The following is a 70,569-nucleotide window of genomic DNA, read 5'->3' as shown; positions in this document are numbered from 1 at the left end:
GTAGCGGCAGATGTTGCCAAGATGGCAGATTCAGACATATTGATGTATTACTTTGTAAGGTCTTTGCGAATAATTAATAAAATGGTTGCATGCATCTTCCAGATGCAGAGGCCAGGGGTCATCCTCCTTTAAAAAAAAAGATATGAAAGCATAAAAGTGAGTGGAAAACAGCAATGATAATTGAAATTAAAGTAATGCTTCTAGCTAGGACAGAAATTAGAGAATTTTATTGAACAATATCGAGAATTTTATTTGCAGAAAACACAAATATCCAGGAAGGAGAGGGGCCGGGGGGGGGGGGGGGGGGGGGGGGGGGCGGTCAACGAATGCACTCTTATGGCTTATACATAAACTAACTGAGGGACTGAACAATAAACTGGACCAAAGATGGGACGCTTGGTTACAGTAAAAAAACAACGAATATATTTTGCTCAGAAGATAAATTGTTAAAGGAACAGAATCATGAATAGTTGTAAGCATAAAGTTGACACTGGCAGCTCTTACCTCAAGAATGAATGGACTATATACATAAACATTGTAAGCATATATATATAACCATGCCAGAAATTTGATAGAGGTGAGCTTTGTACATATATTAGTGATTCATTAACCATCAATGTATGTTTTACCTCTCAGCGGCGAAGGAACCTGAACTCGGGATAACTTTGTATAATATAATGTCATGTAGGTTCTTAGATCACCGAGATACATATATTCAGCAATACTTGAACTCAAGGCTGCCAAATAAATATTAATTGTCCATGTTCTGCTTAAAAGCTGCACACTAGCTTCCTTGTACGGTCCTAAGGAAACACAAGCAAATTGACCCTGCTTATTAGGCACCGTAAGTATATAGACCAGAAGTGAGTAAAAAATCACATAGGAGAATATATAAATTACCTGGCAGTTGAATTAGGCACCATAATATGGATGCCAAGAAATGGCCTGATCGACCAGATTTACTTAAAAACTCAGTAGTGGGACAAGCCGACAATCTTTTGGTGTTTCTGGTGGATGGTAACTAGAAAAGCAAGCAATGATAAACGAGGGCAAACAACAACGCGGTGAAACCAATGATTTTTCGTTTTTTTCAGTATTCATCCATAGAAAAGAGAGCGAAGCCAGGATAAGAGAACAACACAATAGCAATGATGGAATGCCAATGACTTTTTTTTGTCTTTGTTTTTTAATTGAAATTTAGAGCTAGATAAATTGAGTAGTTGCGGGTCTGAAAAATCAACAGTAATGGGAAATGCTAACGATATTTTCTCAATGTTTATCAGTAGGAAAAGGGATTGCAATGTAGATGTGGAAGACCAATGGCACAGTGGAGCATGCAATCACTTTTTTTGTACAGATCACTAGAAACAAATAATATTTGGTATGTGTGAAACGACAACAATAAGCGGGGAAAATACTTATAGATTTTTAGTTTTCTTTTGAAATGATGACTAGAAAAGGGGATTAAAAGTGGAACATGCACATATTTTTTTGTTTTTTGTATTGATCACTAGAAAGAAAGGCTACTATTTATATGTGAGAGAACAAGAATCGAAAGGGGGAAACTCCAACTATTTTTGTCTTTTTTGTATTGATGATTAGAAGAAAGATTAATCCTAGACTGGATGTGAAACCTCAGAAGCGAGTAAAAACACCAGCAAAAGTTGAAACGGAAATGATGCTTCTAGCTATTAGAAGACGGAGGAATTAGAAGAACAGTGTCAAACGTTTTGGTGGCAGGATAAACGAATGGGTAGGACAGGAGAGGGCGAGGCATCTCAACGCCTGAACTCATCACATATATATACAAAACTTCAACATCAATTGGAGGAAGGATGAGATACTTGGTTACAGCAGCAAGCAAAGAATATAGTTCGCTGGCAGATAAAGGGTAAAGGAAGGAATCATGCATGATTGACCAACGAATAAAGGGGATAAGCTGCCATGCGCACCAAGGCCAAAGAGGCATTATGTAAAGTTAAAGTTGCATAATGTTTAAGGTGTAACCTTCAGGATTAATTCAGATCTGCGATTCATGGCTGTAGATCCCCACCGTCCTGCCGCTATGTATTCACAGTTGATGATCGTACATTTATCTGCTACGTCAAATAGATAGGCCTTAGATATTTGGGTGTGTGGATAGGGGTGTTCCAGAACATATACATGAGGCGAAAATAACATAACTTCGAGTGGGTTCCGCTTTACTGGCAAGTTTTAAGTAAAAACGGGGAAGAATAAAAGGAAGAAGGATTCAGGAGGAGATGAAATGGAGGCTTAAATCTGTGATCTCTGTATGTTGATTCTATCCTTCATCTTTTACATATACACATAGAACATCAGACAAAGAAAAGCAAAAGGAAAAGAAAAAGCAAAAGAAGAAGGGCATGGCAGCCACAAGCTTGTAAAAGACGAAATAAGCTGGTCATCATGGCAATGTCTTTAATCTTGTGCGTTAATCATAAGTGAAGGCAGTAACGCCTTTGCTATGGAAGTGCACACATGTGAGGGTGTCCTTGCCTTCGGCTTGAAATAGATTATTTGAACTTGGTTCCAGATTGAATTTGTGCCCGCTATCTTTTTTTTCTTTCTGAATTTTCATTGGGGAGGAGAGATTTCCCACCTGAATTTCCATAAAAAGGGCCCAAAACGCCAGATGTTTGCCAGTCACGGGCAGAAGATTATGTGGGTGGTTTTACAGGGTAGTGGTAGCAGGCTATGCACAGCACAGTACATCAGAGGGTTAGCGAGTCGCAAAACAGAGCAGCCAAGCATCGGCATCCAACTGATGATCGACGGGGAGCCGAGCACGTCGAATGGCCAAAGGGCAGAGTCTATGCTGCAGCAACACAGCAGACAAGAGAGCGACGGGGTGACCGCGTTGAAGACCACATCCTTCCTATGTTTCCAAAGGTTTGCGTGTGATGTACACTATCTCCTATGTATGCATACTAAATCTGGACACCTCTAGATCAGTTTGCGCGCGCGCGTGTGTGTGCAGTAACAGCAGTTGCGCTCAATGCGAGCGAAGAAATCGACGATTTCATTGGCATTTGTAGGCATCCATATATAATATAATCTAGAGAGGTGAAACACTCATAAATACTTGGCTGGGCTGAGGAGAGATCACGTTCCCTTTGCTGTCTGTATATGGGGGGAACATCTTCTCAGACTAAATCTGCACTGATTCTCTTCTAGTACTTAGTAATAGACAGTTCTTGTATTCTTTTGATATCATAGACAGTTCTTGTAAGTTGCACGTACAGTATCATTTATCCCCCCGCCTCTGTATCAAGGGTACGCTTCGTCTCTCCCGTCTGCCCACCAACCATCCATGAATCAATCACGATCAGATAGGATTGTCTGGAAGTGGAAGGCCGTAGGATCCGTGGAAGGCGAAGGCGTTGATGGCAGACCCCTTCCAGAATGCCGGAGAAGGATTCCGGCGAGGAATTTGGGGATCCGGAGAAGACGGCGATGAGGAGGATGTGTAGATCGGCCGGGCCGATCCGTGGAAGGCGAAGGCGTTCATGGCAGACCCCTTCCAGAATGCCGGAGAAGGATTCCGGCAAGGAATTTGGGGATCCGGAGAAGATGGCGATGAGGAGGATGTGTAGATCGGCCGGGCCGTCAACTGAGCCCATATCTGATTGCAGCCCACTGATAAAAAGGATCAAAATTTAAAAATAGTTTGATTGACAGCTGTGGGATTTGAACCCACGCCCTTTCGGACCAGAGCCTAAATCTGGCGCCTTAGACCACTCGGCCAAACTGTCCTTGAAATTATGCTTGCTAAAGCTATTATCACGGTTGTCCAGCAGATTACAATCTGAACATTAAGGCGAGTGCTAGGCGCCGGCGCGCCGACCGAAATTTCGGCCGGTCGCACCGGGCACGCACCATTTGGATGGTTAATTACAGCGGTGCGATGGCGCCTTCCTTCCCCAAACTGATTCATTAAGAAAATGAAGGAAACAACCATGGCGCATGTCGTCAAATCCAGTCCTTGATCCTCCGCAGACGTCAGCCAGCTCGCCGGCCATCCTTGCCCGCTTGCCCCGCAGCCGGTCGCCGTCCTCGTCGCCGGTGGTCGCCATCGCAGCGCCCGTCCTCGCCGGTTCCAGCAGGCCGCCGCCGCCATCGTAGCAAAACGCCCAACATCTCTATCGTTCTAGCGCCTAGCCGTCGCCGTCGTATCACGTCCGTCGCAGCATCACCGTGCCGCCGGCCGCAACTCTCACCGTCGTCGGTGCTCGCTGCCCGGGGTTGCACGAACGATGGCCGCCCAATCAGCACCGTTTAAATGGATGTAGCAAACAACCTCGCCGGTGGTAGCAAAACACAACGACGGTTGCAGCAAAAACATTGTCGCCGCTGTCCCGCGTCACATCTTCGCCATTAATGGATGTAGCAAATTTCCTCGTCGGTCGTAGCAAAAGATGACGACGGTTGCAGCAAAATAACCGCCTCCTTCGTCGCAGGTCGTAGCTCCGTCAAGGAAACATACAGCGGGATGCAGCTTCCCATGGTAGCAAAAAATCTTGTGGGTGAAGCTTTTTTGATGCTCGGTTGCAACAAAAATCAGGGTCACCATCGCCGTCGCAGAAACTCTTCAGTCGATTCAGCATAAACAGTTGTTGGTCCCAGCTCAGGGCTTCACCGATTGTAGCAAAAATCTCTACTGGTTCCAGCTCAGGGCTTCACCGGTTGTAGCATAAGCATGTGCTGATACCACCTCCGGCGTCCGCTGGTGGTAGCAAAAATTCTCATTGGTTCCAGCAATTCGCGGACCTGGTTCCAGCAAAAAAATGCAGTGTTGTTCTAGCACCAGCCATGGTGTGATATACTTCCATCACTAGCGACTCCTGGTTCCAGCAAAACGGGGTGCCGGTTGTAGCACCGGGCGGTGGCGTGCACGCGCACGGGTGCCGGCCATCGCAGCACCACGACTGTTGCAGCAGAAAGCAGCAGCGCACGTCGCCGCGTCGTCGCAGCAGAAGCAGGCAGCAGGAGCATGCGGGCCCGTCGCCAGCGTCCTCCTACGCAGGGAAGGAAGGAGAGGTGGGGAGAGAATCAGAGTACGAGGAGGTGCGGGGGGCAGCGGATTTGATTCATGCGCATCGGCTTCCTTGACGGCGTAAAAAACAGCAGAGGAAGAGAGAGGAAGCTGGAGATGTGGTGGTCGCGAGTAGAAGACGAGGAAAGAGATAGGGATAAGGTTGATTAAAGCGGTGGTTGGGGCCCATGGCCAGGTGGAAGGCAATCGAACAACTAACTTGTTGCGGGTCGTAAGATGCGGTTGGATCGAACGAGCAGCCAGCGACCGGCCGAGTCGTTCGGCCGGCGCTCCGGCTCGAAACGTTTCCCGAACATGAAACTAGAAGATGAACGTGGCTTGGCAACAACTTACTTTTATTCAAGAACCAAAGACTTTTCAGCACTGAAGAAATTCATCTTTGCTATTTAAGTACGACATATGGTGACCTAGACATAATGCATACCCCATTTTCAATCAGGGCATTTGATATCTAAGGTTGTACTGCTGAGATATGACGATTCGGAACCCCCTGACCTAGACATAATGCAACCCCCCAACCCCCTTTTTCCTTCTAACCTGTCATGGAAGGATTGCTCCATTGGTATAGTGTCAGTTTCCTGCAAATAAACTTGCAAAAAAATTGGAGTACTTCAAGTTCCTTGTAATGTCAGTTTCCAGCTCCTCCTGACAACGTATAGAACACCATGATTTGCTACACAGAAAAAATGAGGTGATTTCAGGAGAGGAACAATTTCAAATAATGAGCACTTCTTGTTGTAGACAGTACCTGTAAGTACTTCTTGTACCTTTTATCCCGGAAGACATGCACCGACATAGCTCACTATCCCCTGTGCTCACCGCCGACCACGGATCCATCACTGTCAGATAGACTCGCTGGAAACTCGTGTAGGTTCCGTAGAAGATGAGACATTGCTGTTTGGTGAACTGAGGGAATCGACTAGGGCCTTTCCTGTGGAAGCTACACGAAACTTGGGTTCAGTTAGGGTGGTCATGCCTTCAATACAGATTTTCAGACTGGGTTCCAAATTAACCTTCTCAATGTCATTATTGCACTCATTCTTGTCACCTCTGGTTCGATTACTTAGGTTTATTCTGCCATGAGTATCATGGCATGTCAAGCAAACTGTAATCTGAAATCTAGACGTGCAGACTGCAGAGCAGTGGATGACGCTCAGACAATAGAATCATAAGAAAGATGTAGAACAGGGACTTCTCGGACAGAAGTTTGAATGTTAGATGCAAAACTGAAGCAACTGATGACACGCACAAACATGGAAAGACTGAACACATATACAAACATAAAAAAAAAACTGAATCAACCGATGGTACACGCACAACTGACAGGCTTCTAAAACAGAGTAATTTCAGCTGTTACAAAAGAAAAAGTAGCAAGCAGCCACAAGGCTATGAAAAGGCATCTTGGCTAGTAGATGTGCAGATTCACTAATGGGGATCCATACATGTCTGCTTTTGGCATTCCTCATTCAGTGTTTGACCGACTCACTAATCCTAGGAAATCCTAGTGGTTAAAAACACACTACTATCCCCCGAAAAAAACACACACTACTACATAGCATGTAGCTCTCATTTCCTACAAACACTACTACATAGCATGTAGCTCTCATTTCCTACAAAATAATAATAGCATGTAGCTCTAATTGAGATTATGAAGAAATTATCTATTTCATTCAAATCATAACACTAAAAAAACTGAAACTTCTCTGACATAAGTTTGAATGTAAGGTCCAAAACTGAATCAACTGATGGTACATGCACAAACATTAGAAAACTGAACACATATACAAACTAAAAAAAAAACTGACTCAACTGATGGTACACGCAGGGGCGGAGCCAGCCCAGTGGGCCGCCCCGGGCCGCCTTTGTAGACTGTAGCAGATGTCTACAGTACCTGCTACATTATACACTGCGTATGGGCCTCACGCCCTAGGCCTGGGCCCTGGGGGCCTGGGGCCTGGATCCGCCCCTGGGTACACGCACAACTGACATGCTTCTAAAACAGAGTAATTTCACCAGTAACGCAAGAAAAAGTAGCCAGCAACCACATGGCTATGAAAAAGCATCTTGGCTAGTGGATGTGCAGATTCAGTAATGGATCCATACATGGCTGCTTTGGCATTCGCCATTCAGGGTTTGACTGACTCACCAATCTTAGGGAATCCTAGTCTCTGTTAAAAACACACTACTACATGGCATGTAGCTCTCAGTTCTTAAAAGATAATAATAGCATGTAACTCTAATTGAGAGTGCGAAGAAATTATCGTTTTCACTCAAATCATAACACATAGAGTGTATTATGTTCTGCAGATAGCACAATACAAATAGAATCACTCGCTGCAGAAGATTTTCTTTTTCCACTTGAATTTCTGGACTTTTACAACTGAAAGCAAAGCTTAGGATAAATCCGATACTGCTACTGAAGAACTTGCAAAGGTACAAGCTGGCCATGCCTTGCTTGCATATTTATAATATCTGACTGTTCTAAAATTTCAAAATATCTGTGTATACAGTAGCAGAACCTGAGCTCAGTCGAGCGAAAAAATCGACGATTTCATCTGCTCTTCAAAACCTCAAATTTATTAACTTACAGGATACCAGAACCGGTATTTTTTTCTGCTTTGTATTCGAGGCAATTTACTAAAGTTAAAGGATATCTGAAGGATAAAGGTAACAACAATCTTCTTTCCCTTTTCCTTTTCAGCCATCTATGCCTAGAAATTATTAGACTTGGTGGAACAGGGGTTGCAAGAATATGTCTTGAGGAAAAAGCAAATCAAAGCAAAGGCAAAAAGAAGGGCGACATCAACAGAGTGATTGACAGGCTTCTTAAAAGGAGTGAGTTCAGCAGTAAGACAAGAAAAAAGAAACAAGCAGCTTACTATTGGAAATCGGCCTCAGGATCGATCACATCAAATCACGACAAACACGCGCACACAAAACATTTTGCCAAAGGCACGTGTCGTGCCTCTCTTTACCCTCTTTTTATTTTCTCCGTTTCTTGACTCGGTACAAATCTTGCAGCCCTGGCCGCATATATATATGCAGACCAGCGACCGACCTAACAGACCTAAACCTATACGTACTTGGTCTTGAGTCCAAACCGGACTTAACATCAAGCACACGTAATAACCTGACTAGTATTAGTTCTTTTCCTACGTACCTTTAACTAGTACCAGATTTGGACACCGGCGTGCAAGCCAGTTCCTACTACTACTGGACTCTACTTATATCACATAGACTCTTAACAGGTTACAACTCAAGATTACCCAACAATCTTCCCCTAATCTTGACTTGTCATCTTGTCGTGCTTCACCTGATTTTGACTCATTGTAGATCCGCGACTTGACGATCCTCCTCAATGTATGATCCAGACTCCCGGTCACGCTGCCAGGCAACACCATCGGTCACCCCTAACGCAATACATGTGAACGGATCACACACCGTCCCATGTAGAGACAGGTCCTCATTGAAGAGGCTCCCCTTCACTGGTCCTCGTCCCACTATACGCTTGAGCTTGATATTCGCTTCACGTCTTCGCCCTCGGTGCTACACCACACCAGACAGCCCTTCGAACGTGACTCGCTTCATCTTCAACACCTCCTCACAGAGACAAGCACTTGACATGACGACGACGACGAAGACAATGATGACGACGACTCACTGACACGACGACGACCAGTCACGCAAACTCGCACGACTCCTTGGCTCTTAACTCCCGGACGACGATCTTGACGACTTTCCGGCACCGCACCACGGCACCACAGCTCCCGACAACGATCTTCTTCCACCGCCTTGCCGACGACATCCCGACGTCTTCCTTCATGTCGCTCTGCCGAACGACAATCTCTCGATCCTCCTCGTCGCTGCAGCACCGAGCGACAACATCGTCCACTCTTTCTCGTTGCTGCACCACCCAGCGACCATATCGCCTGCCCAGAGGCGCTAGTCGGGTCGCGACCCCGGGGCAAGCGCGGCTTCAAATTGACCTAGCTCTGATACCAAATGTTGGAAATCGGTCTCAGGATCGATCACATCAAATCATGACGAACGCGCACACACAAAACATTTTGCCAAAGGCACGTGTCGTGCCTCTCTTTACCCTCTTTTTATTTTCTCCGTTTCTTGACTCGGTACAAATCTTGCAGCCCTGGCCGCATATATATATGCAGACCAGCGACCGACCTAACAGACCTAAACCTATACGTACTTGGTCTTGAGTCCAAGCCGGACTCAACATCAAGCACACGTAATAACCTAACTAGTATTAGTTCTTTACATTTGTACGGGATTGAAGTTACGGACCAGCGGATGGCTCTCCCCTCCCCCCTTCCCCCGCACCCCAGGCGGTGGCTACGTCGGGCTTGCTCCCCCCTTCTCAGTCTCTGGCGTCCCCGTGTCGCCCCCGTGCGGTCTCGCCCTCGGCCCCTTCTCCCTCTTCGCCGTCCTCTCCGCGCTCAGTCCTGCGGGCTCCTGCCCCCGCTAACAGGTTCTGGGCTCTTGGCTCTGAGGCTTCGGACTCTGACTCTGATTCCCCTCCCCCTTCCCCTTCTCATTCGGCGTCTCCGCGCGGTGTGCCTGCTACCCCGGCTCCGGCGCGGCGCCGGAAGTTTGCGCCTGGTGGGCGTGGACGTCCAGCCCCCGTTGATGGTTGGTCGCGCGTGTCGCGCGGGCGGCGTCGGGCCCCTCCGCCGTCCCCCGATCATGGTATCCTTGGGTCGGGCTGTTGCTCCGCGCAGGCGTCCGAGTCTGGCTCTCCTTCCCCTTCTCCGACGTCTCTCCCCGTCTGTGCGCCGTACGTGGGAGCTTTGGTGGCCTCGCCGCCGGCGGCTGCTCCGCCCGTAACCCTAGATCTGGGGGGTGCATCCTCTGGTTCTGCCTGCGCCTGGGCCGTGGGCCTCCGCGTCGCTGGGTGGGCCTGTTGGGTCGGGGGCCCGCCTTGCCCTGGCTTGTGTTTCGGAGTCCCCCCCTTCCCCGTGTGGCTCTTGGGCCTCGGGTGGCCCAGGCCCACCCCCCTCTCCTTCACCAGCCCAACCCACCGGCCCCGCCCTGGCACGGTCCGGGTATTTGTGGGTTCGGAAGGGCTCTCTCCCCCCCATTTCTAGGGTTTCCAGCATCTCTTTTCGACCTTCGTCGTCTCCGCTCCCCCATTCGTGTCTTTTCCAGATCTGCTTCTCCCCCTCCCCTCTCTCTCTCTCTCGTTCGCGTGCATGGTCGCGATGGATCGCTCACGCGGGTCCTCCAGCGAGGCCTTGTCTGGCCAAAAGCGGAGGCGGGAGGGCTCGGCGGAGGGTGAGGCCGGTCTGGTGTATGAGGCTGCCCTCCGCTCCAAGCTTCAGGCGGAGCGTGGCCTTGCGGGGGGGGAGCCTGGTGTCCCTTCTTCCCTTGGATCTGGCTCGATGGCGGCCGGTCCTTCGATTCCGGGTGGATCCGCGTCGAGTGCCTCAGATCCTTGGGAGGCGGCGGCCGCGGCGAGTCGGGCTGGCTCTGCTGGCTTGACCTCGCGTCCTCCTCCTCCTCGTGGTGTCCCGGCCCCGGCGCGGGCTCCGGTGCGTGCTCCGGCGGCCCCTAGAGGCGGCCCTGGTCGGTACGGCCCCGGCGGCTCTTTCGGGGCGCCGGACCGTCGTCCCTCCTCCGGTGGTCGTGGTCCTGTTGCTGCGTCTGGTCATGTTGGTGATGGTCTGCTTCCTCCGCCTCCCTCCGCTCCGGTACATGTTCCTCCCCCAACCCAAGTTGCTAATCCCACACTCACCTGTTTCGTGTGTCACCGTCCTGGGAATTTCCAATCTAGATGCCAAAATCCCCCCTTTTGTCTGATCTGCAGAGAGGACGGCCACCTAACTATTGACTGTCAAAATCGCATCAAACCTCCTGCTTTTGTGCATTATGGTCTCGGCCTCCCTGGATGCTCTTTCTTCGCCCTCGACCGTGAGGTTCCCCATGCGGTTCCGATCCCTGCCCTATCCAACTCCGGCATCATTACTGTCAAAGATAAGAAAATCACTCCCCAGATCCTTCTTGATGAGCTTCGCCTATGGGATGATGGGGGTTGGGATTCGCAGATCCGCCAACTTTCTGAGTATGAGTTCGCTGCGTTGTTCCCCTTCAAAGAAAGCCTACGGATGATTTCGTCTTGCGCCAGTTTCACTCTTCCTCTAAACCAGTTGGTCATATCTGTCAAGGCAGCCTCCAATGGATTGAAAGCTATATCCTCTCTGACTGACGTTTGGGTCCTAGTCCATGACGTTCCACCTGCGCTCCGCTCCACCACCTTCCTCATGGCTTTCGGTGTTCTGATTGGCAAACCTATCGAGGTCGATTCGGAGTCTCTTTGTGTCCTGGGCCCTGTCAGAATGCGGGTGTGGAGCGTTGACCCTCTTTGCATCCGTGGCTCTATTGATGTCTTCCCCTCCGCTAGTGGTTTCCGTTTCAGGGTTCGGGTGGAGGGCGGCGGCTTCTCCGGGTCGCGCCCGTCCCGCGTCGGTGCGCTCTCCTGCTTCTACGGCCCCCACCTCCACCACCCAGCCTACCTCGGGCGACGGCGACAAGGACAACGACAGTGATGGCCTCCCAGATGATTCTAACCATGGCAATGAGCATCACTTCACCCAATCTGAATGGGATGGGCTGACTTCTGAGGACCGTGATCTGCTCAAGGAGAATGCTCCGGTGGGGGGCGGGAACGAGGACGCATTGGTGGGGGGGTTGCGGCATCTGGTGGAGCTAGGGGCACCCCCTTCTCTAGTGTTTGCTCCAACATCCCAGCCCGCCCCGCCTCCCCGTCCCTCTCTGGTATTGAAGACCTCCCCCCGATCAGACCGGTGACCAAGAGAAAGAAGAAGAAATCCTCCGTCAAGAAGTTTTCAGCGCGCAGCAGGGCCTCCGGTGATTCCAAGTAGTCTGCGGCGGGGCTTTGTCGCAGGCTTGATGCTGATTTGGGCGCGGCCTCGGGCCCCTCGTCGGCGGCGGCTTCTCCGGGTCGCGCCCGTCCCGTGTCGGTGCGCTCTCCTGCTTCTACGGCCCGCAAGAGTGAGCGCATCTCCAACAGCGGCGAGAGGGTAGCTGATCGGGCGGCGCGACGCACTGCGGCTAGGGATCTGCCTCCCTCAGGTACTCCCCAAGGCTCTCCAACTCCCCCCATTCCTGCTTCTTCTCCTGTTCGTCTAGTTCTTCAGTCGCAGTCCAATGCTCATCTTTTGCGTATCTTAGAGGACGTTGGTATTTCTTGTGATCCTAGTTTTGGGTCTCCCTCTTCGTTATTGGATATTATCCGGGCTAATGAAGTGGCACATGCTGATATTGCTAGAGCTAAGGAGGCCGCGTCTAGGGCTAACGCCTCACTGGTTGTGGCCGGTGGGGTCGAGGGGGACCTAAAAGGGATCAGGCTCCCTCCGCTGCGCTCGGCGCGGGGCTGGCAAACGTTCTAAACCCTGCATTGCCCCTAGCAGGTCGAGTCTTCGCATTAAAAACCTATCTCTCCAATGAAGGCCTTATTTTGGAATATTAGGGGTTTCGGTGCTAGGGGGCGCAGGGACCAACTTAAAGATCTTGTCCGCTCTGAGAACATAGATATCATTGGCCTTGTTGAAACGCTTAAACCTTCCTTCTCCTCGAACGAACTCTTTGCAGTGGCTGGGATTGATAGGTTTGATTGGAATCATTTGCCGTCCTCAGGTCACTCGGGTGGGATTCTTCTCGGCACTAAAAGAGATATGTTCGACTTTGTCGCCTTTGATTATGGTATTTTTTGGGCTAGTACTGTTGTATCTAACCGCTCCCTCAATGTACTCTTGGAAGTTATGGTGGTTTACGGTCCGGCTGACCACTCTCTTTCTCATATATTCTTGGATGAAATTCTGAATAAGATAGAGTCTTGTGACCTCCCTCTGCTTATTGGTGGTGACTTTAACCTGATGCGTTCCCCTCTGGATAAAAATTCGCCTAACTTTTCTTGGCCGCTCGCTGATGCGTTCAACACTTTTATCAGGGACTCTGCTATCCAAAAAATTCATAGGGTTGGTGCCCGTTACACCTGGACGAATCACCAAACGGCTCCCATCCGCTCTGTTCTTGATCGTGTTTTTATTTGCCCCAGGTGGGACGCTCTGCTCCCTCGGGCCTCCCTGTGGGCCTTGCCCATCGTGGGACCTGACCATGCGCCCTTGATACTTGACGATGGGATTCGATCTGTTTCTTCTTCGCGTTTTCAGTTTGATGCGTCTTGGCTCCTGGTTGATGGTTTTGCTGACCTGATTGCGAATAAGATCTCTTCTTTCCTTTCTTCGACTCGGCGTTCTTTCGGTCCGATGGACGACTGGCACCAATGCTCCTATCTCCTTCGTAAATTTTTGCGAGGGTGGGCTATGAACCATGCTGCCGAGTCAAGGCGCAACAAGGCTCAGTTCGCTGCTCAAATTGGGTCCTTGGACGCTCACGCGGATGGCTCTGGCCTCTCTCCCTCTGAATCGCAGGCCAGGTACGATTTAGAAGAGGCCTTGTTGGCCTTGCACCGGCAAGAGGAAGTTTATTGGAAGCAAAGGGGCACCATTAACTGGACTCTAAAGGGCGATTTCCCTACTTCGTACTTCTTCGCCATAGCCAACGGCAGGCGTCGTCGTTGCATGATCGATAGCCTGCTTATTAACAATGTTAGGGTCTCTGATCCCTCCCAAATTATGTCACACGTGGTTAACTTCTTGTCCTCTCTGTTCTCTCCTAAGCCTGAGGTAGGCTTTAGATTGGCCAATTCTTTCTGGGCCTCTCAGGATCAGGTTTCGAGTGAGGATAACGACGCCTTGCTGATTCCCCCTTCTGATGAGGAGATTTTCGATACGATACGCACATCCAATTCAAATGCGGCACCAGGCCCTGATGGTTTCTCCATTCCCTTCTTTAGGCAATTCTGGCCTCAGCTGCGGGATCTTGTCCACGCTATCATTCAAGGCCTCTGGCTGGGGACCGTTGATATTTCTCGTCTAAACTATACTGTGCTTACTCTTATTCCTAAAGTCAAAGGGGCTGACTTGATTACCCAGTTTAGGCCTATAGCCTTGATCAATAATTTCGCGAAGCTTCCGGCTAAAGGCTTTGCCACTAGGCTATCCCCCATTGCCCACCGCTCCCTTAGCCCGTTCCAAACAGCTTTCATTAAGGCATGTTCATTCTGGATGGTATTCTCTATCTTCATGAGATCATTCATGATCTGCGAGCCCGTGGCTCCAAAGCGGTGATCCTGAACTGGACTTTGAAAAAGCTTACGATTCGGTCAGCTGGAAATTCCTCCGGCAAGTGCTAGTACCCAAAGGGTTTGATGGTGTGGTACTACATAGGCTTATGCAGTTGGTCACGGGTGGCCACACTGCGGTTTCGGTCAATGGTAAGGTTAGCCACTTCTTCGCCAACGGTAGGGGCGTGGGGCAAGATGAAAGATCGTGGATGTCGCCTAGAGAGGGGGTGAATAGGCGCTTTAAAATAATTACGGTTGAGGCTTGAACAAATGCGGAATAAACCTAGCGGTTAATTTGTCAAGCACAAAACCTACAACAACTAGGCTCACCTATGTGCACCAACAACTTATGCTAAGTAAGAAAAACTACTTAGGTGATAGCAAGATATATGATAAGAAACAATATGGCTATCACAAAGTAAAGTGCATAAGTAAAGGACTCGGGTAAGAGATAACCGAGGCACGCGGAGACGACGATGTATCCCGAAGTTCACACCCTTGCGGATGCTAATCTCCGTTTGGAGCGGTGTGGAGGCACAATGCTCCCCAAGAAGCCACTAGGGCCACCGTAATCTCCTCACGCCCTCGCACAATGCAAGATGCCGTGATTCCACTAAGGGACCCTTGAGGGCGGTCACCGAACCCGTACAAATGGCAACCCTTGGGGGCGGTCACCGAACCCGTACACTTTGGCAACCCTTGGGGGCGGTCACCGGAACCCGTCAAATTGCTCGGGGCAATCTCCACAACCTAATTGGAGACCCCGACGCTTGCCCGGAGCTTTACACCACAATGATTGAGCTCCGAACACCACCAACCGTCTAGGGCGCCCAAGCACCCAAGAGGAACAAGCTCAAGGGTACCAAGCACCCAAGAGTAATAAGCTTCTCAACTTGTAACTTCCACTATCACCGTGGAGAACTCAAACCGATGCACCAAATGCAATGGCAAGGGCACACGGAGTGCCCAAGTCCTTCTCTCTCAAATCCCACCGAAGCAACTAATGCTAGGGAGGAAAATGAGAGGAAGAACAAGAAGGAGAACACCAAGAACTCCAAGATCTAGATCCAAGGGGTTCCCCTCACATAGAGGAGAAAGTGATAGGTGGAAATGTGGATCTAGATCTCCTCTCTCTTTTCCCTCAAAAACTAGCAAGAATCCATGGAGAGATTGAGAGTTAGCAAGCTCGAAGAAGGTCAACAATAGGGGAAGAACACGAGCTCAAAAGATAAGGTTCATTGGGAAGAAGACCTCCTTATATAGTGGGGGGAACAATCCAACCGTTACCCCCCACACCAGCCCCACAGAGAGCGGTACTACCGCTTGGCCAGCGGTACTACCGTTCCCCCTCGCGGTACTGCCGCTGGGCCCAGAGCGGTACTACCGCTATGGTCAGGGCGGTACTACCGCATACGAGCGGTACTACGGCCCCCACTGCCGCGGCTAGTACCGTAAAACCCGACACGAAAGAAGACCCCTCGAATCGAGGCGGTACTAGCACGAGACCGCAGCGGTACTACGGCTGGGGGCTACCAGCGGTACTACCACTCTGGAGCGGTACTACCGCTTGTAGCACCCAAGCGGTACTACCGCTCCGGCCCGCGGTACTACCGCTAGGAAACCAAAACTGCCATAACTTCTGCATATGAGCTCCGAATTGAGCAAACTCAAGCTTGTTGGATGAGGAAGACGAGTAGCATCAAAACAGCGACTGGTAGGTACTACCGCTTATAGGTGGAACTACCGTGCCTTACTGCCGCGCGACTACCGCTGAACCCGACACGAAAAGAGAAGACCCAAAATCGAGGCGGTAGTAGAGCGGTACTACCACTTGACGCTACAAGCGGTACTACCGTTGCCACCGCGGTACTACCGCAGGGAGAAAAACAGAACTGCCAAAAGTTCTTCATATGAGCTCCGAATTGAGCAAACTCAAGCTTGTTGGATACAAGACGACGAGTAGCATCAAAACAGAAGAGGCAGGGGAGGTATGCCAACAAATAGAGGAGTGAAACCTCTAACTGAGAAGAACCGGCATAACCTCCAACATCGAAAACATCATAGAAGATGCGAGTGAACTCCGTTTTCGATGAACGCGAGCTTGTCATCAAGATGACCATAAGCTCCAAAACTCACAAAGAGAAGAACCAAACAAGAACCAATAAAGATGATGCAAGGATGCAATGGTTTGAGCTCTCTATGAACGATACGATCAAGCTACTCATCGAGAGCCCCCCTTGATAGTACGGAAGTCGATCCTATAACCCGGTCTCCCAACTATCATCATGAGACTGGTAAAATAGAAAACCTATCAAGAGCAAACCTTTGCCTTGCACATGGTCCACTTGAGCTAGATGATGACGATCTTGACTCCCTCAAGTTGGACCACCTTTCTTGGTTGCGTTGGCTCGATGAAGACTAGTTGCTTGCTCCACTATGGGTGAGCCACTCTTCCGCACATCTTCACAAGTCCATTGTCACCACAATGGACGGAAAGCTTCAAGCATTTGATCTCTTCATGATGCTTCACTTGAACTTGCACACTGCAACATCTTCACAAGTCCATTGTCACCACAATGGACGGCAAGCTTCAAACATTTGATCTCTTCATGATGCTTCACTTGAACTTGCACACCGCAGCCTAACCCCACAAAGAACTCTCATGAAGATCATGGGTTAGTACACAAAGCGTAATTGACAATGCTTACCACACCATGGGGTCGCTTGATCCCTCTCGGTCCATCTTCTACGCTTTGTGAGTTGATCAAGTTGATTCACTCTTGACTTAGTCTTGATCAACCATGAATCTTTTCAACTCTCTTCATTTGGATGATCTTGAAGATATACATGAATGATCACACAATCTTCTTCTCCAAGACATGCTTGCAATAAGCTCAACTCTCACATGACCAATCTTTGGATAATTCCTTAATAACACCTTGGTCACCACATAAACTCCTTGAAACCAACACATGAACTTCAAGAAATGCCTATGGACAAATCCTTCAAATATAACTCAAGGCAACCATTAGTCCATAGAGATTGTCATCAATTACCAAAACCAAACATGGAGGCACCGCATGTTCTTTCACAAGGTGACCCTGCTTCTCCTCTTCTCTTCAACTTTGCCGCGGATGCTATTTCCCATATTCTAACTAGGGTTGTCACAGCCGGGCACATTACTCCTGTCAGCTCTCACCTTGTTCCTAACGGCATTTCTCACCTACAATATGCGGACGATACCATCATTACGGTTGAGTTAAATGAGGAGTGCATTACCCACCTAAAATTATTCCTCCTTTGCTTCGAAGCGTTGTCTGGTCTCAAAATCAATTTCGCCAAGAGTGAAGTAATTGTTACCGGGGTCTCGGATGTTGAGGCCCAAAGAGTTGCTCACCTCCTTAACTGCTCTCTAGGATCCTTTCCTTTCAAATACCTTGGCATCCCAATCTCTCCCATCAAACTCTTGGCTAGAGACTTTGCTCCGGCTGTCACTAAGGTGGGAAATCGGGTCTTACCTTGGAGAGGTCGGTACAATACCCAAGCGGGCAAGGTTGCCCTTACCAATGCTGGCCTCTCTTCCCTCCCAATCTTCCTGATGGGATTCTATCTTCTCTCTGGAGGAATCCATGTTGGCTTCGACAAGCACATGAGTGCCTTTTATTGGAATTCGGCTGATAATAAATGCAAATATAGGATGGTGAAATGGAAACTCATTTGTAGACCCAAAAACCTGGGGGGTTAGGCATTTTTAATACGGCTGTCATGAATAAATGCCTCATCTTAAAATGGTGGTGGAAAATCATGTCCTCTGTTGAGAGCCCTTTCTGGCTAACCATCCTCAAGGCTAAGTACTTTCCGGGCTCGAGCCCCATGTTTGCTTCACCTGCTGGTGGCTCCCAATTTTGGCGCCAGCCAGTTAAAGTGCACCCGATTTTTCAGTCTCTTGTCAAATTGTAGTTAGAAATGGTAAGTCTACTCGTTTCTGGTTAGACTGGCGGTACGGGGAGTCCACCCTCGCAGTGGCTTTCCCGGCTCTTTTCTCTTACTGCCATAATCCAGAGATCTCTATCTTAGAGCTCTCTCTAAATAACTGGGACCTAGACCTCCGCAGGACGCTCTCTCCTGTAGAGTTGGAAGACTGGCATCGCCTCACTGCTTGCTTCCCCTTGCTCTCAGAGGAAGAGGACTCGGTCATCTGGCCCCATTCTTCTTCTAGTCGCTTTTCGGTCAAGTCGGTCTATGCTAAAATTATCTCTGGCTCTCCCACGTCTAAATTCAATTGCATTTGGAGAGCTCGTATCCCCCCTACGATCAAGATTTTCTTGTGGCAAGCTTTCCGTGGGAAACTTCCCGCGGCGGATCAAATTCGGAAAAGGAATGGTCCGGGCTCTGACAGATGCGCTTTATGTGGGGCCATCGAAAACACTGACCATATTTTCTTTCATTGTTCTCTGGCTAAATTCGTGTGGAGCTATATTCGATTTTGGTTGCAAGTGAACTGGAACCCGTCGTCCTTCATGGACTTGAGGCGGCTTTCCAGTGGCTTATCTGGCTCCTCTAAAAGGATTTTCTGGGTGAGGTTTGTGGCGATCTGTTGGTCGTTGTGGACCATTCGCAACAAATTTACCATCGAGCTTTCCTTCCAGGCTAATCCTCTGAGTTGCTTATTTAAAACTGGTGTATTCCTGCAGCAGTGGAGATTATTGATTAAGTCCTTGGTGCAGCGGATTCGGTCGGCGCCTTAGTTCTGTTGCCTTTTATCCTGTCTTTTGATTGCTGGCCTGGGTGCCATGATCGGTTCGGTAGCCATGTACGCTAAACTTCTGTCTGATGGTTGCTATCCTGTTGGCTTGGTTGTTGGATGTTAGTTGTGATACTCTGCCTGGTGGCTTTATTTATAAAGTCGGGCATATGCCTTTTCTCTAAAAAAAATTATTAGTTCTTTCCCTACGTACCTTTAACTAGTACCAGATTTGGGCACCGGCGTGCAAGCCAGTTCCTACTACTACTGGACTCTACTTATATCACGTAGACTCTTATCCTAGTCATAGCAAGAGTAAAAGTCTTGTGTAGTATCGTAGTAATACTTGGTCTAGTTGTGTTTGAAAGTAGTCCGTGTAGGAAAGCTTGTGATCAACGTCGCCGTGTAATTAGAGAGTCCGGTTAGGACTTGAGTCGTGTGCGTGTCCTAGTAGGATGTCTAGGTCAAGTCGGCTAACTTGTTAGCTAGGACGATGCATATATATGCATAGGCCGTGAGTCTTTTGTAAAACCGTGAGATTATTGAGAGGAATAAACAAAAGAGAGGCATGACACGTACCTTTAGCAAAAAGTTTTTTCGTGCCCGTATTCATCGTATGTTGATGTGATCGATCCTGAGGGCGGAATTCCAACACTTACGAAGAAGCTTACCATTTTCACCCAAATAAGAACACAATACATAGCATGTAGCTCTAACTGAATTTAGCAGAAGCTTACCATTTTCACTCGAATCATAATACACAGCATGTGTTACGTTCTGCAGATTTTGCATGACCGTCTGGACACTCCAAAAAGAACTTGCATTTCTTGACTTCTACAACTGAAAAGCAGAGCTTATGATAAATCCGATATTCTTAGTGAAGAACTATCAGCCATTGCAACACCTAGCGAAGTTAGAAGTTAGCCATGCCTTGCTTATATATTTACCATTCTTACTGTTCTGAAACATGTCAAAATATCTGTGTATACATTGCAGAAGCTGAGCTCCGATGAATGTAAAATTTTGACGATTTCATCGGTTCTTCAGAACCTCGAATTCATGGTTAACTGTAGAAAGCATCTCAGCCACTCTTGCCCCCTTTTCTTTTACTTCTTTTTAGAAATCTGCGCTCATCGTGTGGATGTTAAAGAGCTGTTTATTTTTTCCCAGCACTTTCTTGATGATGTACAAACAGTTTCATGGTTGGAGCTACCTTGCTGACTGGGGACTCTGCTCTGGTCAGTATATATAGACCAGTAATTTGAGCAGATTTAGCCATAGTTTTAGACAATTATCTGCAACACTGGATAAATGTTTGTCGTGTTACACTGGCCATAGAAATCTGCAACCCATTTTGTAAGCTGCTTCGTAACCTTAGCCTGAAGAAAATATTTCTGTTGTTTACAAATCTCTTCTATAAATCCCAGACCTATCCAATAGAGGGTAGAAAGGCAGACTAAAATACCCACAAAACGTGCATCGTATAGTGACATGGGTCTTCACAAATAAAAACAGCAATGCTGGTAGGAGAACAGAACACTTGTAGTAATAAACAAAACCTGAATCATACAAATACATGTGCCACTTAAAGTCACAAGTCACAATTGGTATTTAAGTAGATCTCATCCCAAAGAAATTACATCGATCACCAACATACAATAGCGGACACTCCAATAAAATGTGTTGGAACAAGGAAAGATAGAACTGATTCCACGGGAAACAAAGTGAATAGGTTGACAATAACCAGGGAAATTGGAATTTTATTTGGGAGAAAAAATCTGAATATCGTATGGATGGCATGCAGGCATGTGCGGAGGCAGGCATATGTTGTAGATCGCACGTATGAATGGAGGCAAGAGGATCAACGGGCACAATGATAGTTGACATATACAGTATGGATGTACCGTGGAACACTGTAACTAATGTAGTGTTGAGGAAGGTACTCTGTGGTGTATGGTGGAAACCTGTAGGTGTGGGAGGCATCGGAGGCACCTTCCACACCGGCATAGTGATGGCGGCGTCGTTGTCATGGAAGTGCAGGACCTTTGGAAGCTCCTGGAGATGTACCTTTGCGTACCAGAGTGGTTGACATACATACAACATGGACGTATGGTGGAATGCTGTTAACAATGTAGTGTTTACAGTTTAGGAAGGTATTCCGTGGTGAATGCATTGTTGATGAACAGAGGATAAATATACAGGGTGAAATCACATACCGACTGGATGGATGGATAGATGTGTTGATGGAGACTGGGTTGATTCATCTGAGGTAGCTGCTCATCTCGGCGCGCTCATCGAAGGAGGCGAACTCCGGGGGAAGCTTGGGGTCGTAGCCGTCGCGGTGCGGGGGTAATCCCCACTGGAGCTTGCTCCACCAGCTCCTCTCGCCATTCACCTTCACTGTCTCGGGCTGGCGTCCTTCTAGGAGTGGGAGGCGTCGGAGGCTCCAGCACCCTCGGATGTGGAGCTCCTTCCACACAGGTGCTGTGATGGTGGCGTGCTTGCTGTGGAAGTGCTGGAGCAGTGGCAACTCCTGGAGACGCATTCTTTGTAGGCTTGGGAGCTGATAAGTATTCTCTTGTGTATGATTGCTGATGAAAATTGTCTTGAGGTTGCAGCAGAACAAGATGTCAAGTGTCTTGAGACGCGGTAGTGTTGCTGTATGTGGCACCACGTGCTTCAATCTTGGGCAGTCCTCTAAGTGCAGGTGCTCTACACTACTGAAGTCCCAAGAACTATACCGTGAGCAGAACCAAACTAGACTTTTGAGATTACACACATGCATATTGCGTAGTTTTTTCAAGCCTCTAGTACGATTTAGAACTACTTCCATTGTATGGCACCAACGTAGCTCACATTCTTCCAGCTCGTGAAAATTGATCTCGCCAGGAAAATAGTTGATAGCAGTATCACATGACACGGATATTGATTTGCTGACACTTAGAAGATACCATAAACCAGCAATTCCCGATTGTGTCCCTGTGATCTCCACGTGGCGCTCAGTTCGGCTAAGGGGAATTGTAATCGGTGATGCAGTTGCAATTTCCTCCGCATAACAACTCCTTTGTACATCCACATAAGTCGATTGGTTCTGCACCAACTCCTGCAACTTGCTATCGAGAATGACTTCTTCATCTTGCAGTCGCATGCTATTTTTAGTGCATGGTGCGACTCGAACATAGAATGATTGGAGAAACCGTCCATCTCTTACGAAATCCACAACAGTGTTATGGAAGCTATGGAAGAACCTGGGGTCAGTTACACACACTTGGGGAACTTGATTAGAGTGGTTACCCTTTCCTTCTGAACAATGGTCCAAATAAAACACATCAGGAAGTCGCTCCAGCCTATGCCAAGGAAATCGCCTCAGAGACGGAACATCCAGCAGGAGCAATCGCCTGAGCTTGGGAAGGTTAGGGATATCTGCAGGGAGCTCCTTGATAGCTATACCGGACAAATCAAGCTCCTCCAAGGCACCAAGATTTTTTATCTCGACAGACTCAAGTTTTCTACATCCACGCAGAGACAGGCACCTTATATGAGGTGCGCCAACCAACATGAAGGATGTAAGGTTAGGATGCCCTTCCAATTTGTTTCCCTGGACACCAGAGATTGGACTTGCGAGTGAAATCAATTCATTGTTGTCAATGAGCTTGAGCGACTGTAGCTTCTGCATTTCTTCAAATATCTTCTGCGGGAAGTATTTTATTAGAGTCCCTGTGACCTCAAGGGTCGCTAGGCTGGATAGTGCAGACATAGAAGGAGGTAGCTCTACAAGGTTGGAGCAGCTGACAAGAATAAGCTCTTCAAGATTTGACATGTCCCCAAAAACATTGGGTGGAAAAGTAGATATTTCTGAATGTGACATGTCGAGGTGTATCAAATTTCTCTTTTGGTTGGCCACATCTTGTGTCAGATGAGAAACAGGAACACCATTCATATCAAGAATTTCTAGCTTGTATAGAGTGGACAATGGTGATGATGAACGAATATTTGTTGATGAGCCTGTGGCATTTGTTGTGGATGAACTGGAAAGAGTTTTCAGATCATGGCAGCCTCTAAGTGAGAGCAACCGAAGGTTCTGTAGATAATCAATAGAAGAAGGGAGTGCTTTTATTGGAGTGTAGGAGATATCAAGAACACGAAGAAAACAAAGCATGGGCAAGAAACTGTCCAGCTTGGAAAGTATGAGCGATTGATGTGAGCAACCTCTTAGAATAAGTGAAGTTGGCCCCTTGCTTTCCTCTGGGATAAACCATTTCCGGCTTACATGCACTCCATGGTCACCGGAGAATGAAATCCATTTCTTCTTGTCATCAACGATTTCATCAACTGTGATGCCATCTGCAATGAGGCCATGGTATGCTAAGAATTGTGCACCGGTATTGGTGGCTTCATAAGCTTCATCAACCGGAGAAAAAGGTAGCTGCAACAAAGAGTATTTCTGAAATGCTTCAAGGATGACCCTTCCAACTCGATGCATATTTGAACACTTGCTGCTGATGGTGTTGGTTTCTTCTTCTTCCTTCATGGTCATACGAGGCAAAATGCCTTGGGCGGCCCACTGGTGGATGATCTCGTCCGACGTAACATCTATCACTTGTGAATGCTTGCCAAAGAAAGCCATGGTGTAGTGGAAGCAATCGAGGGCTATGCAATACCAGTACTGCTTGCTTTCCTGATGGATCATGCTGAGTATGTGCTCGGCCGATCGATGCAGTGCATCGAGGGCCAGTACCACAACTTGGTCATCTTCGTCAATGGATATAACTCTATCGCCTTCTAACTTGCTCTGTTTGTAGGCATCATGAGAAGTGGTCGAGATGAACCATCGAGAATCTCCCCACGTAGGTGGAGGAAGCCCGACATCTTCTATTATTAAACTGCCAGGCACAATTGGCCACTGGAGGTTCTCGGCCACTAGCAAGTACCTCTCGGTTAACAATTGTTTGATGATCCGAGGAACCATATTGTACCTCACGTGATACTCCAAATCTGAAGAGATAACACCATCACAGGACCCGTAGGAGTAGTACTGTAGCTCGTCGTGCTCTTCCTTGAGCCTGTTGTATTCTTGGTCGAGCAGGCCGAGCTCCTTTGCTGCAGCGAGGGCCAGCTGGTACTTGGTGCTCATGAAGCCCCTTCCTTGGGCTTCCTCTGCCGTTGGCGTGGGCTTCAGATCCACCTTTATCACGTGTTTGAATTCTACTTGATATGGGTACTCAAGGATTTCCTCCACGGCCATGCCTGATATGGCTCGTGTGAATGAAGCCATGGGCCCCACCCCAACATTCCAGCACACACCTTGATAGAGAAACAGTTGATTGTTCAAGTCAATATATGCCTTCGTCTTCAGGTATCTGTTAAACCTGGCCACATAAGCAAATGAATTAATTATTAGCACTTGCATACTAATCAAAATAGTCAACCAATCTCTCATATCGTGTTCGTGCGTGCACAAAAGCTGGAGCTGCTTGATTACTTCAACCAATCTCTCATATCGAACTTGTACACTACAAAATGCATGTGTACAAATAACATAACCAATGGACCCATAAGCAATTCGTTCCATTAATAGTAACAAAAGGGCCTGTGCGTTGCAACGGAATAAAAAAATCATAATCTTCAATGGCCATGATCACATTTTGCTGCATCACCGAGGTACACTATCACTATTTGCAAACATTTTTGTTTAAGTGTGAACATTTTTTTAACAATTTTCTTGAATCAGCAAACAATTCTAGAATGGACGAACATTGTTTTGGAAATTGGTTGAACAATTTTTAAAATTCACGCACATTTTTCTGATTTAACAAACATTTTTCGATTTAAAGAACATTTTTTGAATCAGCCAACATTTTATTAATGAATAAACTATTCTGTAAGGCATGAACAGTTTTTGAATTTTTAGTATAATTTTCCATTCATTAATATTTTTTGAATTGGTGAAATTTTGTTCACTTTCATTAACATTTTTTAATACACAAACCTTTTTAAAATCATGAACATTTTTTGGTTTCTCAAACTTTTGTTTTCACAATTTCAAACTTTTTTTTTAACTGCAAACATTTTTTGAATCCACAAACGTTTTATGATTTATTAAACATTTTATTTCATAATTAATTTTTTTAATTTTCAGAAGTTTTGTGGATTCCCAAATTATTTAAAGTAAAAAAATGAAACGGAAAAAAATAAAAAGGAAAAAGGAAATATAAATAAACAGAGCGACCGGACATGGGCCGGCCCAAACTGGAGCGCTGCGTCTTCTCTAAGCGCGCAGAGCGCAGTATAGTTGGTCCCTACAGCATTGGGCCGGCCAAGGCACGGGATTCCCCTGTGTGAAACATTTTTTATCACTTACATATGGCATTGGTGGTTAATATTTTGCAACTTTGAGGGAAATATTCGTAACGTACCGCCAGAAGCAATAACCCGTTTCTTATTATTAGGAAAAGGGCCCATGCATTCCAACGGAAGAAAAGACAATCTCCAATGGCCATAACCACATTTTGCTACATCACCAAAATACACTATCACTCTCATTTTCGTGAAATCATAAGCAATTTTTGAAATCATGAATGCTCTTTTAAACTCGTGCACATATTTGAAATCATGAACATTTTTCAAATTCATGAACACTTTTAGAAATTTTCAAACTCGTGCGCGTAACATCTAAGTCTATTGACGGGAGGGGCAAGCAACCTCAAGATAGGATTTCACTCCTGCATATATGGTAGAGGACTAGATGTGTTTGGGGATAGGGTATCATGTCAGATATGTGTTTGGTAAAGGACTAAATGCATGTGTTATGATATTTAAGTAAAATAATCACTTTGTAACAAGAAAAGACAAGGTTGACCGATAAAAACTCACTTTGTCAGAGTAATGAATGTAAATTAAGAAGTTAGAAATCATACCAAAATTCTATATCCCTCAGATCATCACACCATTTATCCCACTCATGATCCGGCCATTTTTTCCATGAAGATGATGTCATGACTTATGCTCAGTAGTGTGCCAAACTTGCTTCGCAGAAGTTGACCTGCAAGAAAAAGATGATGCCAATCAGTTATTCATAAGGAATCAAACAAAAAAACACTATATAATGTGCGTAAAGTGGATAATACTCCTATAGGTAGAAATCCGACACTTACTAAACAAAGAACCTTGGCAACATAAGAAAGTACAGTTTGGTCTAAGATATACTCCCTCTGTAAACTTATATAAGAGTGTTTAGATCACTAAAGTAGTGTTCTAAACGCTTTTATATTAGTTTACGGAGGGAGTACTAATTAAAGTAAGGACTGAGACAGGGGGTAATTGCAGCCATAGTTCTTGAGCAATGAGCATTGAGTAGTATGTCGTACTTGGACGGTGGTGGCTACCATTTAAGGAGGCGGAAGGAAGGAGAAGAAGGATAGCCTCCATGGCTGTTTCTCGAGCAGAGGTTCAAGGAAGGAAGATTCCAAATCTGTGGTGGTAAGATGGACAAGGAAAGATAGAAGTGGAGAAGCCTCTGATTTTTCTAGGCGAGGAGCCTTTTACTTGGAGCAGAGGAGGATGCGGAAACAGTTCTTTTTGGAGCATGGATGTCCATCGCCGATGTTGATTTTTCTGTTATATCCATTTTTACATGTTCATAACTCTTGCTTGTCGTCTAAATTTATTAACAACATTTTAGGGAATTTCCTCAGATATCTGTGATATACATGAAAATTTCAGCCTGTGACAGCCTCTTCAGATTTGTCTACGGAACATGTAGATCAGGCACAAACAGTTTGAGATTATAGCGGGTATGAACTCTTTGCTCTGGCACAAATGACAAAACCATATTTACATATTATTATGTTTTAAATTATTCTCTAAAAACACATGTAATTTTCCCGGTATACGGATTGTTTTATTTTTTTTAGATTATCTCAAGCAACACAAAACACATCGAGATAGTTAGGCGGTTGAATTCTGTAGAAATAAATTAACCACATATCTACCTCTCGGATCTTGCCTTCTAGATCACCAAGAATGATATCCAGCCACACTTCAAATGAAGGGTGCAAAATTAATTCTCTTTGATTTGGCTTGACAGCTGCACACTAATTTTCTTTTACAGTCCTGAGATAACAGAAGCAGTTGACATTGTTAGGTGTTACACCGCCAAGAAATAAATAAGAAAGAGATAACACAATTTTTTTTACCAGTTGGTAGAATGGGACACTGTATGTCAAGAGATGATTGATCTGATCAACTAGATTACTTGAAAAATCTCAATATTGGGAAAAGTCAGTGATCTTTTTGGTGTTTTTGTTGGAACTTGTACCTAGAAAAGCAAGCAAATTAAATTTGAAGAAACAACAAATGGAGAAGCCAATTATTATTATTATTTGTATTGATCAACGGGAAAAAGGAAATTGAGTCTAGATAGGACAACAATAGCAAAAATGAAAAGCCAGTGACTCCTTATACATTTCATAATTGGAAGCTACATAAAAATTAGTAGATGCAGATCTGAAATAACAGCAGTAAAGGGAAATAAAACTGATTTCTTAAAATATTGATTACTAGCTACAAATAGGGATTGTACTCTAGATGTGCAGGACAAATGTTGAATGGAACATGCAATCAATTGTTTCGTTTTGTCTGTATTACCATTAGAAACAAGCACTGTTTTGGATGTGTGAAAGAACAACGATCAAAAGGGAAAACACCAATGGATTTTGCGTATTATTTTTGTAACGAACAAGGGGATATATTTTGTTATTGGTTATTTATCACTACAAGCAGAGACTACTTTTGTATATGTGAACAGTGGTGGAGCGTGACAGCAAAGTTTGGACGGACCAACTACTAAGCCCGAAGTGCTAGCACAGGCCAAATAAGGAATTTGTCTCATATGGGCCATTATTTACTGATTTTAGTTGGCCAAATAACTATGTTTCTGCTTGGGAAGACCGGCCGTGCCCAGCTATGGTCCCCAAGAGGCCCCGAACAAGAATCAACAGGGAAAAGGACCAGTTTTCTTGTTGATTGTTTAGAAAAAGTACTAATCATAAACTAGATATGAAAACATAAAAGTGAGTGAAAACACCAATGAGAGTTGGAGTTAAAATAATGCTTCTAGCTAGCTAGGACAGAAATGAAAGAATTTTGATGAACAATATCCAAAAATTTAGTTGCAGAAAAGACAAATGTTTGGGAAGAAGAGGGCGAGGGGTTTCAACAAATGCACTCTTATGACTTATATATACACAAACTGAGGAGCTGAACCATAAAATTAACCAAAGATGGGATGCTTGGTTAGAGCAACAAGCAAAGAATACATTTTCTTAGAAGATAAATTTTTAATGGAGCAGACCAAATCATGAACAATTGTAAGTATCAACTTGAAACTGACAGCTCCTACCCTAAGAATGAACGGACTATATACATAAACATTATAAGCATAACCGTGTCTGAATTTTTAATAGAGGAAACCGTACTGGGTAAGCTTTGTAGAAATAATATTGATTCATTAATCATCAATGTATGTTTTACCTCTCAGCGGCTAAGAAACCTGGACTAGAGATAACTTTGTATAATATAATGTCACGTAGATTCTTAGATCACTGAGAAACATATATATTGCAATTCTTAAACTGAAGGCTGCCAAATAGATATTAATTGTCCACGTTTCTGCTTAATAGTTGCAGGCTAGCTTCCTTGTACGGTCCTGAGAAAAACACAAGCAAATTGACCCTGCTTGTTATATAGCCCATAAGTGAGTAAAAAGATCACAAAGGAGAGAATATATAAAGTACCTGGTGGTTGAATTAGGCACCGTAATATGGATGTCAAGAAATGGTCTGATGAACCAGATTTACTTTAAATATCTCAGTAATGGGAGAAGCCAACAATCTTTTGGTATTTTTGCTAGAGCTGGTAACTAGAAAAGCAAGCAATGACAAAAGTGGACAAACAACAAAGGGCTGAAACCACTCATTTTTTGTTTTGATTTTTCAGTATGTATCCATAGAAAAGAGAACGAAGTCTGGATATGAGAATAACACAATAGCGATGATGGAAAGCCACTGCTTTTTTTTGTATTTTTTTTCTTATAAGTCTGGAAACACAATTGATATTTTATCAATGTTTATCACTAGGAAAGGGGATTGTAGTGTAGAAATGGAAGAGCAAAGGCGAAGTGGAGCATGCAATCAAATTTATTTATTTTATATTGATCACTAGAAACAAAGAATATTTTGTATGTGTGAAAGGACAACAATGAACGGGAAACCACGAATAGATTTTTTTTGTTTTCTCTTGTAACAATGACTAGAAAAAGGGATTAAAGTGGAACAAGCAAATATTTTTTTGGTTTTTTTTTGTGTTGATGAGTAGAAAGAAAGACTATTTTTTATATGTGGGAGAACAAGAATCGAAAGGGGGAAACAACAACTGTTTTTTGTTTTTGTATTGACGACTAGAAAAAAGATCAATCCTAGACTGGATGTGAAACCACAAAAGCGAGTGAAAGCACCAACAAGAGTTGAAACTGAAATGACACTTCTACCTATTAGAAGACGAAGGAATTAGAACAGGGTCAAACGTTTTGGTGGCAGGAGAAACAAATGGCAAGGACAGGAGAGGGCGAGGCGTCTCAACGCCTGAACTCATCACTTATATATATACACACAGACGTTAAACATCAACCGGAGGAAGGATGCGATGCTTGGTTACAGCAGCAAGCAAAGAATAAAGTTGTCTGGCACATAAAGAGTTAAAGGAAGGAAACAAATCATGAATGAGCAAGGAATAAAGGGGATAACCTGCCATGTGCACCAAGGCCAAAGGGGCATTATGTACAGTCCAAGTTGCATAATGTTTAAGGTGTAGCTTTCAGGATTAATTCAGCTCCGCGATTCATGGTTGTAGATCCCCACGGTCCTGCACTAGTTATTCAAGATGGATGATCTTACTTTTATTTGGTACATCAAATAGATATGCCTTAGATATTTGGGTGTGTGGCAAGGGGTTTTCCAGAACATATACATGAGGCAATAATAATATAACTTTGAGGAGATGAAATGAAGTCTTAAATCTGTGATCTGTATGTTGATTCTATCCTCCATCTTTTACAGACCCATAGCACATCAGACAAAGCAAAGCAAAAGCAAAAAACAAAAGAACAAGGCATGGCAGCCACAAGTATAAGTTGGTCATCATGGCCATGTATTTTAATCCTGTGCATCACTCATTAGTGAATGTGCTTTGGTGAACTGAAAGCCCGAGCCAGCATCACCTTTCCTATGGCTATGGAAGTGCACTTCACACATCGGAGGGTGTCCATGCCATCGATCAGCTTGAAATGGATATTTGACTGGGTTCCAGATTGAGTGTGTGCACGCTATCTCATATGTATGCATAGTAAATCTGGACACCTCTGTATATATCAGTTTGGGTGCGTTTATCCAGTAACAGAAGTTGCGCACAGTCCGAGCGAAGAAATCAAGGATTTCATTGGCATTTGCAGGCATCCAGAGAGAAATCGACAGTTGGAAATATAATCTAGAGAGGTGAAACACTCAAATACTGGGCTGCTGAGATATCACGTCCCACTGCTCGGGTAGTGTCGACCACAGCTCAGTTCATCACATGCAAAAATAATGGAGGGCCTCAAGTTCCTTCTGACATTGAAATAACACTTGCTTTCCTACACCAAAATATATAAAAAAGTAAAGGTGATTTCATGGGATGGGAGGAACACTTTCTATTTGCAATCTACATGTGGGGGTGGGGGGCATTTCTCTCAGACTAAATCTACGCTGAATCTATTTTAATTGGTACACAGAATTCAAAGTACTTGTTATACGTACCGCTTATCCCCCAGCCGCCCCGGCATCCCGGGAGGGGGAGGGGTGCGCCGCCATGCATGCCGTGCTCTGCTCTCCGACCATCCCGTCTGCCCACTGCCGACCACCCATCCATGAATGCATCGGGATCAGATAGAGTCTCTGCAAGTGGAAGCCCGTAGGATCTCCTGAAGCCCGTGGAGTCTATGGAAGTTCATAGTTGAAGTGGGAAGGCGCAGGCATCGATGGCCGAGAAGGGTTCCGGCGAGGGATTTGGGAATCTGGGGAAGACAGCGATCAGGTGGGCCGGGCCGTCGACTAGGCCCATACGCAGATAGCAACCAACATCTCGGTCTGTGTAGCTCCACTGGCATTTTTTTCTCCCAAGAAAACAAATGTAGCTCCACTGGTATTTCTCTCTTTTTTTGGAAATTTTCTAATATATTCATCTTGCGGTACAACGAACAACAGAAATAATAAAAATTACATCCAGATCCATAAACAACCTAGCGACAACTACAAGCACCGAAGCGAGCCGAAGGCGCGCCGCCGCCATCGCCCCTCAATCGTGGGAGTCGGGCATAACTTGTTATAGTAGACAGTCGGGAAGCCGTCGTACTAAGGCCCCATAGAACTAGGGCACCAAAACAGCAACCGCCACCAATTTAGAATAACGTAGATTAGAAGGATCCAACCCGAAGACACACGAACGTAGACGAACAACGACGAGATCCAAGCAAATCCACCAAAGATAGATCCGCCAGAGACACACCTCCACACGCCCACCAACGTTGCTAGACGTACCGCCATAATATAAAAACATCTTTTACCCTATTCCATAATATAAAACGTTTTTTTATCCGATATACGTGCTCCTCTGTTCAGTTTTGCTTGCCATGCCATGTAATATAGAAATATGACGAACAAAAAGGAAATTAGCACTGAAGAGAAGAAATAAAAAATTAATTAAGAAACAAAAAAAAGAGTTTTGACAGCTGTGGGGTTTGAAGCGAGCCGAAGGCGCGCCGCCGCCATCGCCCCTCCACCGTGGGAGTCGGGCATAACTTGTTATAGTAGACAGTCGGGAAGCCGTCGTACTAAGGCCCCATAGAACTAGCGCACCAAAACAGCAACCGCCACCAATTTAGAATAACGTAGATTAGAAGGATCCAACTCGAAGACACACGAACGTAGACGAACAACGACGAGATCCAAGCAAATCCACCAAAGATAGATCCGCCAGAGACACACCTCCACACGCCCACCAACGTTGCTAGACGTACCGCCATAATATAAAAACATCTTTTACCCTATTCCATAATATAAAACGTTTTTTTATCCGATATACGTGCTCCTCTGTTCAGTTTTGCTTGCCATGCCATGTAATATAGAAATATGACGAACAAAAAGGAAATTAGCACTGAAGAGAAGAAATAAAAAATTAATTAAGAAACAAAAAAAAGAGTTTTGACAGCTGTGGGGTTTGAAGCGAGCCGAAGGCGCGCCGCCGCCATCGCCCCTCCACCGTGGGAGTCGGGCATAACTTGTTATAGTAGACAGTCGGGAAGCCGTCGTACTAAGGACCCATAGAACTAGCGCACCAAAACAGCAACCGCCACCAATGAAGAATAACGTAGATTAGAAGGATCCAACTCGAAGACACACGAACGTAGACGAACAACGACGAGATCCAAGCAAATCCACCAAAGATAGATCCGCCAGAGACACACCTCCACACGCCCACCAACGTTGCTAGACGTACCGCCATAATATAAAAACATCTTTTACACTATTCCATAATATAAAAACGTTTTTTTATCCGATATACGTGCTCCTCTGTTCAGTTTTGCTTGTCATGCCATGTAATATAGAAATATGACGAACAAAAAGGAAATTAGCACCGAAGAGAAGAAACAAAAAATTAATTAAGAAACAAAAAAAGAGTTCTGACAGCTGTGGGGTTTGAAGCGAGCCGAAGGCGCGCCGCCGCCATCGCCCCTCAATCGTGGGAGTCGGGCATAACTTGTTATAGTAGACAGTCGGGAAGCCGTCGTACTAAGGCCCCATAGAACTAGCGCACCAAAACAGCAACCGCCACCAATGAAGAATAACGTAGATTAGAAGGATCCAACCCGAAGACACACGAATGTAGACGAACAACGACGAGATCCAAGCAAATCCACCAAAGATAGATCCGCCAGAGACACATCTCCACACGCCCACCAACGTTGCTAGACGTACCGCCATAATATAAAAACATCTTTTACACTATTCCATAATATAAAAACGTTTTTTTATCCGATATACGTGCTCCTCTGTTCAGTTTTGCTTGCCATGCCATGTAATATAGAAATATGACGAACAAAAAGGAAATTAGCACTGAAGCGAAGAAACAAAAAATTAATTAAGAAACAAAAAAAAGAGTTTTGACAGCTGTGGGGTTTGAAGCGAGCCGAAGGCGCGCCGCCGCCATCGCCCCTCAATCGTGGGAGTCGGGCATAGCTTGTTATAGTAGACAGTCGGGAAGCCGTCGTACTAAGGCCCCATAGAACTAGCGCACCAAAACAGCAACCGCCACCAATGAAGAATAACGTAGATTAGAAGGATCCAACCCGAAGACACACGAACGTAGACGAACAACGACGAGATCCAAGCAAATCCACCAAAGATAGATCCGCCAGAGACACACCTCCACACGCCCACCAACGTTGCTAGACGTACCGCCATAATATAAAAACATCTTTTACACTATTCCATAATATAAAAACGTTCTTTTATCCGATATATGTGCTCCTCTGTTCAGTTTTGCTTGCCATGCCATGTAATATAGAAATATGACGAACAAAAAGGAAATTAGCACTGAAGCGAAGAAACAAAAAATTAATTAAGAAACAAAAAAAAGAGTTTTGACAGCTGTGGGGTTTGAACCCACGCCCTTTCGGACCAGAGCCTAAATCTGGCGCCTTAGACCACTCGGCCAAACTGTCTTTGGTGATAACAATCTACAAACACGCTATTACTACTCTGTCGGTTCCTGCAGCTCTGGACTGAGTGCCAAAAAATCCTTGCTGCAAGTATGATTCACCACATGGGAGAACTAAACCTCTTTGTCCAAAAACAAAGCCAGCTTTTTTTATGAACTTACATAGTACTCCCTCTGGTCCTAAATATTTGTCTTTCTAGTGACTACATACGAAGCAAAATGAGTGAATCTACGCCCTAAAATATGTCTATATACATCCGTATGTGGTAGTCCATTTGAAAGCTCTAAAAAGACAAATATTTAGGAACAGAGGAAGTATGTGACAATTGAATCACACCAATTGTGGGGATCTTGCGAAGAACAGAGGAAAGCTAAATTTCACACCAAACTGAAGAAAAATCACCAGCAGAACTGAACATGTGCCATAAACATCAGCTTTATTTTCCTTTTTCCAGGAACAATTTTGCGTTCCAGAAGACAAAAATGTCTCATATATAACTATAACAAACAGCACCACATATGCGCGCTCCGATAAACAAACGGAGGCAGAACCAATGGCAAGGAAACAAAATTGCAAGCTAAGATGCCATTAGCACCCTCGCCATCTTATTCTTGCTACCATCTTATTCTTGCTACAGGAACCAATATGCAACCATAGGTCACAACTATAGCAACTACATATGCACAGTTTAAATAAAACAATCAGGTTATTCCCCTTTTCTTCACATGAACCCGAGCTGTGTCAGGTCGTCGTCGGGGACCTCGAGGACGCCTGAGAAGTCGCAGTCCTGAGGCAACGAATCGTCAAGACCATCAGGGAACCACGAGCTGAAATCGCCGCCTTCCTGCACGTCGAGACCCACCGGGACGTCCAACATGTCTTCGTCTATTCCAGGCAGGCTTGCTGGCATCACGGGATGGGTGGATCGCTGGGTGGCGTTCCCGGGACCAGCTCCTGGTTGCCGAGCGATTGTCGCTGCGCCTGAGGTGCCTGTCGATGGCCCCGGGCGCTCCTGCGCTGACGGTGCTGGAGATGGCTCGGCGGCTCTGCCGAGGACGTCGCCGGATGCTGATAGCTGCACCAGCTTCTGCTTTGACTTTGTCTTGTTTCTGCGGTCACCGCTCCTCCCGCTGCCTGACGAACGGCGCCCCGATCTTCCACCGGAGCCCTTTGCCGATGCTTCTCTGGTGCGGTCCCTTTCCCTCTTGCCCTTTTTTGATCTTGTTGTAACACCTGGAAATTAACGGGTAAGCAGAAGTTATGTTAGCTCCTGAAGCACCGGTGCCGGTAACAAACAACAATATGATTTTCTCTCTCATCAACAGTAATTGAGAGTGTATTACCTTCTGTGGATTTTGGGTCGCTGATTGGGAAGGGTGCAGATAGCACGCTCCAAAGGGAAGGCTTTCTGAAGCAGCTCCTCTTCGTTCCCTCGAATCTCTGGCATCGGGCAAGGGTGCGTCTCGCAAAGGCCGACGAAAATGCTAGTTCTTTTTCAGTCCTACTGACAACAGCCTTCTGGCGAGAACCAGCTCGCGTCCCCTACATATCATCAAGAAATACAATCAGTATCCAGTATGACTCAGCATTCCTCTATAAACGGTACTGTTAAAGCGCTGACAAAAGAAGAATGAACAACCTCCACAGCCTCCACACCCTACATATCATCAAGACATAAAATCAGTATCCAAGATTACTCAGCATTCCTCTATAAGGAAAACTATAGTTTATAAGAGCAGGATGATCATTCTCCTGATATAAGGTATTAACACCGATATCAGAAATGCGACCATGTAGAGAGATGCCTCAAGTACCTGAAGTTTACTGTACGCGCTTTCAACCAGTTTGTTCAATGCATGTTGCTCTAAGCTCCTGTCAGGGGATTTTTAAGTTAGCCACTGAAGAAATCCTATACAGTGCCATTTAAGATATAATCCACAAACAAAAATCCATTTATACCTCTCCTCGATACTTTTTGTATCTTGAATTGCTTTGTCTAACTTATGCAATCCATATTTCTTTTCCTTCAACTGCAAAATAAAAATGATACATTATATAAACTGTTAAACCCCTAATGAGAAGAAAACTACATATGATTCAGAGATAAGAAAGGGCATCAAAGGAAATGCATCAAATGAGAAGTCTTAAAATAGGATAACATGAATTATCAATCTAATCAGGTTGAATCTTTTATCTTATGGTGTAAATCAACCACTTAAAGCCACTGAAACTTTTATATAGACCCCTTGAGGTATTCCATATTGCAGTTATATGCTATTTTCTAGTGATATGGACATATCACCTTCATTCTGTGCTGACTAGATTTGGACCCCCGCCGTTCAAATTGGAACGATCACAATTTAGGATGGCAAGATTAAGATGTACTCCCTCCGTTCCTAAATATAAGTCTTTATAGAGATTTCATTATGAACCACATACGGATGTATATAGATGCATTTTAAGTGTAGATTCATCCATTTTGCTCCGTATGTAGTCCACCTAGTGGAATCTCTACAAAGACTTATATTTAGGAACTGAGGGAGTATACGTGATATTATGGCTCCGAACCATCATGAAGGGTACCAAGATGCAGTTCTTCCATGGAAAATAACTAGTAGTTATTTGTTAATCGTATCTGATGAAGCTAATAGACGTCATTCAACACATAAGTTACATTACCCCTATACTTCCATATGTTGATGCAAGGTGAACAAGGCCTTATATGCTCAAATTCAACTGTCCATTTTTTTCCTTTTCGAATAACCAGTACACCAAAACCCAAGCTCTAAAAACATGAACAAAATTGTAACACCTTACACTAATCTGACGCAATCACAGTAACACATTGGGAGAAAAAAGTAATAGGGTAAGCATCCATGTTTAATGAAAATGATGGCATTTTACTTAAAGCGCATTGAAAGCATGTTACAAGGAGTGGTTGCAAAGGTAACCTGATCATGTAGCCTTCTCCTCAGCTCTGAAATCATTTTATTGATGTCCTCATCCCCTTCATCATCTAGATTTGGCTGAAATCATAATGCAAAGATAAGGCAAGAAACAATAATAAAACGTAAGAAGGAAAAGTTCACTAAAGTAAATTTGATATTGTCTGGTTATTGCATAAAATTAACCAGCCATTACACAGGATGACAGGACTACACACAAATTGAAATATGCAGAAAATGACATCAAATATCAGAAGTAAAAAAAAGTGAACTAAGTGTATGCCTAGGCATATTATGCTTCTAACCATGTTAGCTGCCAGAGTAAAACAGCCGATAATATATAGTAGCAATTGCATACTAGGATACCGATATCAAGGCATTTCCTGCAAGGATCTCAACTATTCTTTGAAATCATCTGCGTTTGTGGCTACTTAATAAATTAACTTAAACTATGACGAGCACCAAATCATACAACACAGCTTCTCAATTTTAACCCTTCCATGTACAAGGTTCAAATGCCCAACATTAATAGTTTTACGTTTACAGAAGGAATAGAAACCTTGTGTGCCAAAGATAACATCCAAGGAAGATAAGTCCCTGCCAACTAGCACCAAACAAACACATGAGACTGCTCAAATTCTGCCAATTTGTGATGTTTCATGTTATCTGATTTCTAGGCATACAAACTTATAAAGAACTACATTCAGGGGTATTTAAGTTTTCAAATGCTCAAGATGTTAAGAGATGCAGGCTTTATGGAATCATACCACTGTCTCCAGACAAATGCCAATACTTTCCAGCTCAATCAGAATCTTATCATCCATAGACATCTGCATGTACTGATATTCATGTGGAGGTATAGAGATATTTTTCCTTGAATTTCCACACTGCAGTGAAATCTGTGGTATTAAGTCATGCAAATGGCCATATTCTGGGTGTACAGCACCATTGAATCCATCTGACAAACTCTCGCAATGGATCGAAGTTTGATTACTGGAGCTCATGAAATTGCTCGAAGCTGTGTATCCATCGCACAGGCTCTGATTTACCACCGAAGAATTGCTTGAATGTGCAAAATCCACACTCAACCCAGAATTATATGTTATGTCACTGACTTGAACTTCATTAGTTAGGTATCTGTGGGCAGTGCAGGGAATATGGCTATCTGAAATATCGACAAAGATGTCTCTTTGCACATCACTGGAGCCCGAAAAATTATCTTCCATGATTAAAGCTGAAAGGAGTCTGTGTGCCATCGGGGCCATCTCATGAAACCACTCATTGGGTTCTACATTTTGTGTCCCATTGATGTGGTTTTCCTCGCCAGGGATACAACTTCTGACAGGTCCTTTTGTTCTAACTCCACTGGTTTTGCTTAGCTCAGATGAGAGAGATGAATTAGATGCAGCCAGCACCTGAGAAGAAATCTCCTCCTGTAGATGTTATGGAACACGTCAAGCACTGAAGCAAAGATACAAGCTCTAAAAAATGAGATGAACTTCATGAGTGGGCAAAGTTTTCTTAGATGGGACGACTCACGCAAAGAAGTGTAACATACCATTGTTTGTGGTTTGATGTAGTCGGTGGATGCTATGACATTATGTCCACCATAGGACATGTTCATCTCAAGCTCTTCCACAAGGTCAATCTGACAATGAACTTCAAGTGAGAATTCGTCCAAACCCAACAAGGAAGCAAGTATGGTCGAGCATGACATATTTAAATTATAATGGGCACCAACCTGGTGCTCTAAGAAAGCTAAATTTTCAGAGCTTATGAAAGTTAGCATTGGCTCCATCTCCTTCCAAAAAGGTCCAGAATATGCACCAACTGCAGGAAAAAAAAAACAGAAAGTTATAGCGCATCAACCCAAAGAGATGTGACATAGCTCAACCGGCAAAATCAGACAAAAGAATAAACGCACTGATAGCACTGCGAGCAGCATTTGCAGCAGCTAAAAGCTCCTCTAGGTCACCGTCTGGTTCAGCTGCAATGATCAGTTAGTTATTAAAATCGATAGGCTAAATTAGGGCAGAGGAGACGGAAAGTATCCAAAATTGAACCATAATAGTTGAAGCATAAAGGTGAAGTGTCTTTCTACAAACCTGGTATAACTGTAGGCTTGCAATTCAGAGTCTGTTCGTGACTGGGTGAAGTTTTGCAGTCAGAAGGTTTAGTCATCATGGAGTGCCCCACTTTACTGCACCAGCATTTAGAAGCCCAAATCAGTTTCATATAAAGAAGGGACAATTACATTTGTGCCCTTAATTCACATTGTTACTGAGGAAGCATTAGGTACCTTTCATTATTTTCTTCTCCAGCTCTTCCACATTTTAGTGGTTTTCTTGTTCCTGTAGCATCCAAATTTGCTTCTGATATTGAAGAGCACCCTTTTAAGTTCATAGAACCTCTTCCGCTCCTCCCATGCCGAAGAACACCTCCATGTTCAGGTTTTTCTTTGGAAGGTGCCCTATTTGATGAAACAATTGATCCTGCTGCATTGTGAACTGCAGTTGCCTCCTCATTCTCAATATCACCACTATTCTTAACTTTCTCCTTAGCGTTGCCTTCGGTAGCAGCGAGCCGCCCACTTTCAAACAACCCAACAGGAGATGAGATGTTATCAATCTTGGCTACCTTTTGTGAATTACTGCCAGTAACATTTTTTGGAAGCAAAACACCGCATGACTCAATAGATGCTGACCTAGCAGCAGTATCAAGTGGAGATCCATCAGATAAGGCTTCATCTAAATTTGAGACTGGAGACACTACATTCGCTCTCCTTGTCCGTGACATTTTCTGTGGGCGCTGACCAACCCAAGCAATCGGAGGTGTGGACGCATTTGAAGGTGTCAAACCACCTGAACGTTTGCGGTTTGTCATGCTTCTCAAAGGTGAGGCTTTATTTGAGCAGGGTGTTTCTTCACATTCATCGCTTACACCAGCTGAACGTTGGAAGGGGGGCATGACAAGTGAACTTGTTCTTGGTGACCTGCATGCTTTAGTCTTGGGCGAGGGACTTAAGTTTGTATCAGAAGTATGTACCCTGCATATACAGAAATGCAGCAGATCATCAGAAGAGTTAAGAATGATAATGTTGCAGTACTTATTCAAGTATATGCAAAAAAAAACAAAGTGTGATTTGTCAAGATGAGAGTTACTTATGCATGAGAATAAAGTAAAGGACTATCCTTACTTGTTTCCTTTTATCATAGCACGCTCCTTTCCAGGTCCAGCATGCCGGATTCTTCTTTCATTTGGTAGACTGGTATAATCAACATCAATCTTGGATAGAATACGTGACCCAATGTTATTCTGCTGAAAACTGCTATCCATCTTGCTACCTGCTACTGCTCCGGCAGAAGCTCCATGTCTGCAATAAAAGAATGAAAAACGGTGAGTTCTAACCTGGTGAGGAAATGACGTCATAATTAGCAGAACAGATGTCCACATATAGCCAGATTGTGCTGGTAGAGGATTCAAGTAGAGTAGATAAGAAGCACAAATATGATTGCAACCTAGCGCAAAACCTATGTGGATCAAATAAATAAACAGCAGTTCAGCCAAGAAAAAGAAACCCCAAGCATCAATCTCATGGTTATGCCTGATGGGCATACATAGTAATGACATTCATCTTTCTCGTGATGCTTGACTTGTTTCAATGCACTGCATGTCAGGCCTCACTCTCTATTTGAATTATGAACTTTGTCTGTATGATGCTTACCAACCTAGATCTCACATTTACCATAGTACTATGCTTGAGTTGTTTTCACATTACAACAAACTTTAGTTCAGCATAGTACTCAATTAGGACTAGAACTCAGTTAACCTGAGTTTTCGGTGGAAAAAAAAAGAACAAACTTGACGCAACAGGTAAGCACACCAAACAAAGTGTACCTGAATGCAAGACCATCACTAGACCGCGGGCGTGCTTCGTTGGCTGGCCTGCTTTGACCCACAGGTTTAACATCGCGATCAGCATCATTGCTTCTACTGAGCATTGTTCCCAGAGAGCGCTTGCGTTTTACTTTAGGTGAGTCCTGTGATTTGTCCTCAGACAACTCCGATACTGTAACAGATGTTCTTGCACAAGTTTTTTCCTTCTCCAGTGGTGAGGTTTTAGCACTATTAGCTAGAGGACCTTGCCTTGTTGGAACACTACCTCGTCCTTCCAACTGAAATATGCAAAAATACATTGAAATAAGTTGGAATCACAGAAAATGGTAGCATAAGAAATTTTTAAGGAGTACGAAAACATAATGAGTGTGATCTGTTACAGAAGCTGTAGAGATAATAGCAGAGATAAAAAGCCTTAAAAACTTCAGGTTTTAGAGGTAGGCCACTCAAACAAGCTCAGCCAGAGTTACAGTTTCTATTTATTTTTAAATCCCCGAGGAACAAGTTACAACAGGGAAGTATGAATCAGAGACAGAGGCCAATCCATAAAAATTAGCAAGTTTTAGGATAGGTTCAAAACTGAAGACTGCATTTGGATTATGAAATGACCACACTAGCAACAAAGGCTGAATGGTCAGAGAACAGAGCAGGAACATCGGTTCTTTCTATGGGCATTAAACCTAAATCACCATCTTCCCACCCTTGTTCTGCTTTAAAGAAGGCCAGAAAATTGTATGAAATCTTATACTGGTTTTCAAACCACCCATGGCATAACTTTACAGTCAGAAAACTGTATGAAATCTTATTCGTTCCAGCAAGTAATTAGCCAAAAACAAGGGCAGGTAGATGGCATTGGCAGTTTAGCCCGAATTGTAACATTTGCTTAAGCTACAAATTATAAGACTGAAACCGACAAGACTAAAACTTGGTGAACTGACAACTGAGTATTTGAAAGCATAGATAATGGAACAATGTCACTTGACAGTATAACAAATGCGGCACAAACCCGTCCGTCCGTCATCGAGGACCGCATACGCTTGCTAATTGCCCCCAGGGAGCTGTTGTTGTAGCCCTGAGCACCGGCTCTCGCCACCGCGCCAATAACAGAGACCGCAGGTGGCGCCCCTGTCTTGGCGGCCCCGGCATCGCTCCTCTGCCGCCTGCGCGTGACGACGTTCTTGTACTTTTCGATCTTCTGGATCGCGTCCTCCAGCGACCGCACCTTGTCCCTGGCAGAGGCAGACCGATCAACCAACTAGCAACGGCGCAGGCACAGGGGACAAGCACCGGTACAGGCGTCCGCGGTGGGTTAGGATGGGGGGCACGTACCTGGCCTTGCCGGAGGACTCGGCGACGCTGTCGCGAACCCGCCGGAGCTCCTCCGGCGGGTCGCCCGCCTGGAGCGCCCGCCGCAGCTCGGCGTGGCGCGCGTGCCTGGGCTCCCCCGCCGGGGGGACCGTGCCCAGCGAGATGTACTTCGCGAGACCAGTGGTCGGAGGGAGAGGGGGAGCCCCCGCCTCCTCGCCGCCATCGCGGGGCGCGCCGGCCATGGGCGGCGGGCTAGGGCTGGGCGGATGGATAGGCTACCACGGCGAATGCTGCCGTGGCGGACGCGCGCGGCGACGGGGGCTGTTCGGGACGGCGGAATTGCGCCGGCGCGTGGTGGAGGGCCGGCCGCGGCGGGGGAGAGGGGCGGGGCCGGCGGCGATGGGGAGAAAGGCGCAGGCTTTGCGCTGAAAGGGATGGATTTGATGATGGATAGGGATGATGGGAGGGAGGGTGGGATTGGAGTCAACCTCTTTCCCTAGGATCGGTCAACGGCAATAGAGCACGTGCTGCTTTTACCTCTTTTTGCAGGAGGGAAATGAAAAACGTGCTCTTTTTCTAGCCACTCTAGTTTTTCCACTTGTGGTAGTTTAGGGCATCACAGGTCTCTCCAAATGGTGCTGGAATTTAGATGAAGACTCTTATCAAATTCCATGAAAAGAATTATTTGCAAAAAAAAACTTTTTGAATGAGTCGTGGCTCTAGATTAATCAAACATAAGTAGTACATGAAATCCTCAAAAGAAAAAATAGAATGCAATTCACTCCTCGGGGAATCCTCCATCCTCTCCATTCCGCACATACCGATGGCGAGCCAAAATTGATGCTGTTGGAGCTTCATGCCATCGCCGAAACAATAAAGTTGTATCCACGCAGGCGGTTGGGAAGCCATCGATCTCTGTCGAGAAGTGTCGGTGACATTGATCCCCAAGGATCCAAGGCCCAAAGAAGAAGACGGTGTTAAGCTGATCACACCTAGACATCCGCCCGAGTCAAGGGAATAGGGAAATAGGCGACATTACAGTCAAAGCATCATCGGTCTGATGAAAATATAACCAACTCTCCATGCATTGCCCACAGAGGAAAAGGCTGATACGTCCATTTTGCATCATGCTTTTATATTGATATTTATTGCATTATGGGCTGTTATTACACATTATGGTACAATACTTATGCCTTTTCTCTTTTATTTTACAAGATTTACATGAAGAGGGAGAATGCCGGCACCTGGAATTCTGGACCGGAAAGGAGCAAATCTGAGAGACCTATTCTGCACAACTCCAAAAGTCCTGAAAATTTACGGAGAATTATTTTGGAATATATTAAAAATATTGGGCGAAGAAAATACCAGAGGGGACACACCAGGAGGCCACAAGCCTAGGGGCGCCCCCTACCCCCTGGGCACGCCCCTGTGGCTTGTGGGCCACCTAGCAGGCCTCCGGTGCCCATCTTCCGCTATATGGAGGGTTTTGACCTGGAAAAAATCAGGAGAGAGCTTTTAGGATGAAGCGCCGTCGTCTCAAGGCGGAACCTGGGCAGAAACAATCTAGGGCTCCGACGGAGCTGTTCTGTCGGGGAGACTTCCCTCCCGGAGGGGGAAATCGAAGCCATCGTCATCACCAATGATCCTCTCATCGAGAGGGGGTCAATCTCCATCAACATCTTCACCAGCACCATCTCCTCTCAAACCCTAGTTCATCTCTTGTATCCGATCTTTGTCTCAAAACCTCAGATTGGTACCTGTGGGTTGCTAGTAGTGTTGATTACTCCTTGTAGTTGATGCTAGTTGGTTTATCTGGTGGAAGATCATATCTTCAGATCCTTAATGCTATTCAATACCCCTCTGATTATGAACATGAATATGCTTTGTGAGTAGTTACGTTTGTTCCTGAGGACATGGGAGAAGTCTTGTTATAAGTAATCATGTCAATTTGGTATTAGTTCGGTATTTTGATGAGATGTATGTTGTCTTTCCTCTAGTGGTGTTATGTGAATGTCGACTACATGACTGAAAGATCGAGGATGTCGCCTAGAGGGGGGTGAATAGGCGCTTTAAAATAATTACGGTTTAGGCTTGAACAAACGCGGAATAAACCTAGCGGTTAATTTGTCAAGCACAAAATCTACAACAACTAGGCTCACCTATGTGCACCAACAACTTATGCTAAGCAAGATAAACAACTAAGTGATAGCAAGATATATGACAAGAAACAATATGGCTATCACAAAGTAAAGTGCATAAGTAAAGGGCTCGGGTAAGAGATAACCGAGGCACGTGGGGACGACGATGTATCCCGAAGTTCACACCCTTGCGGATGCTAATCTTCGTTTGAAGCAGTGTGGAGGCACAATGCTCCCCAAGAAGCCACTAGGGCCACCGTAATCTCCTCACGCCCTCGCACAATGCAAGATGCCGTGATTCCACTAAGGGACCCTTGAGTGCGGTCACCCAACCCGTACAAATGGCAACCCTTGGGAGCGGTCACCGAACCCGTACACTTTGGCAACCCTAGGGGGCGGTCACCGGAACCTGTCAAATTACTCGGGGCGATCTCCACAACCTAATTGGAGACCCCGACGCTTGCCCGGAGCTTTACACCACAATGATTGAGCTCCGAACACCACCAACCGTCTAGGGCGCCCAAGCACCCAAGAGGAACAAGCTCAAGGGTACCAAGCACCCAAGAGTAATAAGCTTCTCAACTTGTAACTTTCACGTGTATCACCGTGGAGAACTCAAACCTATGCACCAAATGCAATGGCAAGGGCACACGGAGTGCCCAAGTCCTTCTCTCCCAAATCCCACCAAAACAACTAATGCTAGGGCGGGAAATGAGAGGAAGAACAAGAAGGAGAACACCAAGAACTCCAAGATCTAGATCCAAGGGGTTCCCCTCACATAGAGGAGAAAGTGATTGGTGGAAATATGGATCTAGATCTTCTCTCTCTTTTCCCCCAAAAACTAGCAAGAATCCATGGAGGGATTGAGAGATAGCAAGCTCGAAGAAGGTCAACAATGGGGGAAGAACACGAGCTCAAAGGATAAGGTTCATTGGGGAAGAAGACACCCTTTATAGGTGGGGAAAAATCCAACCGTTATGCTCACAGCGCGCACAGAGCGGTACTACTGCTCGTCCTCACGGTACTACCGCTAGGGGTAGCGGTACTACCTCAAAGGATAGCGGTACTACTGCCTGCGAGCAGTACTAAAAAAAATACATCTGTGCCTACCACCGCTGGACTTGTTACGAGCTTTTGGTCCGGAGCGGAAGTAGCCACGGAAGTAGCCGCGGTAGTACCGCTCCAAGTGGTAGTACCTATCCCAAGAGCGGTAGTAAAAAATTACATCCCCTCCAAGCGGTAGTACCGCTGCAGCTTTTATAAGGACACCAAAACTGACACAACTTCTGCAAACGGACTCCGAATTCAACGAAACAAAGTTTGTTGGAAAGCTAGCGACAAGGGCTAACAAAATCTTGATAGAAATAACAATAAGAAGCAAATTAGAAAAGGCCCATAAGAAAATGGTGAGAACCCTGTTGGAAATATGCCCTAGAGGCAATAATAAATGGTTATTATTATATTTCTTTGTTCATGGTAATTGTCTATTGTTCATGCTATAATTGTATTGTCCGGAAATCGTAATACATGTGTGAATACATAGACCACAACGTGTCCCTAGTAAGCCTCTAGTTGACTAGCTCGTTGATCAACAGATAGTCATGGTTTCCTGACTATGGACATTGGATGTCATTGATAACGGGATCACATCATTAGGAGAATGATGTGATGGACAAGACCCAATCCTAAGCATAGCATAAAAGATCGTGTAGTTTCGTTTGCTAGAGCTTTTCCAATGTCAAGTATCTTTTCCTTAGACCATGAGATCGTGCAACTCCCGGATACCGTAGGAGTGCTTTGGGTGTGCCAAACGTCACAACGTAACTGGGTGACTATAAAGGTGCACTACGGGTATCTCCGAAAGTGTCTGTTGGGTTGGCACGGATCGAGACTGGGATTTGTCACTCCGTGTGACGGAGAGGTATCTCTGGGCCCACTCGGTAATGCATCATCATAATGAGCTCAATGTGACTAAGGCGTTAGTCACGGGATCATGCATTGCGGTACGAGTAAAGAGACTTGCCGGTAACGAGATTGAACAAGGTATTGGGATACCGACGATCGAATCTCGGGCAAGTAACATACCAATTGACAAAGGGAATTGTATACGGGATTGATTGAATCCTCGACATCGTGGTTCATCCGATGAGATCATCGTGGAACATGTGGGAGCTAACATGGGTATCCAGATCCCGCTGTTGGTTATTGACCGGAGAGGCGTCTCGGTCATGTCTGCATGTCTCCCGAACCCGTAGGGTCTACACACTTAAGGTTCGGTGACACTAGGGTTGTAGAGATATGTGTATGCGGAAACCCGAAAGTTGTTCGGAGTCCCGGATGAGATCCCGGACGTCACGAGAGGTTCCGGAATGGTCCGGAGGTCAAGAATTATATATAGGAAGTCAAGTTTCGGCCACCGGGAAAGTTTCGGGGGTTACCGGTATTGTACCGGGACCACCGGAAGGGTCCCGGGGGTCCACCGGGTGGGGCCACCTATCCCGGAGGGCCCCATGGGCTGAAGTGGGAGGGTAACCAGCCCCTAGTGGGCTGGGGCGCCCCCCATGGGCCTCCCCCCTGCGCCTAGGGTTGGAAACCCTAGGGTGGGGGGCGCCCCACTTGCCTTGGGGGGCAAGTCCCCCCCTTGGCCGCCGCCCCTTGCCCTAGATGGGTTGTGGCCGGCGCCCCCCCTTCCCAGGGGCCTATATAAAGGGGGGAGGGATGGCAGCAACAACACAGCCTTGGGCGCCTCCCTCCTCCCCTGCAACACCTCTCTCTCTCGTATAAGCTCGGCGAAGCCCTGCCGGCATCCCGCTGCATCCACCACCACGCCGTCGTGCTGTTGGATCTCCATCAACCTCTCCTTCCCCCTTGCTGGATCAAGAAGGAGGAGCCGTCGCTGCACCGTACGTGTGTTGAACGCGGAGGTGCCGTCCGTTCGGCACTCGGTCATCGGTGATTTGGATCACGACGATTACGACTCCGTCATCCACGTTCATTGAAACGCTTCCGCTCGCGATATACAAGGGTATGTAGATGCACTCCTTTCCCCTCGTTGCTAGTATACTCCATAGATGCATCTTGGTGAGCGTAGGAAAATTTTAAAATTATGCTACGATTCCCAACAAACCCTTCCTCGAATAAGACCGGTAAAACCTCCAACACCGAAAACGCAATAGAAGAAGCATGTGAACTCCGTTTTCGATGAACTCGAGCTTGTCAAGAAGATGGCCATAAGCTCCAAATCTCACAAGGAGAAAACCAAACAAGAACCAAAAAGATGATGCAAGCATGCAATGGTTTGAGCTCTCTATGAACGATACGATCAAGCTACTCACTTGAGAGCCCCCCTTGATAGTACGGCGATTGATCCTATAACCCGGTCTCCAAACTACCACCATGGGACCGGTAAAATAGAGAACCTATCAAGGCCAAACCTTTGCCTTGCACAAAGTCCACTTGAGCTAGATGTCGGCAATCTTGACTTTCTCAAGTAGGACCACCTTTCTTGATTGCGTTAGCTCGGTGAAGACTAGTAGGTTGCTCCCCCATACTCCACTATGGGTGAGCCACTCTTCGACACATCTTCACAAGTCCATTGTCACAACAATGGACGGCAATCTTCAAGCACTTGATCTCTTCGTGATGCATCACTTGAACGTGCACACCGCAACCTAACCCCACAAAGAACTCTCACGAAGACCATGGGTTAGTACACAAAGTGTAATTGACAATGCTTACCATACCATGGGATCACTTGATCCCTCTCGGTACATCTTCTACGCTTTGTGAGTTGATTAACTTGATTCACTCTTGACTTGGTCTTGATCAACCTTGAACCTTTCCAACTCTCTTCATTTGGATGATGCCTTGAAGGTAAGCATGAATGATCACACAATCTTCTTCTTCAAGACATGTTTGCAATAAGCTCAACTCTCACATGACCAATCTTTGGATAATTCCTTAATAGCACCTTGGTCAACACATAAACTCCTTGAAACCAACACATGGACTTCAAGAAATGCCTATGGACAAATCCTTCAAATATAACTCAATGCAAGCATTAGTCCATAGAGAATGTCATCAATTACCAAAACCACACATGGGGGCACCGCATGTCCTTTCAATGACACTTCACCATGATCTGGGCCTAGGGGAAGGCATTGGGAAATAATAAGTAGATGATGGGTTGCTAGAGTGATAGAAGTTTAAACCCTAGTTTATGCGTTGCTTCGTAAGGGGCTGATTTGGATCCACATGTTTCATGCTATGGTTAGATTTATCTTAATTCTTCTTTCGTAGTTGCGGATGCTTGCGAGAGGGGTTAATCATAAGTGGGAGGCTTGTCCAAGTAAGGACAACACCCAAGCACCAGTCCACCCACATATCAAACTATCAAAGTAACGAACGCGAATCATATGAGTATGATGAAAACTAACTTGACAATAATTTCCATGTCCTCGGTAGCGTTTTGCTTTTTATAAGAGTGCGTTCAGGCTTGTCCTTTGCTACAAAAAGGATTGGGCCACCTTGTTGCACCTAGGTTACTTTTGTTACTTGTTACCCATTTCGAATTATCCTATCACACAACTATCTGTTACCGATAATTTCAGTGCTTGCAGCGAATACCTTGCTGAAAACCGCTTGTCATTTCCTTCTGCTCCTCGTTGGGTTCGACACTCTTACTTATCGAAAGGACTATGATAGATCCTCTATACTTGTGGGTCATCAAAGGCCAATCTTTTCACTCGATCCTTCCTCTAGATCTGACAGCGCACGCACCACCAAAACCGGAGAAGCCAGAGGAGGACTTATTGCGCACCACTACCACCACCACGAGCAGGGCTGAAGTGACAGACCGTAGAGACCTACCTATCCATCTGATTTCGTCACGGTTCCAACATCTCACGCATTGCCTAAGATATAGAAGAAGTCAGAGGTACCATTATGAAGTGGTGTTGTCATCACTGCTGGAAGGGCCGAAGTGACAGACACCAAAGACCTATGAAATGCCCCAGGACGAGGACGAATTAAATCTCCCACTGATAGATTGGGGCCTCCCCGCACTACCCACTAATGGAGCCCATGAAGGAGGAGGAGGACGATGACGATCTGCCGGTGGAGGAGATGCGACGGCTGGAGGAATCTAAATCCCTAGGTAGGCACTACATAGGGAAAAGAATGGCTAAGTCATAGGAAATGTAACGGCTGTCCGTCTAATAAGGATGGTTACTACTTGACGCTTATGTCATTTGCAAGGTTTGAAGAGTAAGTGTAATGAAAGCAAAGGAGAAAGATGCATAAGCAATGAAGAAGACAAATCGGCACAAGTACAAGTTCCAACATGAACATGTTCAATCTACCACCATTGATGTTTTTTTAAACATTACAATTAAATTGGTAAAAATCGTAAAATCGCTTCTCTTGACTCTACAGATAGCTGGATCTGACGCTCTAGACAAAGCCAAACGTAGGTTGGACAAGAACTATAAAGATTCTAGGATAGTTTGAATAGGCCTGACCAACTAATTGAAGTCACGAAAATTCGCAGGGGCACACGAGTGTGGGAGCACTCACCTGCCAAGTCCCGTCACCCGCTTGTTTTGCCTCACGATTCACGCAGTAGTTCAATCCCACACGAGAGCACAGTAAGTTTTAAGTTTCAATGTTTGAAACTTACCTTTTTTGCATCTAAAATGCCAAGTTTTAACCAGTTTCAGAGATATAATTTTAAGCAATTTTTTCTGTCGGTCATAGACACAAAATAATGGATTTTTATCGGTCGCTCTACTAAGTATCAAGTAGTGAAACGGAACGTTTTCAAAAGTCATCAAAACATATTCAAAATGGATCTTAATTGAAAGTGCTGGTCACGAGGAAAACGAATATGAAAACAGAACTTACTTTGAAAATTTTGTTTAAAAGATATAAAACTTTGAAAATCAGAAGACAAAATAAAAAAAGGGCACAAGGGACATGAGTGCCCCCGCACTTGCGTGCCACAAATCCTTTCCCCTTGAAGTCACTACTTCAAGTCATTTCAACCTTCAACAGCCGGAGATCAAGAACTCTCAAATGCACTTGACAAACTAAATTGACTCTCTTTAGTGAAGATTGATCATCCTTCTGTGCGAAGAACCTCGGTGAGGAAAAAACTTTGAATTGCCATTAGAATTTTGGTTTGCGGTATAAAATTCCGTATTTCAAAGAGGAACACAAACGTGATGAATATGCAATGAAGATGGGTCATACAAGCAAGCAACTACTATCTCCATATTATAAAAAGGTGATAGTTTTAGCACTAACTCAATCTTTAAGATACAACATTGACTACTAATACTATTGTATCATATGTATAAAACCATGAAAATATAATATTTTAGAAATACTATTGTTATATGGAGGAACTAGCATACATCATCATATCTAATTACCAAAACTAAGCATCTGGTCTAACACATAGTGATAAAGAATAAGTGATTGTCGATGGTGCAAATGACTAAGAATTTTGGAATTGCCAATCAATTTTGTTTTACACTATTGAAGTACGCGGGTGTACTTATTGTAGTAATGCCGGCCAAACAAGCAGGCGCATGGACCCTGATAAGTGGGACACACATGCAAGGCCCGCTACAACTGAACCAACAAACTATAAAATAAATATGCGAGGAGGAGGATCGAACCCATGCACTCACTAAGGCCTTGTTTGGCACACAGGGCCCACGGAGGCTTCTAGAGGATTTTCCCTCTTGGGCTCAAAAGCCCCTAAAATCCTCAAGCCTGTATTTGGTGTATAGGGATTATACCAGGCCAGCCCCAAAATCCTCCTTCGATCCCCTCCATTCCACGGGGCTTTCATGCATCGAGGGTTACCTCGTGGCTTGGCCCTTGACTCGCTCGACGTGAGGCATCAGTAAGAAAGAGCCGCCTCCACACTGGCGTCTCCCGCCAGCCACAAGGAGACTGGTCCGCCACAAGGCTTCTAGGGTATGCCGTCGCCGCCACCTCCCCTTCCCTCTCCTACCCTTCCTACGGTTTCTTCTCTCCCCACCATGGATGTGACCAAACAAGTAATTTTAGAGAAAGAGGGCTGGGGATGGAAGAGGTTGGGGAAGAGCGGGGATTTTATGGGATTTGGGAGGGATTCACCAAATCCCCAATAATCCCCCGCCCCTTTGGGCTTTGAAAACCAAAAAGGGCCTAATGGGAGTGCAAGTCGTAACCACTAGACCAATCCAAGTTACATGATAGCAAATAAGAAGAATTCCTTTTGTAGTCTTATAATCCATGCTAGGCCAAAGCCCTTTACCAAAAACGTGGAGGGCTAGACCAAATGGTTGACTTGGGATAAAAATAAATGTTTTTATAGAAGGACTTAATAAATATTTGAAGGAAAAAGAATTTAAAGTTAAAATTGTTACTTAAAACTGTTATTTTGCTATTACACACATTATTTCAAACTTTGAACCGGTCTTAAAAAATAGTACAAAAGGAGAAAAATGAATTAACGAAAAAAGAGAAGAAAAATAAAAAATAGAAATAATGCTTAGACCTTGGCCCAAATAGGCGACGACATCGCTCCTGTTGAGCCAGCCAAAGCGCCCGCGGATTTGAAAAAACCATCGATTCAAAAAATGTCCCTTTTCAAAATTTGTTAAAAAATCCAAAAATGTTTCTTTTTTTTCAAAATTTGCTAACAAATTCAAAACTGCTTGAAGAGTTTAATAATGTTCTTGCTTTCAAAATTTGTTTGGAATTTAAAAAATATTCTTATTTAAAAAAAGATCTACACAAATACGAAAAATGTTTGGGTAAATTGAAAAATAATTGGTTTTAAAAAAGTTCGTATTAGATTTCAAATTTCTTAGTGTTTTGCAAAAAAAATGTTCGTGTTGAAAATTTTGTTGTAGTCCACGAAGAATGGAAAAGAAACAAAAAATGAACAAAAAGAAGAGATATTGAGGAAATATTGGTTCGATAAAGTTATCCAATCGCTGAGGGATAGTTGTTATAGTCCGCCTTTCCTACTTAGACGCTGAAGCTTATTAGCTCATGTGGCTAGCGATGAGCGGCCAGCAGCGGCAGTTACATGGTTTGATCCCTCGCATTGCTATTTATTTTGGTGATTTTCAAAAGAAACAAACATTATTTGGAATTTAAAAAATTTACGGTTTTTAATTTTTCTCAGAAACTTAAAATATGTTCATGTGTTCGGAAAATATTTATTAATTTTAAATATTGTTCGTGCTTTTGCAAAATTGTTCAAAATTTCGATAAATTTTGGCATTACCCAATTTTGTCCTCAAAATTCAGAAAATGTTTAGGATTTTCAAAAATTGTTTGTATCAATTTTTTTACATTAAAAAATGAAATTTTGAAAAAATTCAAGTTGTTCAAAAAATTGTCGGATTTTCAAACATTACTAGTCTTTAAAAAAACGTGTTCACAGTTTTCAGTAAATATTAAAAAAAATCAAAAATTGTCTAGATTTAGTGTTGTGTTTAGTTCTTAAGCTTGCGCATTTCCATTTTGTTCACCAAGGCTTGTTAGCCTGACTGGTAAGTTATGCTCCCCTCTGACCTGGAGGTTTGTAGTTTGAATCCTAGCATGGGTGGTTTGTGCTGACTTCTTTTTTATGTCGCTGGAGAGGCAAATTTACTGTGTATATTATTCCGGGCGACCCACCATAGATACGTATGATATGTGAAAGGTCAATATTGCCCTTTACACATTTAGTGAGGGAGGTTGTACCGAAGCGGGATTCGAATGAGTAATTGAAACTTCATAAATTTTATTGAATAAATACCATTGAACAAAAAATATACAATTTCAACGAATTCATGCGTTGATGCTTACGGTTTTGAAAGGGAAAACAATAGAGCACGTGTCAACTTGGTTTCATTCTGTTTCAAACACTATGTGCCCTCTTGGGAATATATTTCTTGGTTTTGATGTGGAGATAGTTCTTTAGTGCCTCGCAGATAATTATCATTTATGCGAGTTGAGTATAGGTGAGATGGTTATGTTCCTTGTGCAATCAACCTACTAGGGTTCAAGCCTTAGACCTGGCAGGTGCTCGCATTTTCCTGGATTAATTTCAGCCTTTCCAGTTATGTGGCGACTTCGTAAATCTTAAGATGTTGTGTCGGCTCGGTATCTCAGAGGTGCTCATAGGGATAGGGTGTGCATGTGCATTGATAGGATTGAGTGTATGTGTGTATATGTGAGCATCTGCATTTTTACTGTGTTAAAATAAAGTTGATTATCATTTATTGATATCATTAATATGTGGACATGATACACTGAAAACATGAAAAAAAAATCTTCAGAGTTCATAGAAAGTAACTGAAACTCTTCCCAGTGCTTCATGGTGTACATGTGTTAAGGGTGCTATATAGGAAAAAAAAAAAGGTGACGTGACAAAGTAATTAAAGAGGAGAGAGAGCATTATGTTGATCCAACAAAAGAAACGATGCTAAACGCCTGGAGTGCAAAATGTCTACCAACCAATAGTTTAGTTGTTAAACAATTAAATAAATACACCTTAGCTGCGAAAACTAAATACCTATGCATGCAAGGCGCTTAGAGAGGCGCTTAGTAAAATAAACTAGTTCTTTTGAAGCACCAGCGCTTATCTCTACAGGAGAGATGCCTAATTAAGTGTTTACCCTTTATAAATAAGCACATGTGCTTCAAGCCTTCAACAAAAACTGATTTATTTCTCTAAGTAGAATTCTATAAGGCCGATTAGTTGCTAAGATTTTTAATGCATTTAGCACCTCACCTAAGCACCAATGCATTGAAAGAGGACTAAGTAAACCCACAGGTGCCAATATTGCCTAGCCATATACTCCCTCCGTATCAAGCTCAACTTTGTACTAACTTTAATACAAAGTCAGTACAAAGCTAAGTCACTTATTTTGTGACGGGGGGACTAGGATTTAACAAATTGTTTTCTTTAGTTGGAGCAGAGCCCAATGGAAGCCTATTTTCACATGTTAGCATTTTTTCGACATCAGCAATAGTTTCTTCTGAATAGAATATCAATGAAATGTGAAAAACAATTTGGATAACTGCACTATAGCAATTTGGAAAGGAAAAACAATAGACCGTACATATTACACACTGTGAACTTATTTCTCATTTTGTCAATTAATTATTGTCAAAACAATACATATCCACTTACATATATACCAACAAATTAATCGTCAGGATGGTCAATCCATGACAAAATACTTTAACAAACATTACTTAACAGATCAGACACGTAGAGTTCGCTCATGCACGTTACTTAGTTGAAGATTGACGCCAGACGCAGCACGTACGCTAGCACGCAAGTACCGCCCAGTTGACTCTTCGATCGATCGCCTAGACGTACTTGGCGTCGGTGACCATGGCAATTCCGCCGGCGGTGGCTGCTGTTGCCGCGGAGGCGGGGCGGCCGAACCTCGTGACGGCGCAGTCCGAGGCGAACAGAGCCGAGGAGACGTAGTCGGCGGTGCCGCCCATGATGGGCATCTTCGAGGTGACGTTGAGCTTGTTGACGTAGTCGGAGCGGTAGGTCTGGCCGAGCACGCCGTGGACATCGTCGGAGAGCGCCTGGAACTTGAACCCGAGGTCGAGGTGTGCGAGGCAGTCGTCGGCGGTGACGCCGTAGCTGTGCACCTTGGACTCCTCGGCGGTGATGGGCACGGCGTTGGCCACGATCCGGAACACCCCTTTGAGCTCGACGACGACGTTGTTAGCCTGCGCCGTGCGGGTGATGGAGAGCCCGGGCACGGACGCGGAGGACCAGCGTGCGCCGTCGGCGGGAGCAAGGTCGATGCGCTCGTCGTCGAAGGCGAGGTCGAGGTGGTCGACGGCGGAGTCCCAGTGGGCGGAGCGGACCGCGCCGAGGTGGAGGCGGTGGTGGGCGAACATGACACCCACGGCCTGGATCCAGGTGAAGTCGCGGCTCGTCGCGGGGTTGTGGTTGCCGATGAAGTGCGCGTTGATGTGGAGGTCGTCGTCGGAGAGGATGCAGAAGTCCTGGTTCTTCTTGCCGTGGAAGTAGAAGTTGTTGCCGTCGCCGCCGGTGAAGCGCGGGTCGCCGCACGACGCCCCCGCGTAGAAGTCACACACTGCATACAAAAAGCACATCATGCATGCAATAAGATTAGCATATATATGCATGTATAAGTGCACTACAAAAATTACACTCAATTCATCAAGTAATAATAGCCATACAAGTATAAACTACTTACGGCAGAAGGTCATGCAGGATGGGCAGAGGACGAGGCACTCTTTGGGGCAGCGGCTGGGGCAGGTGGCCTCGCACCCGGGCCGCTTCTTCTTGGTGTCGGTGCAGGTGAACTTGCTGTTGCGCTTCCCGACCCCCGGCTTGATCACCACCAGGTTGCTGCCCTTGGGCACCTTACGCACCTGTGGCGGCGGCGCCTGGGCTGACGCCGACGACGCCATGAGCGTGCACAGGACTAGGAGGCTCGCGCCGATCCACAACGCGGCCACGGCGGGCGATGGCCACCGCACCGCCATTGCTGCGGCTGGACAAGTTAGTGACTCTGGTGGACGCTCTGGATTGATGTGTTTCTTTGACTAGATCTTGCTGGCTGTGGTTGTGGTTATTGTGAATTGTGATACTAGGGTGTGTGTCTTATATATAGCGGCTGGGCCTGGGCGCCATGAATTAGCTAGGGGAGTTGACCTAGAGGCAAAGCTGCCGGAGGGTACGTGCCGGGCCAGCAATGGGGTGGTGGCTTTTCTTACCTGCGAAGCGTGCGTGCATGGATGCACCACGACCACGAGACGGTCATTATTGCATGCACACTTGCATTAGTTAAGTCAGGTGATCAGGTTGTAGCTAGCCAGGTGATCGATCGAGAGCTATTTCTCCTTGCTAAGCTACCGTCTCAATGTGCTGTGCATAGCATGGGTACGTAACTATAGCATCCACACTTGCATCAATCAAGTTGATCGATCAAGTGGCTAGCTGCCTAGCCAGGTGGGGGTCAAAATATATATGCTTCGACGTGAGAAAATAGGAACCTATGAAGACCATGCAGTTTTCCCCATTTCTCCCTGCTAAGCAACCCTACGTGCATAACATACATAGATAATTATGCAAATTGCTCCACACTTGCACTAGTGGTCAATGGCGTCGCCCGCACGTACGTACGTGCTCCACACATAACATGCATGCAATGCAAACAACCATGTACTATCTAGTGCCTATCTGTATTGTGTATATGCACTAGTTGGCCACTAGCTTCCGTCCAAGCTGTCGGCCCATTCCATTGGTGGACTTGGCCATCTTCTTTCTCCCTCCTTGGTCTCGCGTCGTCCTCAATTAACCATGCCGACGTTGAGTTGGTGCTAGTTTAGCATGCATGGAATTACGGCGAGACTAGCGGCGCATGTGCATGTTACGTAGATGGCGTGAAGACCAGGGCTTGTCAATGCGTTGACGCGGCGAGCTAGGGAGTTAACTAATCATGGTACCGCGTGGCGCCGCTGCCGGCCGGTGAGGCAGAACTTCACGCCAGACGCGCAGTACACACTTGCACCACGGACGCACGCATGTCCTCTCGCGTGCAACTCCCGTAGACCAGTGTTCAATCATAGTTGTACACCAGCCGATTGTGCAAATTGCGTGCCCGTCGGTCACGCGCAACTGCAGTACGAAATCACCGTACGCGCCTCGTAGTCGGTGGGAACGCCTCCTCCCACTGAACATCTCCTCCCACAGGTTAGTTCCCGCGCGCAACTGAAGTTGCATGTCCGTCAGGCATACACAACTAATTTTTACCTATTTTACTTGATTTTAGACTCGATGGAAAAATTGAGAAACATATTCATGTATCAAAAAACACAAAAATCTAACAATATTTGAGAAAAAAGGAAAAAAAACATGCTGACATCATTGGACTTAGACTTAACCGTTGGCTAAGATCTAGCCACACCCTATCTTCGTTGGTCTCCCCTTTCGCACCACTAAGCCAAAAGCAAAGGATGTTTTTATGCAGTACAGAAAAAATTGTGAGAACATTTGCAGATGCTTAACCTAAGAGTAAGCAGGTCTTTGAAGTTCTACACGTATGCATTTGGAACAAAGCCCTCTTGACGAGGACGACATCCCTAGCAACACCCTTAATGTTGCTTCGCCAAATCAAGATTGTGATGTCATGAAGGAAATTGATATGATGAATCCCAAGATGGGCGATGAAGAGAAGCTCTCTCTTCAACAAAGATGACGTGCGTAGCATTGAAGGCGCTCGGGACTTGTCCTAGATGTGTGTTGAAGGCACTCAACACTCGTTCAAGATTCACCTAGTGAGACTAAATTGTTTCCCTAATGAACTTACCCTATCCTAGGCTGACTCACTGGGATGAATTCTTTGAGGAGCTATGGGTTGAAGGCACTTAGGACTTGTCATCGTTGCATGTTGATGGCACTCGAGATTTGTCCTACGTTCATCCTATCAGGATGCATCTCCAAGTGGGCTTTAGGCTCGTCCCAATTTTCATGGTAATGATACAGACTATGAGTATATGAATCAACTCCATTTCTTGGGTCAGACAAGATTTGAGAAGAAAGTAGTTGAGCTTGATCTTATTCTAGGGTTTGAGCTTCTAAGCCGCCCATAGGATTTGGAGATCCACTTCATCTGAATTCCTGGATTTCCTTGTATTTGTAAGAATCAATGAGCATCTACTCGAGTGAAAATCAACACACCCATCAAGTTTTTTGTTGGTTGGGTTCATTCTCAAAGCCTGCCACATTGGTGTGTGATGTTGGCATGCGATTCATAAAACAAAGCAAGTGTCCTTTCCTAGTATGAACATTGGGCCAAATCTGGGAGCCTACCACATCACACTAAAGAATTTATACAAATTCATCGATGGAGCTGGCATCCCTTGGGTTAAGCTAATCTAGAGCACCTACTATAGTGATGGTTCTATATCCGGCAATAGCCTAGTGGGATCTTTTCAGGGTAATAACTAGATGTCACATTGAAAAATGGGAAGTAAGTTTACTTCTGGTATGATTTATGGAAAGTCGATGCATGCACAACAGGTTTCTAAAATTCATCATTGATGCCAAAAATGGTTACTCACAATTAACAAGTGTTGACTCTAGAATATTTAGAGGACTTATCTCATCCTCCCTTGTCACGACAGAGACTTCCATGACTTTTAAACCATGGAAGAAATTTGCATTCAAGTTGACATTGTTGATGTAGATGATAGTTGGAGCTACTTGTAGGATCACCTCATTTTCTTCAGCGGAAAAGCATATTAAGGTTCTTATTGGATATCAACTTACCCCACTTCACTTCTTTTGGGATTGGAACAGCCCATGTCAATTGAAGCATGAAGTGTTTCTCTCACGATTACTTTGTGATAGACTAAACACAAAGAATTTGTTGCACATGAAAAACTTCCACCACCTTCCTATGATTGTGCAATATCGAGTATCTAGTGAAGGGAACCTTGCAATCTGCTGCTAGGTGCTATAATTTTTATGCTCTAGAAAACTATAAATTCTCCAGCCTTTGAAGCCTTTTGCGGCCACCAAATTAAACTAGTAGTTCCTTTATTCATGGAGGTTATCATTTTAGCAGCCTAGAGTATTTGGATGGTCTGAAACAATAAGATTCTCACAGAAGAACCATGTCGGTGTTTTCCAATTCAGTGCCAAGTGCCAATGTTTTTTTTTGAGAGCTGCTCAGATGTCAAATGAGTCAAAATTTGGAGCGGACCTCACGCATCACATTATCTACCACACAAAAAATGGATTTTTTTTGAATTTTTCTAGTATTTGATTTGATTTTTTCCTGACCAGGAGCATATGAGCATGGGCACCGAGTTGGATTTCTGATAGTTAAGCATGATACGTTGATTTCATAGAAATCTCATTGTAGTTTCAAAATTCACATTTCAATCTTTGTCAAAATACCGTGTACGCATTGTGTACGGTGGATCAGTAACTAGGACAATATCTCACATGATTTGTTGCAGAGTATGATATTGCAGGCAGGCAACTTAAAAAGCCCTGTGTGATGACCAATTTTTCTCATGTGCAATGCACCAATGACACACATCCAAATGGATCATAAATTATATCTTCGTTCAAAAGACCAAAGTAGCGCAAACTTCGGAATAAAGCCAAAAATGACGGGTGGATGGATGGGATGAAAGTTGCACTACGTAAATGGATGCTTCTAGGATTATAATTTAACTATTCCCTAGAAGGGTGATTCAACTCGAATGCAATGTTTCGGTATGAAATGACTTGGCGTATGCCAAAAGACCGAATTTATTCCACTTTAAAGCATTTTGACTTCCCTAGTAGTGGAGTCCAAATTAATCAACACTATTTTTTTAGATGGTGAACTAATCTACTACGCCAGTTCAGATCTCAACTGAAGTGGCAGATCCAACCTCGGTGACCAACAAAACCCCGGCATGCAAGTGGCCCCCGCTCGTCAGCCTCGCAGCCCGAGCCCAGCGGGTCTAAACCAAACCAGGTGCAGAGTCTGGCCCGCCCGACCCCCATGGCGCCGCCGCCCCATGGTCATCTCAGTCTCCCCCCGTAATTGCGGCCACCTCCACCTCGGCCTTTCCCGCCGTCGCCGCCGACCATGCCTTCCTCCGCCGCGGCCTCCGGACCTGCAGCGTCGTGCTCCGCGTGTACGTGTTCCTCCTCCGCCATGGCCTCCTCCCCGGCCACCCCGTCCCCTTGGGCCTCCTCCTCTCCACCTCCATCGCCACCTCATCCTCTCCGAATAATATTTCGAGCTCAGGACACGTGCACATAGAGAATCTGAGTTTTGAATAAGGCGCCAACACTATGCTAACATAGCAAAACTGAAACTGTGTAGGTCCCTAAATCCAAATCCCTCTTTCTTCTTCGAAACACACATCTTCCACCATGCATACCAATGTATCTTTGAATCTTATTCGTTTCTTCATTATCCCCCCATCAAAATCCTGATATCTCATTAGTAACAACTTTACAAATATATTTAGGGAGCTTAAATACTAACATTATGTTAGAAGGAATTGCCTGAACCACTGATTTTAAAAATATCTCTTTGCCTTGCATAGATAGAATTTTTTCCCTTTCATCCCTTCAATCTCTGACAGACTCTATCAACAAGATGTTGAAAACAGTCGCTTTTATCCACGCCAACCATTGTCGGCAGCCCCAAATACGTGTCAGATAGGGCCTCAGTAACAATGTTCAGCTCTCTACGTACATCCTCTCTGACCACAACATTTGTATTGGGGCTAAAGAACACACTCAATTTCGTCATTTTGACTTCCCTGGAAGTGGAATCCAAATTAATCAACACTATTTTTCTAGAGAAGAAAGTATACTTTTCCCCCTCAAATCTGTCTCAATGGATCAAATCCCCCCTGAACTCCAAAACCGGATAAATCACCCCCTGAACTTTGTAAAACCGGATAAATTTCACCCCTGAGCGGTTTTGGAAAGAATTGAAGGTGGTTTTCTTATTAAGGATGCTGACTGGGCTGGATATTCTGTATCAGCAATTCTTGGGACACAATGAACTCAAGGGCAAAGGTTTGAAGATCACTTCAACCTTCAACCCGACATCACCAGTGATGACGGGTTCCTATGGACACGGAGAACGTGTGGTTGAATATGACTCAACTAACATGTTTGAAGACATTGTTTAGTCTCTCAATCTTCTGAGTGGTCAACATAATTTATGTCCATTTACGATGTTCTAATAAGAACATAAGTATTGTTGTCATCATATATTGTATATCACAATATATTGTATCAGCACTTTGGTACAAGTACATTTGTATGTATTCTATATATTTGAGTGATTTTCATATTGAGAATATTCATGTCTATATATAGATTTCTACGGGGGCCAATCTGATGAAAGATGATATGTGCCTTGTGATCTCGCCGATGCAGATGTCGCCGTTATCGTCACTGCTGCCGTTTAGCTGCATCTTGTCGCCGACAGCCTCCTTGTAAATCTTCTCGCGCACGACAGCGGCGGCAGAGGTCGCACACTGCCGGGAGGAACTCGTACGGCGCCCACCCCGGTCGTGCTTCAGGCCGCTACTTGCATCATGCGATTTTGTTCTATTAATCCGGTCTTTGCTTCCATGTCAATTTTGTTGTTCATGTGAGGCGTCTAGGATTCACGTAATTTTCGTCATGCGATTTTGATCCCAACCAATTCCAAGTGCTATTACTACTTGCAAAGCCCCACTTGTTCAGTGTGTAGTCATCCTAGTTCCTTTCCGCCCGGCACCGTACGAGCAGGCTAGGTGCGCGGTGTGGCTGGGCGGGCGCGGGCACGGCCGATCTCGAGCCCGAGTGGGCGACGCTATGAGTGAGGGAATCGGACGGGGAAGAAGGTAAGAGGGGCGCCCGCTCACCGGGAGCTTGTAGGCGAAGTCAGGGCGGTCGGGGTAGCAACGGTGGTTAGGAATTTGACGCCGGCGGCCGGCGAACAGAGGCAAAAAAGAAGGTCGAGAAAATGGGGAAATTTAACCCCAAACCGTTCCTTGCCGCTGCCCAGTCAGCATCATTAACGATCATTGGTAAGAAAACCACCTTCAATTCCTTTCAAAACCGCTCCGGGGTGACATTTATCCGGTTTTGCAAAGCTCAGGGGGTGATTGATCCGGTTTTAGAGTTCAGGACGAATTTGATCCATCGAGGCAGATTTGAGGGGGAAAAGTATACTTTCTTTTTTTCTAGATGGTGAATTGATCTACTCATCCGTTCAGTGTGATCCTCCGCGTACGCTCAGATCTCAACTGAAGCGGCAGATCCAAAACCCCGGCCTGCAAGTGGGCCCCGCCCGTCAGCGCCAGCAGCCCGAGCCCAGCAGGCCGTAAACCAAACCAGCCGCCGAGTCTGGCCCGTCCGACCCCCCCGCATGGCGCCGCCGCCCCGAGGTCGTCCCCGTCTCCCCCCGTAATGGCGGCCACCTCCACCTCGGCCTCCCCCGCCCCCGCCGCCGACGACCTCCACGCCTTCCTCCGCCGCGGCCTCCGCTCCCGCGGCGCCGTGCTCCGCGCGCACGCCTTCCTCCTCCGCCGCGGCCTCCTCCTCGGCCACCCCGTCCCCTCGGGCCTCCTCCTCTCCGCCGCCGCCGCCTCCACCACCACCGCCACCTCCGCCACCCACCTCGTGCGCCTCCTCCTCCGCCACCTGCCCCCGCCGCTCCCGCTCTTCTCCCTCTCGGCCGCCCTCCGCGCCGTCGCCCCGCGCGTGCCCTTCTCCGCGCTGCTCTCCCTCTTCGCCCACCTCCTCCGCGCCCACGCCCCCTCCGGCTTCCCCGACGCCTTCGCCTTCCCGCCGCTGCTCTCCGTGGCCGCCTCCGCGCGCTCCCCGCGCAGCCACCTCCCCGCCGCGCTCGCGCTCCACGCGCAGCTGCTCCGACGCGGCCTGCTCTTCGCGCCGCCGCCCCACGCCGCCAACGCGCTCCTCCATTTCTACGGCGCCGCCGGCAGCCTCCCCTCCGCGCGCCACCTGTTCGACGAAATGCCCTTCAGGGACATCGCGTCCCACAACACCATGATGACGGCCCACGCTGCTTCCCTGGGCGGTGGCATTGATGCCGCACGCCAGCTGTTCGACGGAATGCTCCTCAGGAACGTGGTGTCCTGGAACGTCATGATCAATGGGTATGTGAAGGCGAAGCGGCCCGAGCAGGCGCTGGAGGTGGTGCGGTGGATGGCGGGGGTCGGGGTCAGGGGCACCGCGACGACCATGGTCGGGGCGGCCACCGCGTGCGCCAGGCTGGGGAGGCTGGGGTCTGGCAGGGAGGTGCATTGTGCATACTTGCGCCGCTTCGAGGAGGATAACCTCTTGTTTTGGACTTCGCTGGTTGATATGTATGGCAAGTGCCGGAGGGTGGCGGCTGCGAGGAAGGTGTTTGATCGGCTCAATGTCCGGAATGTTGTTTGCTGGAATGCAATGATCATCGGGCATTGCGTGTATGGCGAACCTGCTGACGGGCTTCAGCTGTTCCATGAGATGATTGGACGAGGTGAGTACATTGGCTTGTATATGCTTGTACTTCTGTTAGGCTCCATGTGTTTTCAAGTTTGATATATCTAGTGCTTGCTTTCAGGGAAGAATGGTTCAGATAACCAATGGGTTCTGCGACCAGATGAAGTCACTTTCATTGGTGTACTCTGCGCGTGTACCCGTTTAGGTCTCCTGGATGCTGGGAAGGTATATTTCAACCAGATGACCACGACGTACAGTCTCAGGCCAACATTTGCACACTATTGGTGCATGGCGAATCTGTATGGGAGTGTTGGCCTTCTGGAAGAAGCAGAGAGCCTCTTGAAGAGCGTGCCAGAGGAGCTGAAGGCACGTGCATTGGGTGGTTTGCTTGGGTTGTGCCGATTCAGAGGGGAATGGAAACTTGGGGAACGTATAGCCCTCAGGTTGATCGAGCTGGAACCAAGCAACTGTGCTCACTATGCTCTGTTGTGCAGTGTATATGCTTCGGCGGGAAGATGGGAAGATGCTCACAGGGTGAAGGCTATCATAAAGGAAAGCGATGGGAGGTTCAGTCCTGGACACCGTCTGGTGGATCTAAATGAGATCGCAAGTGAATTTAAAATTAGGGAGAGGCAACCTGAGAATCAGGAAATATATGTTATCCTGGATGACTTGGTTTCAAAGCTGCAGTTTACAAGCAGAGAAGATGTGCAAACTGAACCCGGGATAAAATAGTGCAGTCTTCACTCACAGACCATTTCCGAGCTGCATGGGTTTTGAGCAGGCAGGCAGGAGGCAGCTAGCTGGAACAGTAGGCTATGCTGTGACCCCACATGTAAGACACAGGGTTGCAAGAAGTGTATCCTCAGGCGTATCTGTGTGAAGCTGTTTAAGATTCTCTTGAATCAGAAATATTTGAGATGATACTTTGCATATACAGATGTGTACAAGTGACGCTCCACGGTCCATACAAGAAACTCAGGATGGTCCTTCTGCCTGGGAGGATAATAAGATTGAGCTCTTGAGATGTTTACCAAGAGGAACACATTGCTGCATTCCTGCTGGAGTTCATATTGCTTGGCAAATTACAAGTTTGGGTAATGCTGTGACAAATTAACAGAGCTGAAGGGCTGGCCTGTACTTATTCTGGTGAGAACAATTTGTTGAACTTACATTTTGCGTAGGATGAAGGATGCTACCATGAGATCTTTCCTTTGCCTTTTTCCTGCACTGGCAGTTGACCGTAACTGGCACAAGGCAAGTTTAAGAGAAGCCAAGTCTTGTGTAGAGTTTCTTACTCTTTTTTCTTACACTTTCTTATGGTCAGACAGCCAGGCGAATGTTTACTGATGAAATTTGATGGTGCCATTTTGAACCATTGTTGTAGAAATAGCAAATAATTGAATACACGGATTCTCTGTAGTTTTGTCAGTTTGCTGTACAAATTGAGATAGTGGCCCATAATACCAGTACAGTAAACTACCATGACACAATGATATGGAACCTGAATGCAGCCCTTTTAGCCTTTCCGTTTTTTACAGCTTTTGAGCTTTTACTTATTGACTAGCTGAACGTTGCATCTCCACTAATGCTAATATTAGTCTCCTGTATGTTCTTAAACTCCAGTGATCATTAGAGAGTACTTTGGGCTTCTCTCTTATTTTAACATACAACATGTTGTAGCATTTGCCGAAAATGAAATAAAATGTTGCAGCACTTTAGGCTACTGGTACTGGGCAACGGAGGCCATGTTGAGGGTACCTCGACAAATCAGGCCTGCCTGTCAGACCACCTGACTTGACCTTTTGCGCTAAATCCTATATGTCGCTCTCTGCGACATATAGTCAGTTGACACACAGGGGAAGACAAGCACGAGGCCGGCCTATTTCTAACTGTGTTATTCTTTTATTATTTATTTTCATGGTTTTGGCTAGTTTTTCTTCAGTTTTTCCTGCGTTTCTTATTTTTCTTTCAGTTTTTTATTTTTCCATTTTTTGCTTTTCTTTTTATATTTCTGGTTCCTTTTCCCCCCTTTTTTTAATACACGAATATTGTTTCAATACATGACCATTCCCTAAATCCGGGAACATTTTTAAAACTCATGAGCCTTTTTAAGTGTAATGAACAATCTTCTAAAGTCATGAATATTTTCCTCAAAAAAGATTATTTCTTTGGTAAAATTCATGTTTTTTTTAAATTGAACATTTTTCGCAGTTCATGAACATTTTTTTTTATAAAATTTGTGGTTCCACTCACTATGTCAACTAAAGCAAATAACTTATTGACTAGCTTTTAGTATTAACTTATTGACTAGCTGAATGCCCACATTGCTGCTGAAATAAGCGAGACAAATCCAATCATGTGGCTCATCAATCTGTATAAATCCGTGGCCACAAAATTGACCTAGAGTTGGAAAAAGCAATGGTGCTTAGAAATATCAAAACTGTAAACTTGATCACATGACAGTTTTAGCAAAAATGGAATTCACGGATATGGCAATTTGATGGTGACCATAGATGATAATATTATGGAATTTAGCAGACTAAGAAGGATCTTCTTTTACTGAAGGGATTGGTAAAAGTTTGGAAGCAACACGATCATTCAAAACAGGTATGTACAAAGTCTTCAGAGACATTGATGTAGTGTAGTCCTCGTTTCATCTTTCCTCACTGTTGTTGTTGCTGCCTTTTTTCCTCTTTGAATTGTAAATATTCTAGGGTGTAATCTTCTAGATCCTGCTGTGTTTTATGCTGACGGTGTGTTGATGTCAATGTGATGGCACTGGTTGATTTATCCTTAGACAATATGAACCTGATCATCTAGTTCTTTGATCACGAGTCTTCAGCTTGGTGATCCAATGTAGGCCATGCTTGGTCAGTGGATCTACAGACTCATATCACTTGGACTTGGTCAAAGAACAACCGACAGTGGTCTGACCAGTAGTTATTTTTTTATGGGGACCTGTAGTTATTCTGGTGAGAACAAACTATTGTTCATACATTTTGCATAGGATGAAGGGTGCGGCCAAGAGGTCTTTTCCTTTGCCTTCTTCCTGCACTGGCAGTTGACCGGGCTTGGTACAATACAAGGCAGGCTTAACAGAAGCCAAGTCTTGTCGTAGAGTTTCTTTTTATTCTCGTGCACCTTATGGTCAGCCGGTCGGGCCAATGTCTCCTGATGATTTTTTTTTACCATAACACCATTTTAGCCATTATTGTAGAAGTAGCAAATAACTGAATACACAGACTGTTTTTTGTTGTAGTTGTGTACTTTGCTGGACAAATTTAATCGCTTATCCATAGTATCAGTGCAGTAAACTACCATGACACAGAGATGTGTGGAACCTGAATGATAGTTCTTTCGCCTTTCCCTTTTTACGGTTTTTATAGCTTTTTTTTACTTATTGACCCGAGGAAATACAAAAGCCGAATCCAACCTTGCCACAAAATGTAGTCCACGAGCATGGCAATTTCATGGTAGACAAAGGGTGGCGATTTAATTGTATTGAGCAGACTAGTATGGATTTTTCATTCTATAAGGGATCAGTAAATGCTTACAAGTGACACGACCGTCAACATAGCAGAACAGAACAGAGGATCTTCCCTTTTTTTTGGGATCTTCCTTTAGGTGTTGCTTCTCCTCTTCCCTGAATCTTATTTGGTTATGTGTGCAATTGCAGTTGAAAAACAGTGAGAAAATTTGGCTGAGATCAAATGCTGCAACACCGACAGGCCGCGATACTGCCCTTCCTGGTAAACCATTCTCCCATGTTAAAGAGTTGTCAGGTATACTAGGAGATTTGTGTGGTGAGCGTCCAGATTGAGGCGGACGAGCTGCATCTCACTTAGCACCTACAAAATATTGGTCATGCACCTTGCATATGATGAAGGATGCAGCCATGAGAGTTTCTTTTGCCCTTTTCCCGCACCGACAAGTTGACCTTAATTGGCACAAGGCAAGTTTAATACTAGAAGCCAAGTCTTGTGTAGAGTTTCTTACTCCTTTTTCTTAAATTTTTCATGGTCAGTCGGTCAGGCCAATGTCTCCTAATGAAATTTTGATAATGCCATTTGAGCCATTGTTGTAGAAATATCAAATAACTGAAGCCAAGTCTCCGCATACCAGTGCAGTAAACTACCATGAAACACGGATATGGAACTTTTAGGCTTTTGCTTTTATTACAGTATTTTTTAGCTTTTACTTTGAACGCATATGCCTTGCAGCAGAAATAAGAACAAATCCAATCATTAGGCGCATCAGTCTTTATGAATCCATAGCTGACAATATTGTGGAATTTAGCAGACTAAGAAGGATCTTCTTTTACTGAAGGGACCAGTAAAAGTTTAGAAGCAGCACGATCATGAATGGAACAGGTATGTACAAAGTCTTTAGAGATATTGATGTGGGCGTAGTCCTTGTTTTCATCTTTTCTCTCTGTTGTTGCTGCTGCTTTTCCTCTTCTTGAATCGTATCAAGTTATGTGTGAAATGTTCTAGGGCGTAATACTTTATATCCTGCTGTGTTTTATGCTGAGGGGGTGTGGATGTAGATGTGACGGCGCTGGTTTGGTTTATCTTAGGTTAATATGAACCTGATCATCTAGTTCTTGAGTCAAAATTCTTCAGCTTGTGATCCAACAAATGTAGGCCATGTTTGGTCAGTTAATCTCCAGACTCATGCCACTTTGATTGCTCACATGTAAACATGGTCAAAGAACGATGGACAGTACTCTGACCTGAAGTTATTCTGGCGAGAACAAATTATTCTTCATTACATTTGGCATGGGATGAAGGATGCAGCCATGAAATGTTTCCTTTTCCCTTGTTCCTGCAGTGACCGTTGACCATAGTTGGCACAAGGCAAGTTTAATAGAAGCTAGGTCTTGTGTAGAGTTTCTTACTCTTTTTTCCTTGCACTTTTCCATGGTCAGCCGGTCAGGCGAATGTTTACTGATGAAATTTTGATAATGCCATTTGAACCAATGTTGTAGAAATAGCAAATAATTGAATACACAGATTCTCTTAAGAACATTGCAGGCAAGACTGATTGAAGCTTCCAGTCATTATGTATGTAAACCATTCTCCTTATGTCAAAAAAAAAGAAACATTAGGTGAACGAATGTACCAAGAGGTTTGGCAGCCGTCCGATTGTGCGCTGAGCGTCTAGATTGATATGGGCGAGCTGCATCTCAGCTTTGCAGTCACCTGGGTTTCATCAGGACCAAATTGGTCGTGGCTTCTGTGAATTTTTGTACTAAGATTTCCAAAATTATCTACCCTGATGTTCCATCCCAGGACCCCCTGGATCTGGGGAACGTTTCGTTCGAGCGAACAAAAGCATTCACGCTAGAAAAGAGACCCGAGAGAACGAGGCTGAATCCTATTTGGCGTCTCCTGTGCCGGGGATTTTTTTTTAAGTATTGCTATTATTTTAACAAATTCGGAAAATGTGTGCCCTAATTAATTCAAAAAATTTAAAAGTATGACCCCGTCGGCCTCACTAAAGCCGAAAAGGCACTCTTCGGTCTCGCTTAGGCCGAAAAGGCACTCTTTGGTCTCGGTTAGCCCAAGAGTGGCAGAACTTGGCTGAAGAGCTCTTCGGTTTTTGCTAGGCCATGGCCGTCGACCTAAACCAGGCCGAAGAGCACTCTTTGGCTTTTCCGTGACTGAAGAGTCCTTTTTTCTTTCTTTCTCCGTCCACCCGGTTGTCTTCCTGGCCTTAACAATGTAGGGTTCTCGCTGTTTTTAAAATATTTTTCATATTTTTATAATCTAGTTTGCTAATTTTTTTGTATTTTTTACATATTTACTTTCCTATTTTAAAAAATAAACATGTAAATGTTTGCATCTTATAAAACAAATATTCATGTAAGGGAAATCAGATCGAAAATCTGAACAAGTTGACCCCATTTATGAGGAAAATGAGGCCGAAAACCATATAAGTAGCAAGGATAAAAGAAGAAGAGAAAATAAATATGAATGATCATCTTATATTTGATAATTAATCTTGTAACTTGAAAATGTTCATCGTGTTAAGAAAATGTTCAACATGTATTTAGAAAACATTATTGTGTATTTCAGAAATTTTAATCATGTCTTCCAAATATGCTCATCGTGTACTAAAAAATATTCATAGTTTATGAAGAAAATGTTCAACCCATATTAAAAAATGTCATTGTACATTAAAATAATATTATTCAAATGGAGAGAGAAGAAACAATGTGATGTGACGCAAGAATAATATTACTACGAATGAGCAAACTAAATATTTAAAATAAGAAAAGTATTAGAAAAAAGAGCGGGAATGCTAAATTGGTTAAGGGTGGAAAGACAACCGGGTGGACGAAGAAAAGAAAAGAAAAAGGACTCTTTGGTCACAGGAAAGCGGAAGAGTGCACTTCGGCTTGGTTTCGACCGACGGCCATGCAACTTCGGCCCAACGAAAACTGAGGAGCTCTTCGGCCCACTTTTGCCACTCTTCGGCCTAAGCAAGACTGAAGACTAATCTTTGGCCTAAGCTAGACCGAAGAGTGCCTTTTCGGCTTTAGTGAGGCCGACGGGTCATACTTCTAAAATTTTCAAATTAGGGCACACATTTTCCGAAATTTTTAAAATAATAATATTTTTTAAATAATCCCCGTTAACGGTGTTCCCGAACCCGGCGCACACCCTCTTCCTCCATCGATGTTCTATCGGCCGATCCATTAAGAGGTCTCGAGGAGCAGTTCATCCTTGGTTTTGGAAAGCTTTCAGACTGGTCTTGCGAAGCTTCCAGTCTGGTTTCTCAAAATCGATGAACCTTTTCCAAATTCACAGACCTTTTTTTTTCAAAATCCAAGAAGTTTTTTCAAACTCATGAACTTCCAAATTTATATTTTTTTGCAAATTCATGAACTTTTTTTAATTTCATGAACTTAAAACCGACCGTTTTTTCTGGAAACAGCAGTGCGTGCTGTCGCAAACCAGATCTTTTTCTTCTAAAACAACAGTACATACAGTGGCAAAATAGGAGAGAAATTGTGCTTCACATGATTTAGCCAAACTAGCTAGGAGTAAGGTGTGTGCGGGGTGGATGGAAGGTCCACCCGTAGAGATTGTTGATGCTCTTATAAAAGATAATACAATGATCACCTTGTAATAAAGAATACTTTGATGTTAGAAAAAGGGGAGATAAAAAAATAAGGGAGCGAGCGGGGGCCAGGGAGCATTCCTGGGCCAGGCCCATACATGCGACGCTGTGGGCGCTGGGTTCCTCCCGGACTATGTCTCGCCCGTACCGATTCGTAATAGGAATTGCCTACGGGCGGACGACGACAGGCCGGCCCATTAGCTGTTCATCGCGTGATGCCTTCGCTCGTTTTGCGCCCCTTCGTTTTTTCGGGCGGTTCATTCTGGTTTTCTTTACTTTTTCTTCAGTTATTTT

At 45.1% G+C, this 70,569-nt stretch overlaps 5 protein-coding genes and 2 non-coding genes across 9 annotated transcripts in view; 1 reads left to right on the top strand and 6 right to left on the bottom strand.

Moving 5' to 3' along the window:
- Positions 1-1,754, bottom strand: part of LOC123179887 (uncharacterized) — a 12,906-nt gene extending 11,152 nt beyond the window's left edge. Inside the window, exons 1-2 of the mRNA XM_044591791.1 lie at positions 901-1,754; positions 630-803 (exon numbers count right to left, since the gene is read on the bottom strand). The gene's annotated coding sequence lies outside the window, so the exon portion shown is untranslated. The remainder of the gene's footprint in view (positions 1-629; positions 804-900) is intronic.
- Positions 1,755-3,693: 1,939 nt separating this feature from the next.
- On the bottom strand, positions 3,694-3,773 carry TRNAL-UAG (transfer RNA leucine (anticodon UAG)). Its single transcript has one exon. It is a non-coding gene; the product is annotated as a tRNA-Leu (tRNA).
- A 16,853-nt stretch (positions 3,774-20,626) lies between these two features.
- LOC123179886 (uncharacterized) lies at positions 20,627-31,161 on the bottom strand. Of its 2 annotated transcripts, XM_044591789.1 has the most exons (8): positions 30,891-31,161; positions 28,836-30,727; positions 28,573-28,747; positions 27,237-27,358; positions 27,033-27,153; positions 25,959-26,083; positions 21,258-24,410; positions 20,627-21,161 (listed from the first exon to the last, which is right to left on the bottom strand). In XM_044591789.1, exons 6-7 carry the CDS (start codon positions 26,036-26,038, stop codon positions 21,302-21,304), a joined length of 3,189 nt encoding a protein of 1,062 aa, XP_044447724.1. In that variant the 5' UTR covers positions 26,039-26,083; positions 27,033-27,153; positions 27,237-27,358; positions 28,573-28,747; positions 28,836-30,727; positions 30,891-31,161; the 3' UTR covers positions 20,627-21,161; positions 21,258-21,301. The 2 variants fall into 2 exon arrangements, with proteins under 2 accessions (XP_044447724.1, XP_044447725.1); XM_044591790.1 differs by lacking the exons at positions 27,033-27,153; positions 27,237-27,358; positions 28,573-28,747; positions 28,836-30,727; positions 30,891-31,161 and having other exon boundaries at positions 21,258-24,401.
- A 2,612-nt stretch (positions 31,162-33,773) lies between these two features.
- On the bottom strand, positions 33,774-33,853 carry TRNAL-UAG (transfer RNA leucine (anticodon UAG)). The gene has a single exon. It is a non-coding gene; the product is annotated as a tRNA-Leu (tRNA).
- Positions 33,854-34,267: 414 nt separating this feature from the next.
- LOC123179885 (uncharacterized) lies at positions 34,268-42,453 on the bottom strand. Of its 2 annotated transcripts, XM_044591787.1 has the most exons (16): positions 42,022-42,453; positions 41,699-41,921; positions 40,693-40,970; positions 39,992-40,168; positions 39,095-39,841; positions 38,901-38,995; positions 38,720-38,782; positions 38,537-38,625; positions 38,354-38,443; positions 37,563-38,228; positions 36,802-36,876; positions 35,810-35,880; positions 35,665-35,722; positions 35,490-35,507; positions 35,194-35,392; positions 34,268-35,083 (listed from the first exon to the last, which is right to left on the bottom strand). In XM_044591787.1, exons 1-16 carry the CDS (start codon positions 42,240-42,242, stop codon positions 34,572-34,574), a joined length of 3,582 nt encoding a protein of 1,193 aa, XP_044447722.1. In that variant the 5' UTR covers positions 42,243-42,453; the 3' UTR covers positions 34,268-34,571. The 2 variants fall into 2 exon arrangements, with proteins under 2 accessions (XP_044447722.1, XP_044447723.1); XM_044591788.1 differs by lacking the exon at positions 35,490-35,507.
- An 11,800-nt stretch (positions 42,454-54,253) lies between these two features.
- LOC123162700 (uncharacterized) lies at positions 54,254-55,747 on the bottom strand. The gene is made up of 2 exons (XM_044580478.1): positions 55,379-55,747; positions 54,254-55,255 (listed from the first exon to the last, which is right to left on the bottom strand). Exons 1-2 carry the CDS (start codon positions 55,668-55,670, stop codon positions 54,504-54,506), a joined length of 1,044 nt encoding a protein of 347 aa, XP_044436413.1. The 5' UTR covers positions 55,671-55,747; the 3' UTR covers positions 54,254-54,503.
- Positions 55,748-62,005: 6,258 nt separating this feature from the next.
- On the top strand, positions 62,006-64,573 carry LOC123179884 (pentatricopeptide repeat-containing protein At3g51320). The gene is made up of 2 exons (XM_044591786.1): positions 62,006-63,184; positions 63,269-64,573. Exons 1-2 carry the CDS (start codon positions 62,110-62,112, stop codon positions 63,880-63,882), a joined length of 1,689 nt encoding a protein of 562 aa, XP_044447721.1. The 5' UTR covers positions 62,006-62,109; the 3' UTR covers positions 63,883-64,573.
- The last annotated feature ends 5,996 nt before the right edge of the window (positions 64,574-70,569 follow it).

This window comes from Triticum aestivum, chromosome 1D (genome assembly GCF_018294505.1).
Source record: "Triticum aestivum cultivar Chinese Spring chromosome 1D, IWGSC CS RefSeq v2.1, whole genome shotgun sequence".
In the NCBI taxonomy this organism is placed as follows: domain Eukaryota; kingdom Viridiplantae; phylum Streptophyta; class Magnoliopsida; order Poales; family Poaceae; genus Triticum; species Triticum aestivum.
Note: the sequence above shows the minus strand (reverse complement) of the source record. Positions and strands in the feature narration are given on the sequence as shown.

Bases quoted from the DNA above. Each gene is read 5' to 3' on its own strand.
- LOC123179886 (XM_044591789.1), bottom strand. From the start codon at position 26,038: ATGACATCATCTTCATGGAAAAAATGGCCGGATCATGAGTGGGATAAA. The intron at 24,411-25,958 runs GTATGATTTCTA...TTATGTGGCCAG, and splicing joins CTGAGGGATATAGAATTTTG to GTTTAACAGATACCTGAAGA.
- LOC123179885 (XM_044591787.1), bottom strand. From the start codon at position 42,242: ATGGCCGGCGCGCCCCGCGATGGCGGCGAGGAGGCGGGGGCTCCCCCT. The intron at 40,971-41,698 runs GTTTGTGCCGCA...TGCATATTTCAG, and splicing joins CCTCGATGACGGACGGACGG to TTGGAAGGACGAGGTAGTGT. The intron at 35,084-35,193 runs GTAATACACTCT...GTTAATTTCCAG, and splicing joins CGACCCAAAATCCACAGAAG to GTGTTACAACAAGATCAAAA.
- LOC123162700 (XM_044580478.1), bottom strand. From the start codon at position 55,670: ATGGCGGTGCGGTGGCCATCGCCCGCCGTGGCCGCGTTGTGGATCGGC. The intron at 55,256-55,378 runs GTAAGTAGTTTA...TTTTGTATGCAG, and splicing joins ATCCTGCATGACCTTCTGCC to TGTGTGACTTCTACGCGGGG.
- LOC123179884 (XM_044591786.1), top strand. From the start codon at position 62,110: ATGGCGGCCACCTCCACCTCGGCCTCCCCCGCCCCCGCCGCCGACGAC. The intron at 63,185-63,268 runs GTGAGTACATTG...GCTTGCTTTCAG, and splicing joins CCATGAGATGATTGGACGAG to GGAAGAATGGTTCAGATAAC.